This window comes from Asterias amurensis, chromosome 8 (genome assembly GCF_032118995.1).
Source record: "Asterias amurensis chromosome 8, ASM3211899v1".
Taxonomy (NCBI): Eukaryota; Metazoa; Echinodermata; class Asteroidea; order Forcipulatida; family Asteriidae; genus Asterias; species Asterias amurensis.
The window spans coordinates 2,446,756-2,518,844 of record NC_092655.1 but is presented as its reverse complement, the minus strand read 5'-3'; the positions used below and the strand labels follow the sequence as shown (position 1 = coordinate 2,518,844).

At 38.6% G+C, this 72,089-nt stretch overlaps 1 protein-coding gene across 2 annotated transcripts; it reads right to left on the bottom strand.

Moving 5' to 3' along the window:
• Nucleotides 1-12,362: 12,362 nt before the first annotated feature.
• On the bottom strand, nucleotides 12,363-70,821 carry LOC139941100 (fibrocystin-L-like). Of its 2 annotated transcripts, XM_071937531.1 has the most exons (66): nucleotides 70,533-70,821; nucleotides 63,105-63,188; nucleotides 60,000-60,141; nucleotides 59,218-59,302; nucleotides 57,915-57,972; nucleotides 57,330-57,432; nucleotides 56,641-56,694; nucleotides 56,247-56,320; nucleotides 54,512-54,625; nucleotides 51,432-51,536; nucleotides 49,771-49,903; nucleotides 49,002-49,221; nucleotides 48,507-48,598; nucleotides 47,956-48,115; nucleotides 47,152-47,290; nucleotides 46,753-46,890; nucleotides 46,479-46,636; nucleotides 45,837-46,085; nucleotides 45,215-45,342; nucleotides 44,668-44,834; nucleotides 44,083-44,373; nucleotides 43,596-43,747; nucleotides 43,023-43,145; nucleotides 42,747-42,855; nucleotides 42,172-42,381; nucleotides 41,533-41,598; nucleotides 40,956-41,095; nucleotides 40,457-40,610; nucleotides 39,778-39,961; nucleotides 39,132-39,370; nucleotides 38,654-38,839; nucleotides 38,039-38,215; nucleotides 37,574-37,730; nucleotides 35,942-37,008; nucleotides 35,193-35,441; nucleotides 34,530-34,845; nucleotides 33,840-33,990; nucleotides 33,215-33,371; nucleotides 32,758-32,967; nucleotides 32,140-32,307; nucleotides 31,388-31,588; nucleotides 29,063-30,703; nucleotides 28,500-28,727; nucleotides 27,844-28,095; nucleotides 27,145-27,390; nucleotides 26,861-27,016; nucleotides 26,095-26,328; nucleotides 25,279-25,640; nucleotides 24,590-24,763; nucleotides 24,045-24,219; nucleotides 23,361-23,523; nucleotides 22,815-23,047; nucleotides 22,325-22,526; nucleotides 21,811-21,997; nucleotides 21,050-21,536; nucleotides 20,678-20,897; nucleotides 19,815-19,980; nucleotides 18,801-19,166; nucleotides 18,127-18,523; nucleotides 17,387-17,547; nucleotides 17,235-17,264; nucleotides 16,775-16,874; nucleotides 16,163-16,292; nucleotides 15,388-15,506; nucleotides 14,920-15,189; nucleotides 12,363-14,636 (listed from the first exon to the last, which is right to left on the bottom strand). In XM_071937531.1, the coding sequence occupies exons 1-66, from the start codon at nucleotides 70,600-70,602 to the stop codon at nucleotides 14,476-14,478; spliced, it is 14,040 nt and encodes a 4,679-aa protein (XP_071793632.1). In that variant the 5' UTR covers nucleotides 70,603-70,821; the 3' UTR covers nucleotides 12,363-14,475. The 2 variants fall into 2 exon arrangements, with proteins under 2 accessions (XP_071793632.1, XP_071793633.1); XM_071937532.1 differs by lacking the exons at nucleotides 46,479-46,636; nucleotides 47,956-48,115; nucleotides 48,507-48,598; ... (10 more) ...; nucleotides 63,105-63,188; nucleotides 70,533-70,821 and having other exon boundaries at nucleotides 47,152-47,289.
• Between the last annotated feature and the right edge of the window lie 1,268 nt (nucleotides 70,822-72,089).

The following is a 72,089-nucleotide window of genomic DNA, read 5'->3' as shown; positions in this document are numbered from 1 at the left end:
TAAAGGCCTATGGACCCACTGTTACTTGTATTAATGCCAATGGACCCATTTAAACTTGTTTTAAGGCATATGGATCCATCTATTCTATTAAGGCCTATATGGACCAATCTTTACTACCGTACTATGTATGGCCTGAGGACCATTTTTTTTTTTAGACCCATGGACCCATCTTGTTTTATAAGGCTATATGGACCCATCTTGGCCTAAGGACCTGTATGTACATTAAGATCTGTAGACCCATCTTTTAAGACCTATGGACCCATCTGTACCATAAATATTAAGATCTATGGACCCAACATTTAAGGTATATGGACCCATCTTCACTATGTATAGGCCTACATTAAGGCCTACTATCTTTACTATGTATTAAGATCTATTGACCCATCTTTTTAGGCATTCGGACCCATCTTTACCATGTATAGGCCTACACTAAGGTCCAAAGGACCCATCTTTTAAGGCCTATAATGGACCCATCTTTACTATTGTGTTAAGGCCTAGATGGACCCATCCTTTAGGGCATATGGACCCAACTTTAACATGTACATCTATGGACCAATCCTTTAAGGCTTATGGGGCCATCTTTACTGTGTATTAAGGCCTATAAAATGTGGACCCATTTTTTAAGGCCTAATGGACCCCATCTTTACTATGAATTAAGGCCTATATGGACCCATCTTTACTATGTATTAAGGCCTATGGACCCATCTTTTAAGGCATACCCATCTTTACCATGTATTAAGATCTATGGACCCGTCTTTTAAGGCCTATGTACCCATCTTTACTATGTGGTAAGACCTATATGGACCCATCTTTTAAGGCCTATTATAATGGACCCATCTTTACTATGTATTATATGGACCCATCCTTTAGGGCATATGGATCAATCTTTTCTATGATTAAGGCCTATATGGACCCATCTTTTAAGGCATATATTGACCCCGTTTTTATCATGTATGAATGCATATGGACCCATATCTTGTAAGGCCTATGGACCCCGTCTTTTCTATGTATGAATGCCTATGTACCCATCTTTTAAGGCCTATGGACCCATCTTAACTATGTATTAAGGTCTATATATGGACCCATCTTTTGAGGCATTGACCCATCTTTACTATGTATTAAGATCTATGGACAAGTCCTTTAAGGCCTATGGACCCCGTCTTTTCTATGTATGAATGCCTATGTACCCATCTTTTAAGACCTATGGATCTATCTTTACTATACTAAGGCCTATATATGGACCCATCTTTTGAGGCATGGACCCATCTTTACCATGTATTAGGATCTATGGGTCAATCCTTTAAGGCCTATGGACCCATCTTTTAAGGCATATGGACCTCGTTTTTACTTTGTATAATGCCTATAGACCCATATCTTTTAAGGCCTATGGACCCATCTTAACTATGTATTAAGGTCTATATATGGACCCATCTTTTGAGGCATGGACCCATCTTTACTATGTATTAAGATCTATGGACAAGTCCTTTAAGGCCTATGGACCCCGTCTTTTCTATGTATGAATGCCTATGTACCCATCTTTTAAGACCTATGGATCTATCTTTACTATACTAAGGCCTATATATGGACCCATCTTTTGAGGCATGGACCCATCTTTACCATGTATTAGGATCTATGGGTCAATCCTTTAAGGCCTATGGACCCATCTTTTAAGGCATATGGACCTCGTTTTTACTTTGTATAATGCCTATAGACCCATATCTTTTAAGGCCTATGGACCCATCTTAACTATGTATTAAGGTCTATATATGGACCCATCTTTTGAGGCATGGACCCATCTTTACTATGTATTAAGATCTATGGACAAGTCCTTTAAGGCCTATGGACCCCGTCTTTTCTATGTATGAATGCCTATGTACCCATCTTTTAAGACCTATGGATCTATCTTTACTACACTAAGGCCTATATATGGACCCATCTTTTGAGGCATGCCCCATCTTTACCATGTATTAGGATCTATGGGTCAATCCTTTAAGGCCTATGGACCCATCTTTTAAGGCATATGGACCTCGTTTTTACTTTGTATAATGCCTATAGACCCATATCTTTTAAGGCCTATGGACCCATCTTAACTATGTATTAAGGTCTATATATGGACCCATCTTTTGAGGCATGGACCCATCTTTACTATGTATTAAGATCTATGGACAAGTCCTTTAAGGCCTATGGACCCCGTCTTTTCTATGTATGAATGCCTATGTACCCATCTTTTAAGACCTATGGATCTATCTTTACTATACTAAGGCCTATATATGGACCCATCTTTTGAGGCATGGACCCATCTTTACCATGTATTAGGATCTATGGGTCAATCCTTTAAGGCCTATGGACCCATCTTTTAAGGCATATGGACCTCGTTTTTACTTTGTATAATGCCTATAGACCCATATCTTTTAAGGCCTATGGACCCATCTTAACTATGTGTTAAGGTCTATATATGGACCCATCTTTTGAGGCATGGACCCATCTTTACTATGTATTAAGATCTATGGACAAGTCCTTTAAGGCCTATGGACCCTGTCTTTTCTATGTATGAATGCCTATGTACCCATCTTTTAAGACCTATGGATCTATCTTTACTATACTAAGGCCTATATATGGACCCATCTTTTGAGGTATGGACCCATCTTTACCATGTATTAGGATCTATGGGTCAATCCTTTAAGGCCTATGGACCCATCTTTTAAGGCATATGGACCTCGTTTTTACTTTGTATAATGCCTATAGACCCATATCTTTTAAGGCCTATGAACCCATCTTAACTATGTATTAAGGTCTATATATGGACCCATCTTTTGAGGCATGGACCCATCTTTACTATGTATTAAGATCTATGGACAAGTCCTTTAAGGCCTATGGACCCCGTCTTTTCTATGTATGAATGCCTATGTACCCATCTTTTAAGACCTATGGATCTATCTTTACTATACTAAGGCCTATATATGGACCCATCTTTTGAGGCATGGACCCATCTTTACCATGTATTAGGATCTATGGGTCAATCCTTTAAGGCCTATGGACCCATCTTTTAAGGCATATGGACCTCGTTTTTACTTTGTATAATGCCTATAGACCCATATCTTTTAAGGCCTATGGACCCATCTTAACTATGTGTTAAGGTCTATATATGGACCCATCTTTTGAGGCATGGACCCATCTTTACTATGTATTAAGATCTATGGACAAGTCCTTTAAGGCCTATGGACCCTGTCTTTTCTATGTATGAATGCCTATGTACCCATCTTTTAAGACCTATGGATCTATCTTTACTATACTAAGGCCTATATATGGACCCATCTTTTGAGGTATGGACCCATCTTTACCATGTATTAGGATCTATGGGTCAATCCTTTAAGGCCTATGGACCCATCTTTTAAGGCATATGGACCTCGTTTTTACTTTGTATAATGCCTATAGACCCATATCTTTTAAGGCCTATGAACCCATCTTAACTATGTATTAAGGTCTATATATGGACCCATCTTTTGAGGCATGGACCCATCTTTACTATGTATTAAGATCTATGGACAAGTCCTTTAAGGCCTATGGACCCCGTCTTTTCTATGTATGAATGCCTATGTACCCATCTTTTAAGACCTATGGATCTATCTTTACTATACTAAGGCCTATATATGGACCCATCTTTTGAGGCATGGGCCCATCTTTACAATGTATTAGGATCTATGGGTCAATCCTTTAAGGCCTATGGACCCATCTTTTAAGGCATATGGACCTCGTTTTTACTTTGTATAATGCCTATAGACCCATATCTTTTAAGGCCTATGAACCCATCTTAACTATGTATTAAGGTCTATATATGGACCCATCTTTTGAGGCATGGACCCATCTGTACTATGTATTAAGATCTATGGACAAGTCCTTTAAGGCCTATGGACCCATTTTTACTATGTATGAATGCCTATGTACCCATCTTTTAAGACCTATGGATCTATCTTTACTATACTAAGGCCTATATATGGACCCATCTTTTGAGGCATGGGCCCATCTTTACAATGTATTAGGATCTATGGGTCAATCCTTTAAGGCCTATGGACCCATCTTTTAAGGCATATGGACCTCGTTTTTACTTTGTATAATGCCTATAGACCCATATCTTTTAAGGCCTTTGGACCCATCTTAACTATGTATTAAGGTCTATATATGGACCCATCTTTTAAGGCACGGACCATCTGTACTATGTATTAAGATCTATGGACATATCCTGTAAGGCCTATGGACCCATTTTTACTATGTATTAAGGCTTATAATTAGGGACCCAACATTTAAGGCCTATGGACCCATCTTTACTATGTATTAAGGCCCCAACTTCTCATATAAGGACACATTGCAGGAAGCACACCCAATGCTGGACCTGAAAAAAAAGGTGGTTCAACGATGTCAAAGTACTTCTGCCAAGAGGCTGTCGTGGCAGCAGGACGTCTAACAAACAACAGAGACCTATGGAGCATATAAGCTTTTAATAAAAAATTGAAAAGATATTTTTTCAATATTTATTAAAGGCCTATATGGACCATCTTTATCGTTGTGTATGTCTAAAGATTTCAAATAAATAAATAAATAAATAAATAAATAAATAAATAAATAAATAAATAGATGCTCTGATAAATGGTGATTATAGTAGCATAGTGGTTGAAACGCATTGAGCTATTTGTGGCTCACATATGAACTTCATTCTCAGTGTCTGGCCGAAACTCCAACTTCTCCAACTGTTGTAATGTCGCTTTAATCTTGATCGTCCATGTGTAACCATGGTGATAGTATTACTTTGTTCTTTCTTTCCATTGGCTTATTTTGAGGAATTCTTAGTCTTCAGTGTTGAAGCCAATATATCATAAATTTCTTATCCCTGGTGCCATCTCTTCAAAGGCAGGGTAATACTTTGGTAATTGCCAAAGAACAATGTCCTCACTTGGAGTAAAACTCACTGTGAGTTTTCGAAAGGATGTGAGTGAAAGTTTAAAATGATTGATGGGTTGATGAATGAAAGTGATAATAGAGGACTTAGGATTTTTTTAAACTAATTCTTGATAAATAAATGTAGGTTAAAAATAAAACATCTTGTAACAATCATGAAACATAAACAACTTAAACAAAAACACCGCAGTCATACATATGTACAATCAAACAGACCAATCAAGGCACAATTTCGTAGGGACTAATTCTTCGATTCAAACATTTTTAAGGACTACTTCTTTATCGAACAGTGTCTTCAAGACTAACCATGCCAAGGCAATTAAAGACTTCAAGATATTTTCTCAGGATTACAAGTCCAAGAAGCCACCTCCAAGATCATCTGCACTGCACACAAACATGAAGTGACATGATTGTGACCATATTCTTTGGAACATGTGAATTGTTTGAAACAACTATATAATTGAGTTCTCAATCTGCCAAAGAACAATGTCTGATGATTTTGGACTCTAAAAACAATGCGATACTTTGCATCCATAATTTATTGAGTAGTAGTGATCCAATTAATTTGTTTGCCCTTCAAACAAATATCAGTACAATTGTCATAATATTATTTAATATTTTGGTAGTGGACATGAAAGACCCAATCTTTAAAACCCTTTTAAGGTATTTTATATATTATGTTATAATGACATTTTAAGGATGAATAGCCTCAAGTTGTCACGATTTGTGCCAGCAACTGACATTGTTACAGTGAAAAGTCAGGATGGAAAGACAATGTGAACAGAACAAACTCAAAGCTGTTGATAAGTCACCAACAAGGAAAAACCATCATCAAGTTAATCAAGATATGTGCCAGCAAAGTGAAATGTGTCTATGGAAATGTCTATGGAAATGTCTATGGAAAAAAGAATCAGTATTGTCAACATATGTACTCAACTGCTTCATGGAATCAGTGATAAAGCCAGCACATGACAATACTACAATGGAAAATGTTCTGTGGATTGACAATAAATGAACAAAGGAGGAAGGATAAACATTATCACTGACTTGTGTCAAGAGCAAGTAACAATAAACATTAAGGAGAGAACAATGACTGTTACTAAACAAAACAATGCAACATTCACAAACAATGGACACTCAGTCAAACAAAACAAAACATGTCAACATTGTTAAATACAACAATTACATGTTATTGAAATAAACTAATCAATAGGCCTACTGTACTTGTAACTAATTTTAAAGGATGGATGGTGAATGAAGTGATGAAAATAGGGTGTGGAGTTTCTTGTAAAATGTATGACAGGGTTATCTATCTCACTTTCCTCTCTTTCAACTGGCTGGTCATCTTTCTTATACTTTCTTTTCCCTAGGTGGTCACCCCCCCACCACCCAAAGCACATTTTTCTCTTTGAAATGGTGGATCATCTTTAACTGAAGGTGCTTCTCTTTAACTGAAGGGGTCTTTTCTGTTCATTTTCTTCTCCATTAACTGGTGGTCATCTTGATCAACTCATCCCTTCCTTGCAGCGAATCGCTGTTTGTGGAACTGGCTTCTCTTAAGCCAACATCACAAATCTCTTTTGAACCTCATAAACTATTTTACTCGTCCAAATTCTAAAGTTCTTAACAACTATAAAAACAAAAATGATGGATGAGTAGCAATGAGTGTCAAAGCTGTGAAAGTACAGTGAATGAATATGAAGAGGTAAAATTAATTTAATAAAATTAATAAGATTTAAAAGAATTAACACAGTACGACAAACATAGATACACAAAACAAAAAAACGAACACAGCAAAATTACATTTAGGCCATCAAACACTATAATTAAACAAATGTTCATCTGTTCAGATAACAAGAGAACTCAGTGAAACAAGATTGTCCATCAAAGCTCTTGTATGACTCAAGAAACAGTTAGGCTGCTTACCAACTATTAACTGTGGTGCTGCAAGTATATTGCCAGCCAAGAACTGTTTTGGAATAACTGGAATGTGGATGAAAATCTTCTTTCTATTGCAATGGAAATGATAGACAGCTGATCCTTCCAAAGGACATTAAGATATTGCTCAAAATCAAGATTTAGAATTTTGCATAGGATGGATTTAAGCCTATCATAAATGACAACAGGTGGAACATATTAAAATATTTTATGTGTGTTGTTAAGAATAGTAAATTTCCCTGGTGATATATAACTTAATTATCAATTGACACTGTTATATAGTTGGTTATTATTATTATTTCAAACAGAGAGGATGTAACTGCATAAAGCAGTGTTTTTTTCTTCTCCTGTATAACCATTTCTACCTTCCTGGGATAAGCAAGGTTAAGGTTTGTCTTGGTGTATGTGGTTTACATGCATTAATAATAGTTACGATGTAAGGTGAAGAAAAAGAGGATGTAACTGCATAAAGCAGTTGTTTCCCCTTGTGATCATTTCTACCTCCCTATAATACTTGCTGTACGTGGTTAACATGCATTAGTGACTGGCCACTTACAGAGCTGTGAATAGCGCCCTCTATCGACACAACAAACTTTTAAAAAAAATGTTTCACACAGAGGGCAAAAGGAGTATGGTGTCAAAGTTCTTTGATTTGTCAAGTTTGTCAGTTATTCTAATTTAAGAGATTTTCAAATCAAACTTAAATTGACAGTGCTAAATTTTGAAATCAAACTTACACAATATTGGAAATAAACAAATATAAACTGTTCTACCACCAAGTTGCCAAGGACAAGATAAACAAGCAAGATTACACTCATGAGGTAATTAGATGGTTTTCCTTTTTAAAAGATACCACCATATTTGTAGGTACATTAGTTTAGCCTATGGTACCCCATATCTTGTTTGAGGCCTATTGTATTATTAATTTTTACTCAGATTATAGGCCTAAATAGGCTACCTTAAAAAAAAAAAAAAAAAACAGCTTCTAATTGATTCAAAATTATACTTAGGCCTACTTTATCAGTGCAGGGCTCTGTGGTTATTAGCTTTTAATTTGTATTTTAAGGAATAATGTTTTCAATGGAGGACAAGTCTAACCCACATTTTCTAATGGGCCTAATGACTAATGCCCACCCCCACCCCCCAAAAATTTCGTGCCCTTTTGATGGAAGTATGTTTATAATTAACTGTTAATGAACAACATTAAATAAGAAACAAATAAAGGCCTAAAGTAAGATAATTTTCTTATAGGTGATGAGCTTAAGACCGTCAAACTTTTCTTATGCCTTTTCCCTTGAAGTAGGCCTAAATTTAAATGTTATTCACAATCGCCATAAAGAACAAAAAAATGAAGGTCTAAAAATTAAATGTTATAAAATGATAGGCCTATAAGTCTAAACCAAATAAACATTTCTTCTAATTAATATGTTTTTGAAGTAGATGACTAACCCCATGTTCAAGGTAATATTATATGAATTTCAAGTAGGCGTAGAGTGAGTTTTTTTTCAAAGTGTCATGCCTTTTTCCCCTGATAGGCCTACACTAAACTGTTATTTGCAATTGAAATCATAAAGAAATAAATGAATACATTAAATAAAAAGAGATTTTTTTCCCCGAATAGATGATAAGTTTAATCATTTTCTATAAATTTATAATATGAATTTAAAGTAGGCCTATATGCTTTTTTTATTCAAATTCCATTACACATGTCTTCCTTGATGTACGTCTATAAAGTAGGCAATATGTTATCAGAATTGGAGGAATACCAAATGCATAGGCCTAAAATAAAATAATTTTCCCCATGAATGATTTTAACACCAAAAATAGTTTCCCTAGAATTAATATGATGAAATTTGTTTAGGCCTACTAACAGGATTATTTTCCCCAGATATAAATGATCTAAATACCTTAAAGAACTGTTTGTAGAATGCAATTAACTAGTACTGGTTCAGATTTTCAAGATGACACATTTACTGAAGCAAAAACTTACAGTCCAATGTCTATGAAAGGCATGTAATTTGTTTAGATAGTGCATTTTAATGTTTAGGCTTAATGAGTAAGATTATGTATTAACATTCTTAGCAGGATGTTATCTTTCACTCAATATGCCCTCTCCAATCACAAAAGAAAAATACAAGTCTTCTATATTTGCAGAACTGACCAATTTACAACCTTTAGAAGTTCCATTTCAACTCACATTTCTGGCAATGGTGAGGAAGAGCCGGCTGTGAGGGGAAATGGAGGAGGCCGGTTAAAAAACATAAAAAATCAGGATGAATCACAATTTTGTTTCGTAGAAAATGTATAAACCTTTATCTCATATATTCTAAATAATGAGACCTAACTTGTTTCCTAATGACTATACCAACAATATCTTTTCAGAATCTAATGTTTTATCTTTACTTTTCAGGTTCTGAATTTGTGGTTCATGAAACAATGTGAAAGAAATCTTCTCTCTATTGCCATGGAAATGATAGACAGCTGATCCTTCCAAAGGACATAAATACTCTCAAGATATTGCTCAAAATCAAGATTTGAAATCTGCAAAGGATGGATTTAGGTATATCTTTTTATAAATGGCAACATGTGGAACATATCAAAATCTTGTCTGTGTATTATAACAAAATCAGTAAATTTCCATTGTGGTGTGAAACTTGATTATTATTACACTGTAATAATATTTGGTTATTTGTTTAGGAACAAACTGCATAAAGCAGTTGTTTGTTCTCATGTATAACCATTTCTACCTACCTGGGATAAGTAAGGTTCAGGTTTTTCTTGGTGTATGTGGTTTACATGCATTGATAATAATTACACTGTAATACACTTGGTGAATATTTTGTATTCAAAGAAAAAAGAGAATGTAACTGCATAAAGCAGTTGATTTCCCCCTGTGATCATTTCTACCTCCCTGTATATATACTTGCTGTAGGTGGTTTGCATGCATTATTGACTGGCCACTTGCAGAGTTGTGACTAGCGCCCTCTATAGACACAAACAACTTTTTTTAAACATGTTTTGCTGAGGGCAATAGGAGTATGGTGTCCATAAATTTCTTTGATTTGTCAAGTTTGTCTATTATTTTAATTGAAGAGATTTTCAAATCAAATTTTAAATTGACAGCGTTGAATTTTGAAATCAGTTTAAGCAATATTGAAAACCCCAAAAAACATATTAAAACAGTTCTACCACCAAGTTGCTGAGGATAAGATGAAGAAGCAAGATTACACTCATGAGGTAACAAGATGGTTTTCCTTTTTATTTTTAATTTTTAAACACCACCATTGTTCATTTTTTTATGAAGCAAACTCATTTTATTCAAGACTCAATTGATGTAGGCCTGTACATCAATGTAACTTAGTTCAACCTAGATACAAGACTATCTTATTTGAGGCCTAGTACACAGCTGGTATTATTAATTTTCCTCAGATAATAGGCCTAGGGCCTTCCTCTAAAAAAAACTGAAAAAACCCCCATCTAATTGATTCAAGATTACACTTGCCTTATTTATGCATGGTAATTAGCTTTTAATCTGTATTTTAGGAAATAATTTTCTCAAGAGATGACAAGTCTAACCCATATTTATGGGTAATATGAGTTTGAAATAGGCTTAGTGGCTAACCCCCCCCCCCCAAATTTCATGCCCTTTTCCTTGAAGTAGGTCTACATTTAAATAATAATGGGGGAAAAATGAAGAAACAAATGAAGGCCTAAAATACGATAATTTTCCAATAGATGATGAGCTTAACACTATAGAATTTGTCTTCTAATTTAAATGATTTTAATGCCTTTTTCCTTGAAGTAGGCCTAAGTCAAAACTGCAATACAAAAAATGAAGGTCTAAAATTAGATGTTATAAATAAAATGATAGGCCTAAGTCTAAACCATAAAACATTTCTTCTAATTAATATGAATTTGAAGTAGATGACAAGTCTAACCCCACGTTCCAGGTATTATGTGAGGGTATAGTGACTCTTTTTTCCAAAGTGATATATCACTTATATATTCTTTTCCTTGAAGTAGGCCTACACTAAACTGTTATTCACAAATGAAATCATAAATAGATAAATGAATACATTAAATAAAAATGGATTTTTTTAAAAAGATGATAAGTCTTATAATTTTCTGTTAGTTTATATGAATTTAAATAGGCCTAATTGATATTTTAAAAAATAATATAATTCCATGTCTTCCTTGCAATTTTTAATCGGAATTAGATGAAAACCAAATGTATAGGCTAAGATTATTTTCCCATTAATGATTTTAACACCAAAAATAGTTTCCCTAGAACTAATATGATGACATTTGTTTAGGCCTAATAATGGGATTATTTTCCCCATAAATAAATGATCTAAATACCTTAAAGAACTGTTTGTAGAATGCAATTACCTAGTACTGGTTCAGACACATTTACTGAAGCCTTAAAAGACACTGGACACTATTGGTAATTGTCAAAGACCAGTCTTCTCACTTGGGTATCTCACCATATGCATAAAATAACCTGTGAAAATTTTAGCTCAATCGGTCAGCGAAGTTGCGAGATAATAAAGAAGAAAAAAAACACCCTAAACACACGAAGTTGTGTGCTTTTAGATAGTTGATTTCGAGACCTCAAATTTTGAATCTGAGGCCTCGAAATCAAATTCGTGGAAAATTACTTCTTTCTCGAAAACTACGTCACTTTAGAGGGAGCCGTTTCTCACAATGTTTTATACTATCAACCTCTCCCCATTACTCGTTACCAAGTGAGGTTTTATGCTGGTAATTATTTTGAGTAATTACCAATAGTGTCCACTGCCTTTAACCTATGTATGAAAGCCGTGTAATTTGTTTAGATAGTGTATTTTAATGTTTAGGCTTAATGAATAAGATTACGTATCAAAATTCTTTGCAGGATGTTATCTTTCATTCAATATGCCCTCTCCAATCACAAAAGAAAAATACAAGTCTTCTATATTTGCAGAACTGACCAATTTACAACCTTTAGAAGTTCTATTTCAACTCACATTTCTGGTAATGGTGAGGAAGAGCCGGCTGTGAGGGGAAATGGAGGAGGCCGGTTAAAAAAAAAATCAAAAATAAGGATGAATCACAATTGTTTTGTAGAAATTGTATAAACCTTTAAAAAAAGCTGCATTTGAGACACTGAATTTATAAAAAAATTATACAAACTCTTTTCAAAAGTTTAAAACTCAAGTCAGTTCTATTGATATTAAAGTCTTACATGCTTTTCTTTTCACATAATGAGACCTAATTTGTTTCTTGTTACACATGTATATACCAACAATGTCTTTTCAGAATCTAACAAATCCTCTTTACTTTTCAGGTTCATGAAAGACTCAAATGTATACAAGGAGAAGTAACAGCGCCATATGTTTACGCCACAGAAAATATAACGCGCAAACATATGACGCAATGAGACGTGAAAGTGACTTCCAGAACAGCTAATGATTACACAAAGACTACAATGATTGAATTCAGTTCTAACTAGTGTTAATTTTTCACACACAATACAGAATCAAACATATGCACTGATTTTGAAAAACAATACATGTAGGTCTACAAAGTATGCACTCATTTTCTAAAATTAGTTAAAAAATCAAAACTGCTATTGTAGAAAAACACTCTGAGCAATGTGAGAATACTCATAAGATTTAACACAATTTTTCACAAGAAAGATGAACTCAAACTTAAAATAATGTGCAATTTTTCATTTAATGTAGAAATTAGAGAAATTAAATATTGTTCCTTAGCTTAATATCATGGAAATAAACACTGAGGCAACACACACACACACAATAAAGTCTTTACGCATATCAAAATCAGGACAAAAAGAAATAAAGTTCAATGTATTATACTAGTGCTTTTGACTGCTTACAACCATAGTATTTTTTTAATCTTTGCCTGATCAACAATTGTCGTCTATTTACATAAAATCACACAACTGGACAATTTTGGTAACAGATAACTTGGGAGAAATCTTACAGAATTAGCTTTAAAAAGGCATTTAAAAATGGAATAAAAAGCGCTAAAACTACTTAAATTTAAACTTCAATCATTTAAAAAACTGGATCAAACAAACTGTTCTGTAAGCCTCTTGAAATGGAATGACAGTATGGCTAAACATTAGAACTTGCTTCTTTTTGAAAAATACTTATCAAAACCTCAATTAGTCAAACCTTTATTCTGCCATTTTCCACCTTTTTGTAACTTACATTTATATTTAAAATCTCTTTCAAACTAAAACTAAAAGATTACTGTGCAAATTTTGACCTATAGTTAGTAATGTACTAAGAGTATCATCAAATAAATGAAAGTGGAATGCTTTAGCTGAAACAATATGTTTCTTAAGTACTCTTATAAATTGTTGGTGGAAGTAATTTTTTGAAGTGGTGCATGGTAAATAGACTTTATCTAAAAATCTGTAGAAAAATAGAAAATTGTGTTTAAATTCTGCTAGACATAGGCACACAAATTCAAAAGGTTAGTTTATTTGATTTCCATCTCTCCCTCACCCCCTTTTCTGAATCGGGCCCAGATAACAATTCTCTGCTTAGCATAGTGAGTAGGACGCCAGTCACAATTTGTACCAATGAAATGGTATCTTGGCTGGTTTCCTTATTCTGGTATTAAGTAAAATTTGGTTGTTCTTAAAAAACTTATAAAAAAATCAAAATATGATTGAAACACTCATTTGATTTCAAATCAGTTTGTTGTCTGTTTTTATAGCTAAATTCCTAGCTCAAATGCTTCTCTTATCTCACTCCAACCCTAGCCTAACAGACTTAATTACTTAATTGTCATCGACGGAAAAGTAAATCAACCAAAATCGGTCAAAAGTAGCAAAGTCGTGGTTCTGACGTTCATGCTTGATGGTCGAGCAGGCAGAACAAATCAAAACCAAGTTTGGCGGATGGTTCTAACGACCCAGTGCAGCTGATGTAACTGATCATGGGGATCATCATTTTGTATCTGTGTTGTGTTACCAGCTGTTTAGTTGGCTAGTTGGCAACCAAAGATGTTGGGTTTGTCCAATCACAGTGTTGAACTTGACCACATGGTATAGTAGTTTGTGATAATCACTGTGTATCTGTGTTGTTTTACAATTTGTTTATAACTTGCCAGTTGGCAACCAAAGATTTAGAATTTGTCCAGTCACAGTGCTGAACTTTTTGAATCATGCTAACCAATGTACATCGGCATCATGCAGGTCGATGTGCATTACAAGCTTGTGCTTATTTCACCAATAAATGTTTATATTTCCAAACTCAAAATACCGCACAATCTCCTCAATTGCAGAACAGCTCAGCAAATCTTGCAGCCACAGCTACAGTCTTCGCAAGAAGCATCATGCTTAATCTCTGCACTCATATATTTCAAGTCCCACATTACTCTAAAAATTGCTCCAAAATTGGAAGTAAATCTAAAGCAGGAATAAAAGTCAGAGATATAACTTTTTTTTTTTTTTCAACAAACCAATGAAAAAAGTCGTGCCTCAAAAACAGAGAATTCCTCAAAAATGTTGATGTTTGTAGTAGATGATAATGATCTGATGCACAGAAACACAAGGTCAATAAGAACATCTTATACACGGCCATCGACTGAGGCAACGGCGTAGCTTGAGCACTGCATGCTGTGGCGGACCCAGTCAGTAGATTGGCACTGAGGGCTGCAGTAGGTCTGCTGACGGCACAGAGAGCACTCGAACTGTCCTACCAGACCACAGATGCACAGCTTGGATATATCTGTAAGAAACACGAGAATAGAAAATATAACATATAAGTTTTGAAGTGTCGGCCCGAATCTAAATTAGCGTCTGAACCTCATGCTATGTGAGATTGTAGTTGGTGAATAAAGAGTCGCTAGCAAACATAAGAATGGTTTTGAATGGTTAGATAGTAGGAGTGTTGACTGTATAGGTTATCTATCATTCATAACCATGGTGAATGATAGCGGATGGTCAAAGAAAATGTTCACTCAATCAATAAATCAACTACACCCATACATGAAAGAAACCTAGGCTGGTACCTTTGTCCTTGACCCAGCGTATCAAGATACTGTCCGAACGGTAGACTTCAGAGAGAACCAACTTCTTCTCCTTAGCCCCGTCAATGTCCTTTAGGGTCTCCTGCATCAAGATGAACTTCTTTTCCTGGAGTTTGGCGGGGAGGGCACGCTTCACGTCATCTCGGAGGTCACGCATTGTTCCAACTTTGTTGGCCTTGACTGAGCCGAGCTTCTGGAATGTGCCGTCAGAGTTCTTCACCATAATGAACATTGGGACACGGTCTTCAAGGACTACAATGTGAAGAAGAAAAATAAAAACAAATTAGATGCTGGAATGTCAAAAGGTTTTTTGAAGGATTTAAAAGAATTTCAATAAATAGGATTTTAAGCTTTGCATGATGAGAGTACAATCAGGTGAGGTTTACGGTAGCACCATGTGTAAATCTCTTTTGGGTAACCGTTGGTTCTGAAAGTTCAATAAATTCTTACTTCGTTCTTGCTGTCCAGTTGATTCAGTGAAGCCTGGAGGTAGAGCAGTGACTGCAATCTCAGGGGTACGTCTTGGTGTGTTTGGGGTCAAGCGACCATTGAAGTTCTGGTCATGGAATCTACAAGAGGAGAAATTAAACCTTTAATCCAACAAGCCCCTTGCTAAACCCACCTCTGTATAACTAAAGGGCATTACTAAACATCAATGACTATTAAACAAGAGACAGCTTTAAGTGATAACAATGACTGGAAGTTTTGCAAAATATTGGATTTGCTAGCCAGGGCTGACAACAAAGGGAAACAATTTCCATAAGCAGGGAGAATTTCACAATTTGTTGACCGAACATGGAACATTTGGTCCAATAGACTGTGTGCAAGTCCTGTAAGGATTCCAACATTTATGAGGATCTTGGGAAACACACTCACACATTTTAATGGGAGTAATGTTTGAACACAGGAGGAAACTCTCAGGTTGTATTGAGTGATTTAAATTTTTGTTCATATCTCCAGCCAGCCTTCCATTCTACATGTACCTCCAATTCCTTAATTTACTTCTCCCCCCTCCCCCCACCCCAGTTCAAGTTCCTCCAACTCCTTCACCATAGAATCCTTCTCAACAGATCCTTTGCATTGGCCGCCATCTTTGATGAAATGTGCGTGAAAGGCAATCATTGGCTGAGAGTTGTGCAAAGCGTGTACACGCGTGAACATCTCCATTGTTCTACATCAAAGATGGTGGTCAATGACGTAATTTGCAATCCATCTACCTACTTACACTGATCTCTCCTGTCCTTCATCATGTACCTTCAGCATTGGGTTCTCGAGGGATGTCGAGCTGGCAAACTCCTTCATCTTAAAGTTAGGTTCAGTCAAGGGTTCTGCCTCCACCATGTTCTCCTTCTTACCTGATCAAATCAAAGACAAAACATAACACTAAAGATTGTGTTTTCATACAAAACACAAAATAATTAGATCTAATATAGAGCATTTTACAATAGCGAACCATGGGGCCAATAACATTCCTTTAATATTTCTCAGCTCCTATGGGAGTATACAGTCCGAGCTGCCGCGGTGTTCTGGAGGCTTTTTCCAACAGATTATCAACCTCTACCCTCGCAGGAACCCAATTATATCCCTGTGTGAAAAGATGCAATTATGGTAAAGCATCTTGCTCAAGGACAAGTGTTATGAGCGAGACTTGAACCCACATCCTGATGACTTAACCACCAGAGCTTAATTTGAACTTGAATGAGGCTAAACAGAACTGAAAGACGGAAAGTCAGTCTGGTGCTTTTAATGGTCAATAATTTGTACTCTCATTGTCATGTGGTATACAGGGAACATGGTTGTTTCAGTACCATAAAAACATACTGACTAAAAGGCGTACCTCTACCGCAGCAGAATTTGAAGACGATAAATGAGATGATTACAATCATTAGCAACACAACTACGACAATAATGATGATGGCCCAAATGGGTATGGGTGCCTGCAGATAAAGAAAGAAAAAACCAACGTGAAAATTAGTTAATGCTTAGAACAATTCATGGTAAAGTGTGTCTGGAGATGTAATTCATACCCTCTATGATATTTTAAAATTTAAATTATAGTTATCGAGTAATGGGAGACTTTTGAATGCTAAGTGGTGGCAGACTTGCCAGGTAAATTTCCATTGTTTACGCCATTCTGCGCACATTTCCAAGAATAATGGATTTACCTGGCAAGTCTGCTGCCACCTACTGCCCCAAAAGTCTCCCAACATAATACATTAATTAGCTTTAAAAATATATGTATTTCAAATCTAACACTTTGTAGAGAGTTGAATAGACCAGTAAAATACAACACTTACCGCTACTTCGGGCATTGCTGTCGTCGTAGCCTGGGGAAAAAAAACAATGAAAAATACTTGATTATTACCTCAAATAATTGTATACATTAGACAACAAAATAATCCGTAAAAACCCCAAATCAATCCCACAAATCAAACAAAAGTAATCTTACCACTTCGCCGTATGTTTCCCCGTCCACCTGGAGATATTCGTCAGGGGTTAGAGTGTAGCCATCGAATGTCAAGACAATGTCACCAGACTGAATATCGGTCCAAATTTCCTCCTGGGTGGCATCCAAGTCTCCTTGAATGTCAAACGAGACTAAAATGGATCCTAGAATTGGGAAAAGAGAGAAGGATTTAAGTTTAAGAAATGTTTCATCTCATTAAGTTTTCCAAAGCAACCAAAGTTTAATATTCCTCACAGTAAAACACTTCCAACAATAAGAGGACAAATGCAAAATGATTTCATAGTTAACAATTAAGACACTACATTGAAACAAATTACATAAGAGCAAATGGAGGAACAAACTTTGAACAGGACAGGTAATGGCAGGCCTCAAATTTAATCTTTGAGAGGGCAAGTTTTGCAAAGGGCAGTTCTATTTGAGAACACGTTTGAGTCTATGGGTACATTTTGAAGTAGCACCAAGGCTAGAGCAGGGGCAACAGAGGCAATGGCAGACTTGGCCCCTGTGGAAATGGAATTTAACCTTTGATTTGTAAGAAACAGGTATAAATTGACCAGTATCAACATTAATGCTCCTTGCTTTACACAGATTTCATTTACAAACTCAAGCAAGTTTTTAAAATGCAGGAAGTTGGAAAAATGATTTGAGAGTATAACAATTTCATGACATTGGGCTGTGAGTTTATGGCTGGCAATGCCTTATGCAAAAAGTGGCTATAATACCTCTCTCGAGTGACACATTGCTGATCTGAACACCGGTATATCTCGCTGAAAAGTAATTCAGAACATAAATCTCAAGCTGAGCTTCCTTGCCGGCAGCCACCACATCGTAATCAACCAGGAACTGCAGTTTGAGCCTACGAATTGGCCCTGTGTAGTTCATCTGCTGGCTTGACACCACATCAAATGGGTCGACCAATAGGGTGAGCTCATAGGCACTCGATGGCATGGTTACCACGGTGACCTCCAGGATGTAGCTCAGGCCGATCGCGTCGATCGACAGGTTGGTGAAATGGGCCTGGCCAGTGCTGAGGTCAAAGGTTGTTTCTAGCTGACCTGTGAGCTGACCGATGTAGTTGGTAGGCATGTTGAGGGCCATCATGGCATGCCACTCAAGTCCCTGTAGATCATCGCAAAACAAAAAATTATTAATAAAGCCTTGAAATTTGCTCATTTGTAATATAGCGGGTAAAGACCATAAATAAACATTAGGACCTGCTAAAATCTGCGAGTTTGTTTCCTTCAAGTATTAAATAAGAAATGTTGAATTCAAATTCATACTCTGCTGCTGCCAACACAATAGATTGGGTCCGGTGAACCACACCACTCGGCCATCACTTGCCTCAAAACATTTGAGGGTGAGTTATCATAATCTAGTTGACTTTGTTTGAACCCACCTTGGTCATGAGGTCTCCAGGAATCATCATTGTGATCTCATCTCTCAGCTCAATGATCACCTCAAAGGTTGTGTTTTCAGTCACCATGTCCGGTGCCGTCAACGCAGACAGATAGTACGGCCGCACGGCCACGTCAAAAGCATTAGAGCTGACTGCAAGAGTGGACGTGTTGGGCTTGATGACTGTAAAGTCCAGGATGACTCCCGAAACGGTCAAGTCCATAGTCAGATCTGTGAAGTTGGCCCAGCCACTCATGAACGACACGGTCAGGTTTCCTGAGAGCTGGCCGCTTGTACTTGATGGATTCAATGATGCCGTCAGTTGCCAGGGATTTGAGGAATGCCCAAGTTGGTCGATCATATTTCCCTGTATGAGGATAAAACAAAATATTGTGATTAGTATGACAAAAAAACAATATAATTTATTTTTTGTCCTTCACTAATGTTTATGATGAGTCAGTGATGTCCTTGCAGGAAAACCATCCATGCACACAGTGGGTGGAAATGCATCACCTTTTGCATTGATAGGGTTCTAATTTCATGGCTCTGCTGACTGGAATTCTGCGCTTACAGCCCACAGAATTGTGTGCTTTGCAGGTTGCATTAAGCACAAATTCCGCATCAAGCAGAGTTTGACATTGGTCGATGGACCAAAATCCTCTCTGAAAAAAACCAAAGCTCAAGTCCAGTGCTCAGCAATGAAAACCATGTATGCCATGTAATACCGACTGCATTTTTTTTACTGAGCCAAATTTCATAGAGCTGCTTAAGAAACATATTGCTTATACAAATGTTTTGCTTAGCAAAAATGAGCAGAATACCAGTTCGAAATTGTGCATGTGACAGGTTACTTTGGCTAGTAACCTTATTCTGTTAAGCATCATTTTGTTGTTCCCAGCTACTTTTTGTGCTTAACAAGCTGAATGAAGTTTGGGCTGGAATAACTAGAGTAAAAATAATAAAACCATTGAGCTGCTCCTTCAAAGAAAATCTTGTACTTTTCGTGGGCTCTTACCAGTGCATCCACGGCATAGATTGAAGGCTGTTCAAAGAAGGGTGCTCTTTCTTTGGCCCCATCAGGCTGTGTGTAGATGACAAGGGATTCTGGGGTGCGGTAGACAACATCCACTTCAAGCTCAGCATTCAGTTGTTCTTCCTCCTCCAGCTGTACCTCAGAAAACCTGACATAAACAACAATGATTTTTAGGTTAAATAAAAATTAACTACAGCAGGATTTGAACCAACGGTCCTCTGGATTAACATGCCTAAACTTTTCTAACTGAACTATAAAGCCCTTTGATGTCAGTATCATTTTTTGGGTCATCATCTTCGCTTGGGGTGCTTAAAAATTACAACAATTCGAGATAAGTATGGTGAGCAGTAAGCTTGAGCGATATTGATTTATTTTATTCACGATATATCGCCGACAATATATCGCGATATTCGATATAATCGCGATTAATTAAATTTGACATCATCAGTCTTAAAACTCCAAGTGAAAGTTGTAGAAGAGACAGTCCTAGCATAAGAGAGGTGTTCTAATGACCTATTCTTCTGGTTTTACTCCAAACCTATGGGGTGCAAGATGTCTCAGCTAGCAAATACATCGCGATATTTAATCGATAAAACGATATATCGCGATTATCGCGATATATCGATATTTCGATTAAAACCAAATCCATCCGATATCGAAATCGTGTCCAAATTAATATCGCGATATTCGATAATATTGTGATATCGCCCAAGCTTAGTGAGCAGAACATGGAGATCTTCACCAGCTCGATGAATTTCAAGTCTTTGTGCAATGGAGCCCTGATTGTTCAGCAATCCTTACTGATTCCTCAAAAATATCAAACATTGAGAGAAGACTCTACTCACGTTTTGGTCCCGTTGGGTACGTCACTGGTCCCGCCTGTTTCATTGGTGGCCCGCACACCTCCTGTGGGGTCGACTGGTTCTGCTACCGGGTCAGTCATAGCCATGGAGGTAATCGTGATGTTGAGAGAATCTCCGAGGCTTCCTGACTGCAAGTCGTCAACCAACATCGATTGGATCTCAACCAACTGATCAAAGTTTAGTGAGGTACCTGGTGCTGACGCTACAAAAAACGATGCACAGATTATCAGATGAAATCTTTTGAATGCATTTACCATTTCAACAGAAGAGCAAATCATTAAAATGTTCTGAAATAAGTAAGACCAAGAAAGGACAGTCAGGTCTAAATACTTCTAGTTATAAAGTTTTACTCACTTGGAATGGTTTGTGGGGATGGTGTAGTAGCACTTGTGTCGTTCTGAGAACTCTCAGACCCAGGTGACTCAATTGTTGGAGATGGCTGAGGCCCGATCTCAACCACCACCTCAGTCTCGCCTTCAACAGCACGGCGCCGTCGACGTCCACTAGCCTCGCTGACTACATCCACGATTCGGATCTGGGATTCATCAATGTTGAGCAGCCCGGCTAGATTCCTCACCAGATTCTCCTCGTAGAAATCGTCAACGGACACCGCGGGGACACCAAAGGTGACCATGATAACCGCAGTGGTGCGGATCTCGATGGGCACTGGACCCTTTATAAGCATCCACAAGGTCTGGGTGTCACGATCAAAGTAGTTCTCACCGTAAATACCAGAACTGACAGAGGGATTATATTGGTCGGCCGGAAGACTAGGATCCTTGGCCTTCCAGGTGAATTCACCAGAGCTAAAATCTGCATTGTTGGGGGTCACGTACCGATCCTAAAAAAGAAAACGAATAGTTGGATTTCTTACACAATTTGTGGATATAACTAATAACTTAAACTTCTGTTTGTAAAAGTATTAATACTTTATCTGATTTTAATTTCGATGAGTCAATTCAATCCAAACCTCTAGTTTTCATTTAATACACAATCAAACCAACCTGTTAAAAATTTGGCAAATTGGACGGTGAAACATTAGCAAAAAACAACAAAAAGATTTGTTGGAGATTTTTCTATCAACTTGAAAGAGACTGAAAGATGTAAATGATTACCTGATAATAAACATCCAATCGTTGGGGATTGGCGTACCAGATTCCAATCACAACGGCCTGGCTGTCATCAGAGTTCAGCAGATGGAAACGAAGAGTCTGGGGATTGGTGCTGGTGAAGTACACCTCATACTCCTTCCCAGTGGCAATCAAGGTATAGAACGTACTGATACGCTCCTGGCATGTGTACCTGTAGAAGAGAGTACAAGGTTGATAAACTGAAGATTAAGGGATTGTAGAGTTTGGGGTTTGATGCTAGTGAGGTACACCTCATACTCCTTCCCAGTGGCTATCAAGGTATATAACGTACTGAGACGCTCCTACAATGTATACCTGGAGAAGAGGGTACCAAGTTGAAGATTTTGGATTGTACTTCACATTTCTAAGTATCTTCACATACACAGATTGTGCAGCCTTTGCCCCAAAATCTGTTAGAAGAGACTGATAACAGGCTTAACGAAATGGGGCCCAGGGTGCTAAATAATTCAAGACAAAGATCTTGGTTGGACCTACTTACCCATGACACCATCCCTGATCCTGCGGCCCATTGATTAAGTCTACATAGCCGTCGCTGTACATGGCCATTGGTGAAAGGCGTCGAACTTCAGTATCTCCATCCATGCTCTCAACAATCAACATCATGTGGTCGATACCGTGGCATTTATACGCCTGCCAGTTACTGTTGTACTCACATTCATTGTTGGTTCCTCTGTAAATACCTATCAATAAAGTAGAACATAAATGTATGGCATTCAATTTATGCAGAAACATGATCAAGTACTACTATAATAATAAGAACACCTAAAAGCACTGGTATCCATCATGTCTTGATACTCATGGGGCGGAACAAAACAAACTGGTTGGGATCTCAAAGGGTCATTGCATGTTGTGGCTGAACAGTTTAGCGCAGGTACAAAATTTGAGTGTGTGGTGTGTGAGTATTTTGTTGTTGTAGATTTTGAAAAAGGTTGTTTTCTTTTGCACTTTTGCTTCCGTACTTCACTTACCCTTATTTGGTGCGATATCGTCGGCTAGGATGCGTGATCCGTCCGGATTGGTCAGCATGACCTTGGGGATTCGGTAATCACCGAGACCACGCCGAGAGTCACCGTCCCACTCAAACTCAGACTGAGCAATGACTGTCCCCACTGAGCCAAGGAGGGTACCGTCCAAATCACGAATCATTGCTTTCTTCTGACCGTCACAGTCCATGTCCACACAGTCAGACGGGTTCACAGAACTGAAAATAATATAAGGCAAAGAAATTTACTGGAGTGGTAATTCTAAATTGTAATAAACCTTACTCCCAAAAAACAGCCAACTAGCGAAAAAAATTAACAAAACTCTATGCTGCATATTCAAACATTATTACAAATTCTCAACACTTGGAGCAGGTTAAATACCATGTTTATGCTGGAGTGGCGCTTAGAATAAAGATAATAAGCTCCCAACAACTTCTGAAAACTTCCACCAACTTCTCCCCAAAACAAGACAACTGGATGTGAGCGGTATTATTATTACTATTATTTAAAAGAAGCAGAAACTACTCTCACCCAACGTTTGGTCTGTATATAAATATTTTACGATCCTCATCAACGTCTTCGAAGGTCACACCTGATGTGGTCATAGGGTGTATTCCATCTTCACTCTTTTTGTTGGTCATGATTGCGACGTCCTCCTTTCCACAATGTGTACCAAAACCTCGGAACACTACGTCTGTTTTGTTTGAGATATCGCAGGGGATGAAACAGAGGCCAAGTCAGATTTGCAAACATTATGAAATGGTCAGTGCAAGCAAATTGATGATCTATTTCCTATAATTACCTACTTCCTATAATTGGCTATTTTTGCTTTTTTTTCTCCGCTTTTGTTACTGGTGGGCTAGAGTGCTGTTGTTGCTTTTACGGGGTTACTTCTATACGATTAATACTCCCCTGTTCTGTTTATTGCTTTTCCTACATGGCCCCCAGTAGAACAGTGTTTTTACACTGATGGGAGTTACCCTGCATACATAATACTTCTATACTACATGTATAATGATCATTAAATCGCTGGGTGCCGCCATGTTATTTTCACCTCATAAGTGGTTCCCCCGCACCCTGCTAAATTGATGCATCCTGTGGTCAATTTTTGAGTACCCATGGGTTAACAGGTTAACCCTATCAGGGGCAGAGGACCTCAATGCCGGCGGATTCAAGAAGTCTAGTGACCATTCAAACTCATTTAGAGTTACTTACCATCGATCTCACTCTTTCCATTAATCATAGGGTAACTGTTACAACCATGAAAGGTTTTAAATGGCGACCCATTACTTGATGACAGAAAGGAGCCCCACACGTATCCAGCGTGCCCTCCGCCTGGTGGTCGTGGAGCCCTCTGTTTACTGCTTTGACCTGCATTTTCTGGTTGAACCTGAGGTTTGAGGATGAGGAGGGTGTGGAATGAGCAAGAAATCATTATAGACAATAATGTGCAAGACTATACCAAATTATTACAGTGTTTGAAACTAAGACCGTACATGAGAAAATCGAGGCACTAGGTAACCGCAGAGAGATTGTTCGTCCGAGAGAAAAACTGTAGATAAGGTACCTCCAGACCATTCAGGAACCACACTCATGACGTGTTTATATTGCCAAAAATCAACCATTTAACCCCATGGTCTGAACATCAAAGAAGGAACATCTAAAAACGATTTGTCTTTCCCTTTTCCTGTTCCGCACAAATAAACATGACATTACACAAAAATTACACTGGATCACTTGGCTGTTCGTTTTTCACTTACAGCGTCTGCCGTGCAATCGAATGAGTCACTGACACCAACGATGAGCGACTTCTCGATACGAACAAATTTGTCCGATGTCACGTGAGAAATGGCAGGAGGAGTCATCACCATCGGCATGACGGCAATATTGTTGTCAATTAGCTTCATATCAGTCAGAAGTACACTTGACGACACCTGAGCAAAAAGAAAAAAAACCTCAAATTATACGGGGGCTCTTGATTTGGATCGATTGTTTTTACAATTTACTAAAGGATTTCATTAAATAATTGTTTTTACTAATTTTCTTTTTGTCTGGTACATTATCCTTTGCTGCAAGGGCAAAGTTTGTCTGCATCTATCACTTCTTTCTCCGTTCAACACTTTAGAGAAGCAGCTCGTTTTTGTGTGAATTGTTTTGGTTTTTAACTCTTTCAGTGCCAATTGGCTGTACATGTCCAAGCTTTTCCATGTACTAAAATAAGTTTCCTAAAAAGTACAAGTACGAACCCCTAAGTATAAATGTTATCACGCAAGGGCATCATCACTTAATGAAATACTATTGACTTCGGGATGTACCAAGCCAAAACAAATCAGCAAAATACATATTGTTTGGTTGGAATTTTTTGGTACAAAATTCTGATAAACCTAAAGAAACTGGGCACCGAAACAATTACTGTTGATTTTAATAAACTTAATAGAACTCCTCGTACCAAGTGATAGACGCCATAGTCCCAGCACTTGTAGATCAAGAAATTGGAGACCTTAGCACATCCTGGCTCACTGATGCTATGCATGTGGATACCGTGAAGAGTGGAGTGCCCGACGTTACCATACCAATCCGTCAACGGGTTGGGTGCCTCATAACACTTCTCTCCCTTGATCTTGAAGGCGACTCTCTCTGAACCGGCCACAGTGTTGTTGATAAGGATCACCTTGCCTGCCTTCTCTACCTCGATGCCGGCATTCCACATCAAGTTCTCAGGTTCGAAACGGTCTTGGTAGGTTCCGGGGAAGACGACCAGGGTGATGAGATTATGGATGATTTCATTGTTGTCTTCCCACACGATTATACCTGGTTAGAAGTGGAAGTTATTGCAATATTAATATTAATCTTAACCATAGTCAATCTAGATGTCAAGCAAAGGCTGCATGGTTGAACTAGTTACTCCAACTGGATCAACCTAGTTCCAGAGCAGTGTTCTTCTTGTCAAATAAACATAGTTACGGCACTTTGTCAAGATGGTGATTTGGTTTACTTGATCTTGATCGAAAATTTTGCAAACCTTTCTAATCACACAAACATTTGTTTTTTAAAATGATAAATGGTAGATTTTTGCCAATGAAATATCAATGTCAGCTATTAAGATAACAATTAGTACTGTACTTATGGCGAATACCCTTTTTTTCTTCTTTGATACATCGTCGTCGCAGAATATTTGACGAATCAATCAACTAATCGCATGCGTGTTTATGTGGCAAATTGACTAGCGGTAAACAACTTTTAATGTCTTGGATTATTAACAAACCTGGTCCAACTGTGTGATGCACCACGTTATCTTTAAGAAGTACTCCCTCAGTGCCGAAGACACCGATGGCCGGACTAAAGCCGTTGTGGAAGCTGCAACCTTTGACGAAGGACGGGGCAAGTTCATCTACCTCTCCTATGTCCAAGAAAGCCAGAGAGTAGCGTGGATCATAGAAGTCGGAGTGACCCTCCTGCCCAGTGTGGAAGAACTGAACGTTGGAGATGCGAGCGTATCCTGAATGGATGAGATGAGATTTTTTTGTAAACAAAATTATAATCATAATTATTGAAATAGTTTTGATTCGTGGGGTAGAGGATCATTGTTGACCATTGGAAATTTTGCAATCTTTTATAGCCATTTTAAAAATTAAGGTTTACGTTTAAGGTAGGGTCACAAATTGTAAAAAGCTGGGAGTGTAGAGTGCATTATGCTCCACCAGCCAGGCTCGTTGTGGATGAAACCCCATGCCTAGATCCTTATTGACTGTGAAGGGGGTAACCCTGTTTCATCCCCAGGAAGTATGTGGCACTGTGCTCCTGTTGGAAGTTGGTTTGGGTTGATAGCCCAAATCAGTTTAGTGTAGCCCTCACCTTGAAGTGGCCGTTTGGCCTTGTGATGTAAGACAATCTCTTATAAAATATATATCTCTTTTGAACACATGTAGCAAGTACGCTACGGAGGGTGATGTAAAAACTACATCATCACTTTCATAACATCCATGAAGTAGGAGGGTACCTAGGGGGAATACCTTTCTGGCAAATTTTACCTTTGTATTGAGTTCCAGACTGGAAGAATCGGCCGACCAGAACACGTGCTCCGTAAGACTCATCAAAGAGAAGGTCGTAGTCATTTCCTTCTATCTTGATGTTACGGGTTAAGAGGCCGACCTCTGCTGCCAAGACGTAATCATCCTGGAACTCGGCTAATTGATAAAGAATAAAAAGTTAATAAGTATAAGAAGAAATTAATAATATATGATTTTGGTGTGATGATCAAGGGTGAAACCAAAATAAATAAACTGTTTGCCCCCAAAACTCATCTCAAACTTACCGATGTGTCTAAATTCAAATGTTCCGTTAATCTGGAAGGTAGAAGCGTCTGTGACTGCTACAATGATAAATGTCTCTGTCTGCCAGGCCTCGTAGGATGTGGTTGCCACAACGATCTCATCACCAACGACCCAGTCAGTCTCAGCAACCACGGTCAGAGTGTTGTCCCCCGGAGACACTGTGGCTGAAAGCTGGGTCCAGTAAACTGTGCGGTTCACGCCATGAAGGTCCAGACCACCAAAGACACCTATAGGGGGATGGGGGGGGGGAGAGATCAAAGTAATCCAATCATTTGAGAGAATTGATCAGTTGCAATAAGTTGAATAACTTGAAGCCATTGTATTATATGTGGCATGTTGTTGCCAAGCGAATAAGAACACCAAACTCAAGTTGTGGCGTTTCTGATCAGCAGAGTGTGGGTTCAGTAGGGTTCTGATTGTGACACTTGGGCCCTTATAAAGAAAGATAATAGTTGCGTACTTCTATAATAATGTGAAGCTGTTCCTTCTGTGTGTTGTGGAATGCAGGCAAAATAACCCAGTGCACTTATCAACAAGATTTCAAAATCTGTGAGATTATCAAATTTGTTTATAATAGGACATGAAAAGAATGGTTCATTTCCAGTGAACTTTCTGCAGAATCAGTGAGAAATAATAAAATGAAGTCAGAAATGAAGCATCACATTGTGCAAATTACTTACCAAGAGCCTTAGAGCCAAGGTTAGGCCCATTAGGCAGCGGCTGGTCCGGTGTGAAATGATTGCCATTCAATAAGATCTTCATGTCGTGTACGAATGGATTAGACTCGCTGAATCCAATAATAAGACGTCCACCTTGGATCAGGATGTAGGTGGCTTCAATCTTGTTATCCTGAGTGTCTTCAATCTCTAGGTTACCGTAGATGAAGAGCTTGTTCATGATGGGGAGTAGTACGTCAGCCACCATCCATACCTCTGCAATCAGTATTAGAATGAAAGGCATCAGTTACTTACAATGCTTATTGTAAGTGTCGTGGCCGAGCAGTTGAGAGCACCACACTCAAGCTCTGGGGTGCGTTCCATTTGCACAAAGATAGCCAACGTTTGCCAACAGTTTTGAGTGGATAGGGTTGTGCGTCGCCATCGTTGGCGAACTTTATTAACCATAGGCGGATGCAAGTTTCATAAAGCTGTTAAGCAGAAATGGCTCGTCAAACTTCTTTGCTGAGTCGGGCACCAGCCACAACAATGCAAAATGTAGTTACGGCTGGTAACCTGATTCTGCTAAGCAATAGTATTCTGTGCTTGGCAAGTTTTTGTGCTTACAGGTTTTATGAAATTTGGCCCTGACCACTGAACAAGAGATTATAGAAACTGACCTGGCAGGACCATGACATTTGCACCATCTTGAGGGATGTTGCCATCGCTGCCACCCCATCCATCCTCAACTCCTTCCCAGGAGGCAGCTTCAGACCACAGGAGAGCTTCTCCAGGCCGGCCCACTGGTGGTGGCTCAGGAACAGGTATGAGACAATCCTTAAAAAAGCACTGATAGACGTCCAAGTCCACCTGACGATTAACCGGATTGCTCTCTCCTTTGCCGGAAACTAGACAAATGTAAATATAAAAGTGTCACTTTTGCTGACTAAGCCAGGTCTGATACTCCCTGGTCATTGCCTTGGTGCCCTTGTAATTATCCAGTAGAAATTTACAATTTCTTCATAGGTTGCCCTTTACCAAAGACAACATGCCTTGGTGCCCTTTCAAGAACAATAACGCATACAGGCCTGCGTAAGCCATTTGTGAATAAGGGGCCATTCAGAATCAGAATAGGCAATGTTAAATAATTTTGATTTTTAAATATAGAATGGCTTCATATTATAATCTTTACACTGAAGAACAAAAAAATGTAAAAAGAACTAAGAAATACTGCATCACTTACTTATATAGGTGAGTTCTCTGGTGGCGTTGTTCCAGTGCCAATCACCATTCTCATCATTGGCATACGATGGCACCTCTTCAGTGCTATTCTTGATCACTCCAATCGTTGCAAATTTATCCGGTCGCTGAGTGAAGTTGTGGTTTAACAGCGAGAAGTCCCCATCCTCGTAGTTATAGAATGTGGCGTGGTAGGAAATGTTGGTGACATGGTCCACGTCCTCGAAGATGAAGTTGTATGCATCGCCGTCGATGAGGGTAAGCATCCATCCTTGTGGGTGAGTAAGGCGCTTCTTCTTGTATGGTACACGGCTGGTCCCATAGGCATTGGTAAAGAGGGTATCCTTGTACAATAGAGAGGACGGTAACGGTTCATTGAAAGCCATGCGGTGGAGACGGATGGTTGTGTCACAGCTAGAGCCAGGAAAACCAACACCAAAGCTAGCATCCTCTGCACAATGGTCAGGGTGGAGGTTGGGGTTACTGGGCAGAACGATGTAGTTCGCGTTCCCTGAAAGCGTGCCGTCGTTGTCCTCGATCCAGCACTCATGCTCCCACTGGAAGCCCACCTTGTTTGGAGAGTTCAGAAACTCCAGACCTTGGGTGCGGATTGAGAAACCTCCTTGGAACGTCTTGCAATGGGCGCATGCTCGGATGCCTGCACATCGACTCTGATCAAAGTTGACCAGCTTGGCTCCGTCAACTGTCAAACCATCACCTTTTGGACCATGGATGCCAGCCGATGTACACTCAGAAGGATCTGAGATGTTACTGTAAGCAACAACAGTTAAATTCCTAACTAAGGAGCCACCTTCACCCCAGGGGGCAGCAATGGTTTGGTATTCAACCCCCGACTTGTCAGCATCTGAAAAAACGAAGTCATGGAACTGGATAGCACCGACCTCAACAGCCTCCGCCCCGCGCTCTACCTCCCAGGCGTAGAGGGAGTGATACTTAGCTGGTTCTGCCTCCACTGAATTACATCCGCCACCAACTCTTGGGTAGTAGATTGGGAAAATCCACAGGCCGTACCAGCCCATGGCATGAGCAGTGTTGTTTTGGAATTCCCCGAGAGGAACATTACGGGGACAGATTGCTGTTGTGAATGAAGGACCTTCGGGGTGACTTGGCGCGTTGTACCAGAAACCAAAATGGGATCCGCCGGCCGCCGCATTATGACGGACAGTGTTATTGGGATTAGTCACCCAAAAAGTGGCCGGAGTGATGTCCACATTCAACAGACTGCTGCTCGGACGAACAAACACCCCAAGATTATACTGGATGATGGTCCCAGTCTCGATACCATCTTCCAAGAAATAGGCGTGTCCCATGATGTTGTAGGCAACATTGTGTTCTACGAGGAGGTTGTGAACAGCATGAATAGTGACAGCACGGTTGAAAGTGTGATGGATACCGCAGCCACGTACGTAGGAGCCCGTCACATCCCCGTTAAGATGGAAATGAATTGGGTAGCGACCCAGCCGGAAGGCTTGACCTGCGTGAGTGACCTCTATGTAACTGATACGACCTTTGACAAGCTGTTGATCTTGGTACTTGGCAAATAACATGATCTGTGCACCAAACTGATCGCTTCCAGTTTCTTCTCCAAAACGACCAAGGAAGCAGGTCTGAGTGGCAAATTGATCTGAAAGGTTAAAAAAGAACAGAAAATTGCATTTCAAATGTTGACAACATTTTAACTTTGCAATTAAAGATAAAACGAATATAGTTCAATCGATTCTGAAAAACCAAAACATGATTCAGATTGGAATTCATTATTTGCCATTTTTATTTGCGCCGCAAGTTTATTTCTCAAATTTTTCACAGAAAGAGTAACACAAGAGCAAGTTTCCCCAGAACCTGTTGTTGCTATTAATATGAGTGAAACAACGCACATCACAGTAGGTGCCTGCCTGTGTATGCAACCCAATGGAAAGTCTGAGTAGATAATCATGGCCGAGTGGTTAAGAGCATCAAATTCAAATTCTGGTGCTAAGTCACCAGAGTGTGGGTTCGAATCCCGTCCGTGACACTTGTGTCCTTGAGCAAGATACTTTAATTAAATTGCTTCTCTTCACCCAAGTGTATAAAGTGGTACCTGCGAGGGTAGAGGTTGATCGTGTGAATGAAAAAGCCTTTGGAGCGATATAAACTGTTGCCCAGCTTGTATACTGAGAAACATTAAAAGGGATGTTATTGGCCTTATGCCCAGGGCACTAATGTAAAGCGCATTGATACGGTTATTGAAATGCGCTATATAAGAGTTATTATTAATTTTATTATTATAATGCAAAAAATGTTCCCTCTTTTCTTAAGATCTTGTACTTACTGGTGTCAAATTCTTCTGGACATGCTTCAATGGTCTCGGTCCACTCTTCTTGCACTGACCCTCGGAACTTGACATTGTGCGTCAGCAGCCCAACCTCTGCGCGCATTTCCAAATTAACGCCCTCTATTGTCTGAGAGATGCCAAGATGCTCGTACACAAGTGCTGGTTCGAATGTCAGTACAGTCCCATCCGCAGAAACATCTGATGAATACAAACAAAAACTAATTTACATTACAACAACCAAAACTAAAGAATCAGAACAAGAAATGGAGGTTTGAAAACTTCTTTAATCATTCTGCTCTTGGTTTCATTATCCATCGAGTTGGCCAACCATTTAAAACTAACCAAGGCACACTTGAGCTAAGAACTAAACTGTGTAGCGTGGATGCAATTAATATAATGCATAAATATTAACACTCCTACTGTTGGTCTCATTATCCAGTGAATTTACTATTCATTCGCAGTCTTTTAACAGCACAGAGCACAGGTTGTGCTTGATGGCACATCTGTGCACAGATGTACAAGTGTGTTTTGTGAAGATGCATTCACCACATAATATCATAATGCAGGCTGGCATAATGCATCTATACTTCATATAATTCATGGCGTGTCGTTACTGCAGTAACAGTTCTCAGATTGTGTAGATATTCGGATTTTCGCTAGCAACTTTGAAATCAAATTTTCACAGGTTATTTTTATTGTATATATAGATGAGAACAATCAAACGTTAGTGGGAAGCTCATTTGACCGACCTGTGATAAACACATCTTCATTTTCCCTCTGGCTGTGTCGGTGTCCAGTGGATGCAATGACGATTTGATCCCCAGCCTTCCAGGTTACAGCCTGTTGAAGAACCAGCTGGGTGGCACCAGCCTCGGCTGTCTGGGCCAAACGTGTCCAGGTCACTGGGACATACTTTCCTGAAAATTATCAACAAAATGTACATTGACTACAATGCTTCATTCAATGGTAAATACTTAAAAAATGAATGACCATTAAAACTTACTTGGTGAGGAGCACTGCAGCTGTTGGAAGTATGGTTTTCCCCACAAAACCTTTGAATCCGAGTTCTCAGATGTCTGAGACTTTGTGTCCTCTTAAAGGTTTCCTTTTTGATATTAACCAAATATTTTCTGATCTTTTTCAAATACATTCCACTGTGTTTTAAACTAAACCAAAGTCACCAGCTAGAATGACCCACTACATGTACGTCTTTCAGCACATTCTACCAAATACCTTGATAACCGATTAAAGGATTTGTGCATTGACTACAATGTATTATAAATATTTTTAGTTAAAGGTAGGGTCATAGGTTGGTAAATACTAAAAAAATGAATGACCGTAAAAACTAAATCCTTTGACTGACTCACCATGAAGGTCAAGAGTGCCGTTCCTGACAGCCAGGGTTTTGGCTCCAAACAGCGGCAGTTCCTGAGAGCGTACATGGCCATGCATCATAATAGTAGCCTCATGCTGGAAGGGTTCCTCCTCAGTACCGACTTGGAGGGCACCTCCATCAACGATGAGGATGTTCTCAGCATGCAGTTCAATGTCTGCCTCGTCAAACATCAGCGTACCGCCTGAAATAAACACAACAACATCATGAGGTTAGACTGCAGGACTTGCAATCACAAGGTTGTGGGTTGAAACATACCAAGCTAACCGACTATTTCACAATGACTAGAAGGAGTACTATCATCTAGTTACTAAATCAAACTTCTTGATTTTTGCAGTTCATAATCATAGGCGCTAAACCAATGTTTGTATGATAGAGATTGGCTGTTGCAAGCTTGGCATTCATGGGAGGTGGGTTGCAAAGATTCCTACCTTGGATAAGAAGCATCTTCAGGATCGGGGTGGTAACGTCCAGAAGTAAAGTTTGTCCTGCTGGCACAATGACAAAGTCGCCCTCTATTGGCGGGTCCTGGTTACCCCAGGTATATCTGGAGGACCACACATCGATGTAGTAGAAGTCTGCATTGTCCTGAGGTCAGAATGAAGTGAGAATGACATAATAGAGATAAACTATACTCAAAAAATCTAGACCATATGAATAACTTCTATGCATTATTGTAAAATAAAAAGTCTTCAGTTGGGTGATGTTTCAATTTTTGCTTATTTATTTATTTATTTATTTATTTATTTATTAATCTGGTTGTGAAGCCGAGGATTCTCAGAAAAGTGAACTTAATCACCATCACCCAAGAACCCAGTGGAGAGAAGTGGATAGTTTTAAATGTGGGAGGAAGTTCCCAGAGAATTATTCTAGAGGAAATCCCACGCAGTCAGGTGGGGATTAAAACAGAATCCACAGAGTGCCCCGGTGGGATTTGAACCAGGGACCTAGAGGTGCTGGGGGAGAAAGACACCATTATGCCAACCCAACCACCTGCTTAGCGCAACTGTTTAACAAAATAAAGAAGCAACCATGCTTTAACCTCGCTCAGCTTACCTGTGTAGCAATTCCATTATCGCCAACTTCAACTCTGACTTTAAGCATCTCTGGTGGGCTACGAGGTCCTGTCTGACAGATAATCTCTGTCGTTGATTCAGATTGAATGGTGCATTCTGATCCACCGATTGATACAATGTTCCCAGATGACCTAATGAAGACAAATAAACATGGACATTGAGAATTGTTTTTCAAGAAACTTAGTGGACGAGTTGTACTATAGTCTTTTTAATTCAATTCAATTTACACTTGTTTCCACAAAACATTGACAGTCTTGGCATGAGTCTTGAGTCATTTAGATCAAGTTCGAACCCAAGTCTTGAATAGATTGGGTCATTCTCAAGTCATGAGCTACTATACGCTTGTTCAAAGGCAGTGTATATTTAGGTAAGTGTCAAAGACCAGTACCCTTACTTGGTGTATCCAAAAACTATTTGCGAGCAAATAGTGAAAGAAAACCCTTGTTGCATAGAGTTGTGTGTTTTCAGATGCCTCAAAAAGGGTCATGTAGTCTACTTGTCAGCACACTCCTACCACCAATTTATGAAGTAGCTTATTTACCAAATATTCCCGATTACAGGGCAAACTTATGAGGAATTGACAAAAACAAATGATGCATCAGAGGTTGACTGTGCAAAAGCTTCCTCAGTATGTTTTAGACTCACTTTTCTAATTTCAATTATAACTTACTCAAATCCTGATCCAGTGATGTTAAGCGTGGTTCCTCCGGCTGTACCACCACGACGTGGCTCAACGGAGTCAATGACCGGCGTAAGATTCGTCTTGTAGGTGAAGCTGTCTGACTTGGTGACCGTTGCACCACTGGAGAGAGTGACCACGACATCACAGAGAACGTCACCGCTACCCGAGTTGGCCGGTACATCGCACTCGATGAAAGACGATGAAGAATTAGTGATTGGACAGGTGTTATTGCAGACTAGGACAACCGCTGTGTCGTCGTAGCCAGCTCCATCTATTGTCAGCACTCTCCCACCACCAAAACTCCCTGGATAATAATTTTAATCAAATAATAGAGCTGATTAAGATAAGAATTAACTTTACATAGCTAATTTGCGGATGTAACCATATGTAAAATCTCTTTGGAGGAGTGTTGGCTCTGAAAAGTATGGTCTCGACGTTTCAAACAGTATATTTTGCAATACTTTTCAGAACGTTGAGACCAAATCGGCTCTTGTCAGATCTTAGGAGGTACATAGAAATGATGGCATTTCCGTCGTTTGATAAACCCTGATAAAGATTCCATGGAGCTTTGCGAAACAGTATCACCAGTGCTAGAGAAGTGGATCAAAGAGTATGTCCTATTTACCTAAACAAACAAAAACACCAACTCACCTTCAATTGGAGAAACCGAGTCTACTCTCAACTCGTACTCAAACTCTGCATCATCAGCAGACAACCCTTTGTCTTCGATGTACACCACCACTGGATAGGTACCGGCGGAGTGGGCACCAACATCACATTCAATTGAGTCTACTGCTGCACTGGTGATCGTGCAAGCGACGTTGTCGATCGTGACGGAAACCTCAGCTGTGTTAGTGCTGAAACTAGAGCCACTGATTGTTATGCTGTCGCCGGTTGCACCTGCAGTGAAGAGAGAGAGACAGGTTGATTTCACTTTGAAGAATTCCAAGGTGCTTGGCATGGGTGCTTCATAATGACTTAACAGAGCTTGTATACAAAACAACTTGTAAAAATGCTTCCACCATTTCAGGAAAACTCCACGCAAGAGTTTCAAAAAAATGGGAAACTATACATCCTTTCTGAGTGAGTGTGCTTACATTGTCATTACATGGGTCATTAAACTTAATGCACGGGCAGTTAATATGACTGGGGCAGTAAGCAGCACTGCTAGCTTGTTCATGGCATAATTAAATGATCAGGGTCAACTGTTTGGAAGAGAAATTACATGAAATAACAGCCGTGAGTTGGTCAAGATGAAAAGGATGAATTATTCTGTTCTTTCTTCAATGGAGCAAATCAGAGAATTAACGAGACGAAAAAGTCAGCACGATCGCAGTTTGTAATGCAATGTAAAATAATTTAGACTCAACAAAGACAAATAAGAAAGTAAACAGACTTACCATTAGCAGGTGTGACTGAAGTTATTGTTGGTGTAACTGCCGACGAGTAATCATAATCTTGGGTTGGGTACTCTTCCCCATTTGAGGACACGACAAGGTCAACCGTTCCAGCAGAATGAGCTGGCGTCGAGCAAACAATCTGAGAGAGTGTCACGCTCTGGATGTTGCAAGCAGCTCCACCAACAGAGACAGTCGTGTCCCCATCAACAAAACCGTTACCAAGGATAGTGATGACCTGGCCTCCTTCTGTGCTGCCAGTACTTGGGGTTACACTGTCTATGTCCTTTGAGCTGAAGACAGTGTTGCTGGTATTAAAGAAAGCATTACCTCGACCGGGGATATTGACGATCACAACCTGGTCGCCGACTGGGACATAACTGACATCACAGTTGATCTCATCCTCCCAGGCGTAAGTGACTTCACATTCTATTCCGCCAACCGTGACATTGATGGTCATTGTGTCGTTGACGAATCCTGAACCAAGGATGATGAGTGAGGTGCTGGTTCCAGAAACAGTGTCCGGAGAGACGTCATCGACCTGCGGGGTCAAGCCATCAGAGAACCTGAAGCTACAGTTACCCTTGCAGTCTGCCCATACTGAGTTAATCTGTAGGGTAAGCTCAGCAAATGCTGGATTAGAAGCCGTCGTACTACACACCACCTCCTTATAGGATACCGACTGGACAAGGCAACCGCTGTTCCCGATCCACACAGATACTTCCTCCGGTGAGCTGGCTGCGAAACCATCCCCAGTGATGGTGATGTCAGTCCCACCGCTTAGCGACCCCTCATGGGTAGACAGGGCGTCAATCTGTGGTTTCAAAGTAAACCCGAGCTTGGATGGCACTGAGATCTTGTTCAAGGCGAGCCCTCTGTTCTTGACGACCACAGAGACGGCCTGAGGCACTCCGACAGACATGGTGTCTTCCGTATCGATCAGACACGTCAGGGAGATGTTGGTGCTCGTCTGAGTGACACAGGAGTACTCTCCGATGCTGATCTGATTCTCACATGCTACATCACTGAATCCTGATCCTGTGATATTGATAACTTGGTCTGGTGTACCCCTGTAAAGATGAAAATATCCATTACAATCACTGCCAGCAAAATAAAAATATTCTGAACTCCTTCCTCTTCAAAAAAACAAGAATCAGAATTCATTATGAATGGAAGCACCATGAAAGGCAACTATGATAAAATTGGGTCTCTTACACCACCATGCCTGGGTGTTATGCATGGGCCACTTTTATAGAGCTGCTGAAGCAGGAAATAATTATTGTTTAACAATTTTCTGCTAAGCAAAACGCAGCAGGATACCAGTAAAAAATTGTACATGTGACATTTTGGGGGGCTGGTCACCTTATCACAATAAAGCATAATTATGTTTGGTTTAAGCAGCTCTGTGGTCTCTGGGCTCTGCACACGCTTTCTTCTGAAGACAAGCAGAGTAAACTGTTCGAGAAGTCAACACAAAAACTACTTTTTTTCTTTCAGAGCCAACAGTCAGAGCCAAGAGAATTATAACATGGTTGTACCCACAAGTTTTGCTATTAATAGTTTATTCTTAGATCCACACTGCTTCCCTGGTGGAAAATAATCCTAACAGATGCTTTTGCAAGAATGCTATCTTACCCATTGGGGCTGATGTCTGTGATAATCGGGGTGCTGCAAATCCAGTAGGCGTAGTAGAAACTGGAGTCGTCCTCCTCAACAGCCTTTGGAACGGTGCATGATGAGTGAACTGAGGCGTCGCCAGGACAACTTCCTGATGCTGCTGGTTCTGAAACACCTGTTATTTATCAAGATCCCCAAAAAATTAATGTCAACAAAATGTTTCAATTTCCATGATTTATTTATCTTTTATTTTATTTTGTTACATTTGTTTTTATTAGTCTGAGAAAATGTGAAAAGTTATTGTTTACACAGAGCATATCAATGAAGATGAACACAAATTGTTTACAAGAAATTATACATGTAAAATTTACAAAAAGCAAAAAAAGCGCTTTAATTTGTGAAAAATGATTTGGATTTTTGAACAAAAAGAAATTGACTGGAGCGGGAGAATAAAGGAGAAAAAAAGACCAATAACAATCCTACCTGACATAGTGTCATGCAGAGCTTCAAATCCAGCGACTTCAACGACGAGTTTGTGGGTGGAAGACGTTGGTTCTTCGACTTTGATGGTTCCCTTCATATAGAGCTGACCATCTTCATCGACAGGTCCACTAGAGTAGTAGTAGGTACCAGGGGCGGAGAACTTGTAGGCAAAGATACCTTCACAATCAAGAACACAATTTCAAGGCGAGTTTAAAACAAGTGAATTAGGGTTGTACATCTACGATCCTACATTAACGGGAAAAAGCCATGACTTCAACTTAGCATTTAACCGATCTATCAATTCTAAACTGAACTATGAGACATCATGTAAAAGGAGAATGTCAACATACTCTCAAGGGCCGATCAGGATTTTAAAAATAAAATGCTAAACCTTCCCATTTGAATCAAAAGGGTCACTCTCTTTGTAACCAGAGGTTATAAGGTCTATAGATGGAAACAAATCTTAGTATATCATGTGAATGAACAACTAATTCATACAAATGAACAGCTACTTGAAACAGCTGGAATTTTTTTTATATTCAGCCCTCTCCGTTTTCAGGTCCTGTACTAATCCACATGGGATTAAGATTATAAAGGATTTAGATCAGCCCTCACCTTCTGTTGAGCGTGCACCACTGATGAATCCTTGGCCATCGTAGTTCACAGCATCGCTGTTGGCTGTCTGCATGACGGCGTATCCGATACCAGACACATGCTTCTGGACAGCCCACTGCCAGACCACTATGTCACCAGCTATTACAGTCAAGACATTTGGGTTCCACTTGTAGCCAAGACCATACACTGAAATGAGAGCAAAATAGAGAGATCTATTATGTCATTCAATCTTTGCTTTGCTGTGCGCTTTCTGCCGCTCTCTCTTTAAATTTCTTTTACTCCAATATACGTGTGTTGTGTTGCCATTAGCAAAATAAAAACTCTGCTAGGGTCAAAACTTCAGACCATTAACTATTTGTTTGCATTTATACCACATGCCCTTTTGGTTGGTAAGCAGCATGCAACTTCAGCTATTTTCTTGTGTATATTTTACTCCAATTTGTAAAATAAGGTTGAATATTGGCTTGTAAAAACTTACACTCGTGCTTTCCAAAGTTATCCACATGGTGAACCCGCTCCGAAGTGGTGGTTTCGCATATGATCTCGTCGTTCGCCACCGAGGTAATATCACATGCGAAGTCGTCCATACTGACGGCGACTTCACTAGCATTGGAGCCAAAGCCAACCCCAGTGAGAGTGACCACCGTGCCTCCTTGGAACGAGCCTTGGTCGGGAAACATTCCGCTCACTTCAAGCTCATATTTGAATTGGATTCCACTAGATAATAGAATCAAAAACAAGTATTTAAGTCATACAAGCATGTAATTCGCTCATTGGGAAAATTATTCTTTTTAGCACAAGGGCTGACTTAGTTCTTCATAAGGATAATGGTTTAATATTTTTGTTGGGCTATTTTAATTACCTTTTACTGATTATCAAAGACGAAAAAAATCGGAAATTGGACTTAAGTAGACAAAATATCATAGCTCCCGAAAACCAAGCAAAACAGCAAGGGAAGGAAAAATACTTAAAAGAATGAATGTGGTTTAAACTTGTGTTAACAAAGCAAATAACAAGCATCCACTGCATGACATTGGGGCCAAGTGCACAATATTCAAATAAATTCTTAATATTTGTTTGCCTTTAATAAAACTCAATTCTTATTAACATAATAATTGACATACACAGAAGCGAAGCCTTGGTCGATAACCGTCAACTCAATGTAGTAAACACCTGGAGAATTGGCTGGTATGGTGCAGTTGATCTCAGTATCTGTTTGAACTTCAACCTCACACACTGCACTCCCTATTTGGATCTCAGCACCGCTGTCTCCAAAACCACTACCAGAGATAACTAGAAGGTCTCCACCTGAAAATAGTCATGGGGGATTATTGTCTTCAAAGGGAGACTAGATATGATGAAAGCAGAAGTTCAGATAAATATTTAGACAGGGGAAAACAAATGTGATGAGAACAAATACAACTGGTCGTTTGTTGACTCGGTCATGTAAAATAAATCATTTATTTGTAAAGAGAACAATATATGCTTGAATGATGTTACAACTTTTGGTTCAAAATTTGTGAGAGTAGAAACACCAAGAGATATAAGATGAAACTGAGATACAGGGTTTTCTAAATAAAGTTGTTTGCAGAACATACCTCGCCACGCTTTATTTCAATGCAAATTGTAACCCCTGTTTGATGTTATTAATTGGGAAGAAAGATGTCAGTACAAAATAAGATACATGTAAATGCCACTGGTGGCCTGTTTTGGTCTTGTTTTCCATTGAATTGCTTTTGACAGACAACTCGTTTAACTTGATTGCATTACAGTTTAGAAAAAAGATAACAATTTCTAACTTACCATGAACGCTGGAGACATTTTGACTGACAGCAGTGATCGTCGGGGTCAGCGAGGGGTCAAAACTGAAGGAATCTTCCTCCGTGATTGAGTTATCATTCACCACAATGACCAGGTCTACTGTGACGGCTGAACGTCTCCTGCGACGAGATGTTGTCTTCAAAAAAAAAAAAGGATTACTTGATTCAGCTGGGAATTTTTTATTGTTATCATAGTTTTATTTCTCAGTCAATGCAAGGCTTCATGGATAAAAAGAGTCTAGCTGCTATATAATCACAGTGCTTTTATTATTACATACTTCTGGTAATGAAACCAAGGATGCCTCATAAGTGAACTTAATCACTGTTGCTTGCAAGCCTGAGGGAATCTGTAAATAAGAGTGATTGCCATGTGAGCCAGAAACACAGGGGCTAACCCCTACTCTTCCTTGATAAGTGTTATTGGTTCTTTTATGTCCAAGTTGTAGAAAAATGTATACAACCCTCAATAACAAGACACCAACCTGAGTATCCAATGAAATGACGCACTTGATCAGGTCATATGATGATTCCTTAATGAGGCATGGCAAACCTCCAACTGTGACGTTGACATTGGAAATATCCTCACTAAACCCATATCCTGTGATGTTTACTTTGGTGCCACCTGGAAAACAAAAGTTCAAAATAAATCTACTGTGAAATACAAAATCCTCTTTTTTTATTAGAGTTTCTTTAGGGGTTATGACTTACTGAAAAATAATTAGCAGCCAACTATTTTACATGAGAGATACTTGCAAAAAAAACTTATAGCCTGACCTATCAACCCTAGCAGAGTCTTTCTCAAAGGCTTAATGGCAACCTTCAAGAAAGACTCTACTAGGGTTGAATGTCACGCCATTAACTGTTTATACCATAGGTTCTTTTGGTTGCAGTTTGCAGCAGCTAAATATATTTTCCCTTAAGAAATACTTAATGAAGAAATTTTTTGTTTGTTTTGTATTATGAACAAGTTTGATAATGAGGAAGGGATGGATCCAAGATTGAAAGAAGGACAGCAGAATTTGTTGTTATTGTGTTACTTTTTATAACTCTGTGTCTTACCTGCTTCGCTACCCACAGTTGGGCTGATATCAGTAACTCCCATTTCATATTGGAAAGTCAATGGTCCTGCAGAAATAAAATGAAATCAACACATTGATTTTGAAAAAGTGAAATATCAATAATCATATCTTGCTAAACTTGTTCATGTGCCGACAAGCTGATAGCGAACGGTTTAAATCCCTTCAGAAAAATAGGCACCCGGTTTTCATAATAGGAAACTGGACTCTTGAGGGTGCTATTGTGACCTGTATTTTTGGGGTCGATATTTGCAAAGGAAACAAATTGACAATTAATGTGAAAACATGATTAATGTATCACTAATAACAATAAAATAATAATAAGACTTGTCATGTGCACGTATCCACCCTGCTGGGTGATCCAAGGCGCAGAAAGAAATGAGAGGGTTAAAGTTCCAGGATTTGACTATGATTATGGTTCTACTTCACCTATTACTTGACTAAGTATTGCTTTCCAATGGACAGTCTATATGCAATACTAACAGGGAGATAACACAATGAAGCACAAATCTTGCTACTGGACCCTTCAGCCACACATGACCTTTTGCAGGTCATAAAAAAAAAGTGTTTCCAGGCTGGGCAAATGATAGCGTTAGTGAACTGAATTTCAGGAGAGACTCACCATTAGGGTACTCTGCAAAACCTTTTCCCTCCACTTCTACCAAGACATCAAACACGCCTGCAACAGACTCGCCAACTGAACATGAGATTGACGTCTCGTTAGAAGACGTAACATCACACACTACGTCATTGATGGTGACGTTGTTCTCAACAGAGTTGGCGCTGAACCCGGAACCAGTGAGAGTAATGATGGTGCTGTTGGTGGCAGAACCTTGTGATATAAGAGAGTCAAAGCATTAGAGATTCTATAATTTTGTAAATTAACTTCATAATAAAAACTGCTTTTATAAAATTCAAGGAACAAGTAGTTCAATAACAAAGATCAATTCCTTCAAAATTTTAACTGTATTAACTCAAAGAAATGTACATACTAAACAAACACATTGTTTGGGTGCTTTAAAAACATATTTGCAAAGCAAAAACTAATCAGGGTCTAAGTAAAAGTTCCAATAAATGCATGGTGTTTAAAACTGTTCTTTTAGGTGGGCTTTGCATCATACTTCCAGTATATTGTAATTCTTCCAGTTATTTTTGCTTTATATTCGGACAGGCCTTCTGACAAATCTCTTGACTTACCGTTCGATGGAGTTGATGAGAGTCCTTTGGGTGTGACATCATCGCTGTACTCAAAAGTGCATTGACCCCCAGAGCAGCTTGATGGGATTGAGTTAACGATAACCTCCACCTGTTATAAAGACATAAATAGTTTGGAAAATGCCATTCATATCGTGTCTTTACATACTGGGACAAAAACAAATCATGAATATCTTTCCAAGTCAACAGTAGAATTTTGTAATGGGATACTAATGCTGTCTGGGGAGTTGCAGGATTTTGACTGATGCAGTAAATTACCTGGGGTGTACTGTGTGGGACTCTAAGGAATTCACCAGGGATGGGACCCATGAACAGCTGACCCTCAGCGTGACGTTCACTGTTGACACTCACTTCGTTGCCCGTCAATCTGCTACCATTAACCTGTACACAAACACGCAAGATACAATACAAATAGTCATTATTGGTATCAGGTTGGGCTAGTGTTATCTTTGCCTGCCTTCCACCCCAATGGACCCCAGTTTAAATCCCATTTAGAACTACACAGAACCTTGCATTTGAATGTCTAATTATGTGGGTTAAAACAAATTTAGGAAAAATTGATACCCGGGTACTTAATTGGGTACTCAATTGTTAAATACTACAAATCTCTTTTTTTAAGATTAAATTGAAATAGTTTTTTGACAAACTTTATTTTAAGGGATACCAACTTCACACACTGATTTTGAAAGTGAGACAAATCTCAGTTTGTCACATTTGAAAAATTCAGCATGTTTGTCGAAGTAATGTAGCTCCACCGATCCTGTTCAACATCTTTAAGTGCACAATTCCAAAGTATGCAGTACCATGGAATTGTGCCCTGGCAAAACCTACCTCCATCAGTGGTTGTCGTCCTCCTTTAGATGTCCACTCTACTTCCCAAGAGAAGCCGGCACACGTTCCTTCCCTGAAGACATCCAGTGAACCGATGTCCAGGTTGGCTTGCAGAAGTTCTTTCAGTTTGTCAGCAGTGGCCTGGGCAGAAACTGTAGACCAGAAAGATCATATAAATATGCAATTTGTGTGTACAATTTATAGCCACAAAATATTGCATTGTATGAATTCAATTGTTTGAATATGTGCAAGACACAGGTTTTCTAAAAGCACAGCAACCACAGCAGTTAATTGTGTAGACCTAAATCAAGATTGCTTCATTTCCAAAATCCACCTAGCATGAACCGAGGCCGAGTCAAAATTGGCGACTAAAGCTGGGGCTACTGCACCATCATGCACTGAGGTATAGGATCTCTTGGCAACACCGTTAGCAACAGCTGTAGCAATAGCTGTAGACGCCAATCCGGAGCTTCACACTATTTCTCACCTTCAAACACTTGGCCATCCATGCTGATGTCAAACGTTCCGCCGATTGGTGGCGTAGCGCTCACCGTGCGGGTGACAGAGATAGAAACGTCGTTTGGCCATGAAGCGCTCTCATACACCATGCTCTCACTATCGTTCACCTGGCTAGTGGCTCCCACAATACCAATGAGTGGGAAGTCATAGCCGCACTGTGCTGGCGTTAGGGAGATACCGAAGCTGTAGACCTGCTTGGTGACTGCAGCGTCTGTGACGAATATTCCGTTAGGTCTTGCAGCACGTTGCTCACGTACATCTGTGTGAAAAACATAAAGTGTGGTCTGCTAACTTCGCTGCTTTTACGATTTTCAATGACTTTGAAAAGTCGGACAAGGTAAACTTGCTATATAGCCATTAACCAGCCGTATACTGACCTTTTGCACTGCAGGTTTTTTTCACTGGATTATTTCTCAGGAGTTTTCTAAAAGTAAAACTTTCTTCTTTGTCCTCTCCTATCTTGGTATTCTTGGCTGAAGTACATAGATCAAAATTCTCTCTTTTTCTGAGAGTCCTTAGCTTCACAACCAGAAGAAATTTAAATGAAACTTACATTCAGGTGCAGTGCTCCCGATGAAGAGATTGTCAATGTAGAAATCTTGTCCTTCTTCCCTGAAGAGTCGGATTCTTTCAATCATAAGCGGCGTGCCGCTAGCAGCTTGAGCAAACACCCAGGTTGTTTTTACCAGGGCTTCAAAGTCCACACAAGTGTAAGTCCAGCTAAAAGATCACACAACAACAAAGATACAATATAAGTTCATTTGAAAATCTCTGCTGTTATTGTATTTGATACCCACCTGTTGTACATGAAAGTAGAATGGATGCAAGTGATTACACAAACACGGCAAAAGACTTCAACAACCTTGGTTAACAAATCTATGTTCTTTTGTACCCACTTCGAAATTACTCAACTGAATCTATATTAATATGTCAGACATATTAGGTCATACACCAACTAAATCGTGTTTGTCTAAAGAAAGCATATAGGATATGACACAACCTCTACTCTCGCAGGTACCCATTTGTACCCCTGGATGATATTTAATATGTGTTTTATGTACTGAAACATAGATCCTTGACACTTAAAAATTCCTACTTACTCTTCCGAAGCCACTAAATTCCAATCGGTGGCTGTCTGCCAATTGTATCGGTCATTGAATTCTTCATCATACCAATGGATTCTGAATTGGATGAAGTTCTTAATTGGGCCACGGTGACCAAAGCAAAGCTAAGGATTATAAAGAGAAAGGTAAAAATATCTTATTAGTGAGGTTAACATACTTTAAGACAGACAACATTCCTAATTGAGCCAGGACGACCAAAGCAAAGCTTTAAAGAGAAGTAAAAATATCTTATGAGAGTGGTAAATGTATTCTAAGACAGACAACATTCTTAAAGACGGACTTAAACAAAAGCTGCAATACGTGATAGCTAAATTTCATTTACTTGTTTTTAGTCATAAGGAAATTGAGTTCAAACAAGATCATCATTATGTAGGAGGTCCGTTTTGTATAGCCATTTGTTGCAGTATGGAGGTATGACAAAGCAACATCCCACACATGATGTCAAAGTATTGTCATTTTGTCAAATGCTGTCAACGGCAGATGTGTTTCTAATCTTTCAAATCCTTGAGGTTTGGGTCTATGATTTTCAAAACCTTGAGGTTTGGGTCTATGATTAATAAACGCATTACAAAAGTTTAAATAGCATTCATTTACCAACCTGTGAATTGTGTCTAACATCATAAGGATCCACTGTCTTCGATGTTCCAGGTTTCAACGTTCGGCCGGCATAGAAGATCTGAAAAGGGTTCTTGACCGACCAACGGTCACAGTATGGTTCTTCATCTTTGATGACCTCACCGTCTACAATACCTGTGGATTCCCCTTCATAGTCCTGAACATACTTTCCGCTGACACTGCCAACTGTGCTGCACTTGACGCTGAACATGTCCAAGAGAGCATTTTGCATCTGGCGTAAACAAACAAAATTTATGAAGTAATCTGTAAGTGAGATTCGCGGTGTGACAATGGGCATGAATCTCTTGTGAGTAGTGGTGGTGGATTGATAACCCTACACTTTGGTTGTAGTCCCATGATGCAAAGTTTCAAACCCTACTTATCACTTCTGTAGTTGTCCAACCTCCCTAATAAGGTGAATACTAAGTACACAACTGGCATTGTAGATATTTTGAAAGATACTTTTTATCAAGGCGAGGTTCCACCACTCTTTCAAGACTCTATACAAGACTGTACAAAGAAAAACCTGTTGACAGTACCCTCTGTAGGATTACCAAATACCGACTGAATCACATTTGTGTGGAACTTATTGTTTAAATTGTGTCTCGTTTCATAACGTAATTACCTCTTCGGCTGTCGAGTCTGATGACAATTCAGATGACATGATGTCATCATAGACCAGACGGAAACTGCTTAGGGAGATTGGAGCAAATGAGCTTACTCTTGTGATGGTCACTACATGGTCTGGGTCACCAAGACTGACCAAGAGCAATGGAAGATTCTCTGGAAATAACCACAAAAAGCCCAATCAGGTATTGCATGGCGAGTTATCAATAAATATCAGACACAGGCACCACTCAATCTTATGAAAAATGATTGCCCTTCCATTTATGTTTTACCTTCTGGAATGTGAAATACAATGAGGTATGTAGCCGAGAGTCCCTCATCCGTCTTGGTGACTGTCACATCTTCTGAGCCCGTTGCTAGATTCAGTGCAGACTGCAACTCTTCTGCAGAGGCCGTCAGATTGATGTTACCTAAAGAAAAAGATACATCAAATAATAAACCACAAGGGAAACTGTGTAGGTAATTCTTATTTTTATTTGGGGCTGGAAAAAAAAATTGACAGGAGTGGGACTTGAACCAATGACCTGGATTAACCAGCTGAGCTATTAGCCAAATTTTCTTTTGTTCATTATTTTCCAGCAAGTTCAATACTTTAGTTAATACCATGATTTGTTGGTTAATTACCCCCAAAAGTGGCAAAAGGAAAGTGAAGGTAATCTTTGTCGACAAACCTGTCACATAATCATAGAACTGCAATGTGTAGTGTCCACTAGTGTCGCATTCATCGCTGACATTGCTTGCTGTTGGGCAGGAAGGCATCTCAACATAGATCTCCTGGGTCTCATATGTAGCGCCCTCTACAGTCAGAGTCTAGGAAAATAAGGTTGGGAGGAAACAAAAAGAAATCAAACATGAATCTCTGTTGGATGTTAGGAGATTCATGCTAACAAGATAATAGTTAGAAAAATAAGAATAATTAGTTCATTTATTGCCAATTTACACTAACGCACCAATAAGCTTTACATTAGTGCCCTGGTCATGTTTATGGGCCATATTTCCTTTTAAATCTTTCTCAGCTCCCTGGGGAGTATACAGCCCTGGGCTGTCATTGTAGTCTAAAGACTTTTTCAAACACAATGTCAACCTCTACCCTCGCAGGAAGAGAAGCAAGAATAGATAAGCATCTTGCTTCAGACACAAGTTTCATGACCAGGATTTGATCCCACACTCCAATGACTCAACCATCAGAATTTGAAATTGGTACTCTAATCAGCTCGTTCATGACACCCTAAACGATAAAGATAGGAGATCAGCCCATTTCTAGGAAAACAATTGCAGATTAGGAGATTAAAGCTTTTCCTTTTTGCATAATATATTGTACATAATCATTTTAAATTTATTTTCGTGCGAACACTTTTAATGTTTATGACTTGTGTCTTTTAAACACAATTCTGCTCTTGGGCTGCGATGTATTTTATTTAACCAATAATAATAATAATATCAATAAGCTTTTGACCAATCAGGGTTGAGCATACCTGCTGCTCGAGCTCAACGGTGGACGATGTGACAATGTCTTGCACCTCATTGGTTGCGTCAGTTATATTTGCATGGTTAAGTGGCACATCATAAAACACGACGCCCACTTCGATGGAGTCTCCCCCGGTATACTCTCGGTGACGAACTTCAAAGTAGTAGCTTATTATCGAATGAAAAAATAATCAAAAAAATTAATTGAATCCAGATTGGTATAAAGTGTTTCTATAATAATAGGTGCCAGCACAAATCCCAAAACAATGGCATTAAGGGAAATTGTACCTTTAGTTTTAGGAACTTCGTAAGCCCATATAAATGTAGATTTATACAATAAAACTAACCTGTGAAAATTTAATTTCTAGATGTGGCAGCATTTTTTTTTTTAGAACAACAGACTTAAGTAGGAAAAATATTATGCCTGTTTAAAGACAAAATGAGGTCAACGAATGCATTCAAAGATTATTATTACTACTATTATTATTTTTTGGGGGGTGGCGAATGCATAGTTGATGGTTACCACCCTGTGTAAAACTTCAAAGAAACCATCTCATACCTTTGATTTCCAATGAGGTTTATTCTCTCTGAGACCTGGCTGTTTTTTGATCGCCAATTCGGAGTGTAGCTGGTATGGTAGGCAATCTTTGTCTATCAAAAGAAGATCAAGATTAAATAGTATGAGCGAATGCATTCTATGGTAACAAAATATTGTTATTAGGAATATGGAGTGATGTAATACAGGTGTATTCAGCTTTTGGGTTTTGACTGGATCTTTGGCTGTAGAAACGCCTCTTGAGTGAAGTTCTTGTTTCAACTATACACTGAACACCACAACATTTCCAAGGTAATTGATAGACAAGTATCATGGTGGTGTAAGTGACATGACCCCTCGTCTTATGGGGGGAGGGGATAGCACAGAATCATCACTTCTTTCAATTGGAGATTACTCAATGGTTATCCATGTAAACTATTTTTCTCAAATAAAAACAGTTCATCAAATCAAACACACATCAAAGAGAGCAACCCATTCCATGAGAGGAAATTTGCCTACCAGATTAGAAGGCCCTAGTAAAGAACCCCACAACTCTCCGACGTCGTCACCCCGAACTAAGAACTCGTACTCTCCCGTGCGAGGCGGAACAAAGAAACCAGTGAGTCGAGAGATAAAGTTGTCTTCTTCACCGAAGAGGTGCTGGGCCGGGGAGCTACCCTCTAGCACAAAGGTGTGGTTGTAGTCAGTGGCATTTGTGTCCCACTCTGCATCAGCGACCCTGTTGAAAAATGACGAGGGAATTAATGTGAGGGATTAGCGAATGAAAGGAACTTTTGAAACTCAAAGCTGCACCTTCCGATTCTCTTTAACTTTTACCAGTAAAAGTAATAGTACTACTAATAATAACTAGTTCTTATATAGCACATTTTACAATAACATATCAATATGCTTTGCATAAGTGCCCTGGACATTGAGCCAATAACATTCCTGGGGAGTATATAGTAACGGCTGCCATGGCGCACTAAAGGCTTTTTAAAACTTAGTTTCAACCTCTCCAATAGCAAGTACCCATTTATACCCCGGATTGTATTTAATCTCTGTATTATGTAACTCAAACATAGATCCTTGACACTTTGGAAATTATTTGCAGTAAACACAAAACAGACATAGAAACTCAACAGTGTCTTAAATAAATACCATATAATATAGTTCTGTTCACATAATATGAATATCATATTTTGGAAAAAGAACTTTAAAATAAAATCATGAGTCTGGTGCTCTTAACAGCTCGGTTACAACACGCCATGGTAAAAAATGAGTAACTTACGATACTGCGGAGTCCTTCCAGACCTCATACAGCAAGCCCCTCTCTCCAGGGTAGAGTGCCTTGGTAGAGGGGGCTGCTCCAGTCACACAAAGTATTACTGTGGAGCTAATGTTGAAAATCTCACAAGGGACACCTATGTAAAGATATAAAGGCACGAGTCGGTGCAGGAAGTCAGTTTTGGGACAGTAAATTAATTCCATTCTTCTAGTTTAAAATGATATACATTCAACCAACCATTCTAGAAATTCATTTCAGGGAAAATAGTGAATATTGGTTTACATAGAGTTTAATGTAAAAATACAGTTTATTTTATTTCATTTATTCCTTTGTAAAGCCAAGGCTTTTGAGAAAAGCAAACTTAATCACTGTACTAGCCAAAAACCGCAAGGAAAAAAGACAATGAAGGCAGTTTCAGCTGTGAAAGAAAAACCCTAGAGAATTATTCCAGGGAAAACCCACACACTCAGGTAGGGACTGAAAGCCAAATCTTTGTGATTCACATGTGGAGTTTGTTTTCATAGAAATCGGTCATGTGCTGAGTATTCCGTGTTTAATACACATCGGTTAATGGGTAAATAAAAATATTAAGCAATTTGTATTTCAAATTTATTCAACCAAATAGCAACACTTGTAACCCACTGAATAGAAAACAAGTTTTTGTTGTCACAAACACAATACCAACAATATTTAACATTGAAAAAAAGAAAATAATTCTTTCTTTCAAGGATAAAAATAATTGAATTCCAGTGTCAATGAGTATTATAAATGCCTTTTATTAATTAGTCCTTGAAAGTGAGATATGGGTATTCTATCATCAACAGTTGAGAAGTTGTCAATGTACTTTTTATTGTCCCTTTACCTAGGCGACGTATCAACAAGTGTAAACACAATGGTATCCTACCAACATATTGACAAGGAAAATTCACTTTCCTGTTATATTGATTTTTACCTGCTGTGTTACTAACAAAACTTCTATATGTACAAAAATGGGGACAGTTTGCAGTTATACAGAATCAACAATGGGCAATGCTATGCACGAATTACAAAGATATTGTTGAGAAAAATGCTGGTCATTCAAATATGCGTGATGGACTCCAGATAATGTACATTGTCTCGTTACTATGGCGAGGTATCAACAAATATGATGACTGATACCGGTCAACGGTTTTGGTTGGTTAAAATGCAGTAGAGCAAAAATGCAAGGACAATAACAGCTGTAGTAAATTGACAACACAATAAGGTTGATGTTTCATAAGTAACAACGACAAGTGGATACTTGACAGAAACAGAAAAGACTGAAACCTTTTAACCTCATGGGCAGCAATTAAAATCAGACCTTGACCTAGGCTTTGAGAGTCTCTTTGCAGGAATGGCTACAGACTTGATTTGAAAGGATTGTATAAATATTTTAAAGGATGAGATTTTACAGATAAACAAACTCATGAAAATGGCTTGCAGGCCTGGGTTCTCCCTTTATTCTAGTTACAGACCCCCAGATGTTCCAATTCAGGAGGTTTACAGACTATCTGCCAGTTATCTGCATCACCACAAATACTTTTTAGAGACTTTACAGCCTCTTATAGAACGCAGTTCAAATAAATTCTTGACTTTTAAAAGTTCAAACTATTTAAAAAATAAAAGGGGGATCGGTGAACTCTTACCTCCAACACGTACAATGGTGGCAGACTCGTCAAAGAACTGGCCGGTGATGGTCAAAATCGTACCTCCTTGCGTGCTACCGACTTTGGGTTCAACATCCAAAACATCTACAGAAATTGGGAAGTGAAAAATGAGTGTCTCATATTAAAGTGGTCATTTGCAAATGCAAATAGTCATCTAATATTTGAACACTTTCGTACTTAGTGATTTCCCCAAAATACCAGGCCTATCATCATTGAACATCCACACAAATTAGTTTAAGAACTAAGTGTAATAAATGTAATAATTACATCCTGAATAAATAAATATTACAGTGTTATAGGTTGAGGATAAAGTTTAAATTAATACTCATTAAAAGAATCATTAAAAAATACAATTATAATAGTTAGTATAATAACTTATTCTTCTGAATATGCCAAACTCAAATGATGTTTCCCCTGATGTAAATTAAACATCTATTATAAGTAAGTTTTCCCCAGGAATCAATTATGCCTTACTTTGCAGTTTTTGTTCGTCTGGCACTTAGCATATTTTAGATACTAAGCAACTCTGTGAAAAAGTGCCTTGGGATTTGAAATTTAACCCTGGTAGTCAGGCATTTTTATCAGTTAAATACCCTGTAAACAAAACAGCATCTTGAAGACAAAAAAATAAGAGGAAGTAATTTTCTTGTGTTGTTGGGCATGTTATGGGATCGCCACAGCACATTTGCCATGAAGGCTACACTTTGTGTCCAATGATCCCGTCTTCACTTCTAACAATAAACCACCCATCGGTTCTCCAATAGTACATCCTTGCCACTATCAAAGAGACACAAAGAGTACAAGGTGAGGTCTCAATTCTGCCTCACTTGTTCATTGTGGGTGTTTCAGTTGTGACAGGCATGTCTTTCTGAAACTTGGACATTTTTTCAAGGAAAATAATTTATCCTTAAATTTGTCCGGACAATTCTATGTGAACGTGATCGCACATGATCAAATTCAAAAGAATGCAGTAAACAAAAACTGGTCTTATGTAAGACCGAAACAACCTTCATTAAAATTCAGGCATGATATTGTGTTTGGATTGTGTTTTAGAAATGAATAACCGATAACACCTCAAGTTTATTTTCGATTTTAACTGATAAATGCATGTACCTTTCAATTATGTTGATTATTGAAGTATAACCCAACAGGCAAATGTGATAAATCTTATTATATCTTAGTGCTTGTTCCATAGAAACAGCCTATATTTGAAGCATGTTCTTACATTTTAATTCAGCCTTTCAATCTTTAATGACAACAACAAATTTATAACTTTCCATCTACAAGTTACCTTTAAAGAATATGTAGAATCAATGTTTTTTTTATACCAACGTTGTATAATATCAACTAATTTTCAATGTGTGACAAAACAGAAGCACTCTGCACGGTGCAGCAATCTAACAAGTGAATTCCAAACGTACTTAGAAGAACCACTTGTCACCAACAAATCAATTCACATCAAGAAGTGAACAGAGAGAGAAAGGAAAGGCTAAGACAAAAATCAATTATCATGGCATCTTGGAGCCTAGGGATGCCCTGTCTGATTCTTAAGACTTATTGATTAGCTTACTCAAGTACCTCCTGTCACAAAACAATTGACTATAACTGTTACCTTTTAGCACTAGTTTGTGTGCACTAAGTATTAACTTATATATATATAGGATGTGTTGACTTAGTGGATAGGTGCCTGAAGCTGGAGATATGAACACAGTACGGAAGTAAAGAACAGCATTGCTGTTACGCTCGCCAGCCGATCAAATGCGGTGCATTTTGACAGTTATTATTACCATAGAACTATGTTTTACTTCTACCTCCATGATTTTACTTACAATACTTTGTTTATAACTTGGCTTTAAAATGGTTAGGAAATACAGGAACAGTCAACAGGGTTTTATTTACAGAATACAGCATAGACTTTTTGGGGTTTTTTAACTGACGATTCTTTTTAATGCTCTATAAATGTACACTTCACTGTAACAATAAAAATACCCTTTGAATGATGACATTTTCTTTAAAAAAAGACTTAAAGTGATTTTCGAGCAACTGCCAAAATGTTGAGATGGCGGAATATATCCAGGAAGGAAGAATATCCGTAATTGGAATACACAATCTGAGTAACGTTTCTTACATTGAATTTGTCATGGAATTCCGTTCCAGTTAACATTTGAACCACTAACTCTATGTCTTGTAGACACCCTGACCCCTACCCCAAATTCAAGCACTGAACAGCTGAACAAATTTTGAGGTGTGCCCTCTTTCATTTATATTAAAAGTCCACACAAATTGTACACTGTGATGTGATCCCAAGCAAGATTTTATGTTTTCAAGGGTCCATGATCACTGGCTACTTTGTAAATAATATGAGGTTAAATTGCTATATAGTGACCATCTTCCATTTTGACACCTGGGAAGTTTCTATTGTTGAATCTTGTTTAGAATCTCTTAACAAGATTAATGTTTGGCAAACATTGATTAGAAAATGGTCATGAAAGGCAATAACAACAAGGTCAACAAATCACTTGATAAGTTATCAACACGATTACACAGAGAGATTCTTTGTTTAAATTATCAAGATAAAATTGTTGTTGCATAGAGTACTAGGGTCTTTTTGGTTTCTTAGCAGTTGGTTGGTAGGCAACAGCTTAATTTGTTCCAAGATTGTGAACAATATAATAGATAAAATCACTTCTATGCTCAGCAACTATTTGGAGGTTTTGTTCTAAGCGATTATTCAACTACATTTGTGGGTTAAATTCATTTTATAGGTAGCTAGTCCCTGGGGTGTGCCCAGGTAGATCAGGGGTAAAGCTATTCAAGTGTGAAAGGGCTAGCTGTTATTCACCGCGCTGCCCCTATAGTATAAAGTAAAGGGGTAAAGTTCTTGGTAAGAGTTTAAAAGTGTTGGTGTTGCCTTTTCCAGAGCATAGATACATTTAAGCTGAACTGAAACGGAAACAGACAAATTCTTTGTGACAAACATGAAACAGATTCATAAGCTCTCAGAAGAAGAGAGAACTCTTGAACTACTAGCAGTGCATTAAAAAGGGAAATACACTTACCAGCATGGGATTGAAAGTGGTACAGTTTACTCTTGCCGCTAACAAGAAGGGCGTCTTTGTCAGTCCAGGAACGGCCATACTCATCAGAGATAAGAAAAGCAATTCTTTGAGAAGCTGTGAACAAGAAATTTACAAATTAGAAGCTCAGTTCAAGACATCTCAGAATGCAGACTTTGTAAAGTAAAGTTGTGTTTTTTAAACCCACAATTGATTTTAAATGTATGAGGAAACTGCTTTCATACCTGGTAAAAAAAAAACCCAATACCACAATACGGGTTTTAATTTGGGAGAAGCAAAATGTTTACTTGAAAAGTTAAGATGTCTCAGTCAAGTTTGGGTCTTGCCTTACACTCAGTCCAGTGTGAACACATTGGGATTTCTAAAACTAATATTTCCTCCATACTTTCTCTTCACAGGTACCTGCAAGGACTTTTTGAGGGCTCCTTGGTTTCAGCCAGAAATATTTGTAATATTATTAATAATAATAACCGCAAGTAAATCAGTATTTACTTTGCAATTTAGCTTTGAGTCCTTCTCTCAAAACCGTTATTGTTAATGCGTACTTGGCACATAAAAGGCCCCACACACGGTGCTTCATTTCACGGTTGGTTGAAATCTTCAGTGGTCATAACAAAATGCTTTTATTGTATATCTAGTAAGTTCCATAAGTGCTGAACTTGCACACCGTTTTTTTTTTTTCCTTTTGAGCCGCATGACCGATTATAGTGAATATCAGTGGGTAATGAATCAAGTTATCAAGTTGAAGGATTGTCAATGCTACACAATGATTGAGTTTGAATCTGCCTGACTAAGTCCAACGATACAAACCTACTTGGTGCTCGATTAGTAGCATGGTGCAGGCCTGTTTGCTTCGTTTTTGAAAGAGCAAGGGCACCAAGGCATTGTTTTTGGTAAAGAGTCACCCTATGGGGGACATTGTAATTTCTACTGGAGCATTTCAAGGACCACCAAGGCATTGACCAGGGGGCAAGGAGGCAATTGCTTTCCATGAAGTATCAGGCCGATGGTGTACCCCCTCCACATTATGTCTTCATGGTGCTATGTGAATCTCAGGATTTTGAGAGGATTTTAGAGGGAGAAATAGAGGACAAGATTGTGCTAAAGTTTGAGATCAATTTGGGAGACCACCTTCTGCCACTCATCGGGAAGGGAAAGTGTGTGAGAATAGGCCAGGCTATTTCATTGTGGAGCGGTGTGACCGAGTGACATGCAAATTCAGAGTGTGTTGCTAAGGGAGTTAGAATACATCTAGTCGGTTGTGGTGTTTGTTCCTTTGATAAAAATGCGTCATTGATTTGATAAACGGTAGGAATAGTCAATAAGGTTAAATATGCAGGGCATTTAAAACCAACCCCAAACACCTATATTATAATGAAAGAGTATTCTAAGGAGTAACTGTAGTGGTTCTGGGTGGAAAGATAAACATTTTACTTTTTACATGTCTTTTGTTGTAGATGTCACAAAGATGTCATTCAGACGTCAGTCACATGTAGAAATCTTCTGAGCAGGCATTACCCACCTTTTCCACTCTACAAATTTAAGTTCTTGGTAACTTAAAGGGAACTTTGTATTCCGCTTGCAACTTAGTTAATTCGACTGTAGGCCCACATATCAATGAAAATTAAACACCAACCACCTAATATAAGCAATTTCGGTCATCTCACAAATGAATTTGTTTTTCTTCAAATATTAATAAAAGATTCACAATACTAACCGACAAATGTTCCTTTGGGAACACACTCAATGGTTCCATCCGTGGAATCCACGCTATCCAAGGAGATATTGTACCTTTTAGAAAAGAAACAAGACAAATGATAATAATAAATAATAAAATAATCATAATAAATATAATATAATAATAAGAGTAAGACCTGTAAAGTGCACATTATTCAGATCACATTCCCCAGTTAGTTACCATAATGATTGGTATTTTAGGGAAATATAGTGAAACGTAGAGAGAAACATTACTAATGGTAGCTCAAGGCTAGCCGTTGTCTAGCTAGTCTCTATTATTATTAACTTTAACAAAAATTAAAGTATAATTTAATTTAATTATTCAATTTGAATTTCTGACAACATAATAAATCATGAAGAGTGAATTTACTTACAACTCATCAGTCTCTGGATCAAATGGGTCACACTGGTAGTTTCCCCAATAAATTCTGGAATACAATTTCAAACAACAAACAATTAAAAAAGGAATACTACTCGTGTCGAAGACAACTGTGTATACAAATTGTAGTACAATACGCTACGTGTGTGTGCACAGCGGACGTGTCATATGCAGACACTGCATGCTACGTTACGCTCTGGCTGGGTGGAATTCTGGAAAAACTAACTGAACTAGACAGACTGGAAATACGTTCACACCATCACGATCGCATGACTTAGCAATATCAAACAACACTTCAATGTATAAAGATGTTAAATTTATACTTGGAACCCGTGATATCCCTGCAGAAAAGTAGTTAACCGTGATGTATTTATTCACTAACACTGCCGTCTTTTTGCATACAGGGCGCTGCCATTTTAAGTGAAATGCATTGTGGGATTGAACAAACACACTGCGTCGTCTGCTAGTCCTCAGTAGTAACGGCAACTCACTTTGAAGTTCCAGGTTAGGCGGCCCACTCTACTGCGATTTATCTCACAGACCAACAAACTTTGACAATTTTTGTGTAGTTTATTTTGAAGACAAATAGCTTTCGGTGCACATCAAAAGATCAACTTGAAGTGGTTTGTAGTTTATTCTATTGTCAAAGATTATTACGTCATCTTTGTTTAATTTAAACCATACCTGAGAATCTGTTTTTTGTTTTCATATTCGTCTTCGTCTTCCAGTGCTTTACTCGGATCATAAACATCGGTTATGATTCTGCCATCAATCACAACATGTGTTCCTGTTATCATAAAAGTGTCGTAAACCAATTGGTGAAAAGATAAGATATCATTGGCAGCGAAAAGTGCTTAGTCGTGCTTTCAAGGCAACGACTGATCAGGCAAATATCTAGGAACTTGTTGGCCTTGAGTCGCATTTCAGTTATATAACTCTGAAACTTTACACCAATGACATGATATAGTAGTCAAGGTTTCACAGTTGCGGGACACCAAGTTGATCCACCACAAGAGAAAACCCAATATACAATGTAAAGCAAAGAAAGCTTGACCAATCTACAGGTTGTTGATATTATCGTAAGTGAGCAAAACGTGCCCGAGAATTTTCGTTTGCAAACCACCACACTTATAAGAGTGTTTTTGTAGGCGTCCACAAACCAACGGTATATGATATATGAGCGTCTATTGAATTATAATAAAATCAAATTTTCTGTTAATTAATAATTATCAGTGAAGGGTACAGACTCAAAATTAAACGGAATCATACCTGGCAACCCACTGGTGGGAGTGATGGAATTGATGGTTGGAGTGTTGCCGTTGTTATACTGTTGTGAGTATAAAATAGACAGAAAGAAAGCAAAATGAGAAGTCTTCCGTTTATATTTCCATGAAATTATCTGGATATCGGCGTCTTACATTTTTTCTGAGCGTTTGTGATAGCCAAGTCTATCCTACCGTTAAAGAGAAACCCGTTTTTTATGTTAATTTCACCGAAAAAAATACAATACCACGTTTTGTATAAAGGGCCTACGTTTTTGATAATCATATTTAATAAATGGTAACTTTATTAAAGGCCTATAATACAACAGCATTTTAATGTAAACTTGTTCAGCCTCATATGGGCGCTAATAGTCGAATCATTTTACAATAAACCATAGGCCTATACAGCATACTATAGAAGGAGAGAACCTGTGTTACCATGATTTTGAATTCAGACTTGATTCATTTTTGTCATTTCTTATTTGGATGTTAGTTTTTAGAGAGTTCACTGACACTTCTGAGGTTTATCACTGTCACAACACAAATTACCTCTTCATTACTGCCGTCTAAATGCAACATTGAGTCTTACCTCAAGCGTTAACTAAATTGCAATTAATATCAAGGACGTAGGTGTTTTAATCTTGTTTTGTTGTGACACTGCCATAGCAACCGTAAAACGAGCACCTGCCGAAGTTTTATAATTTATGGCATTACAAGTTCAAGGTATTTTCAGGCAAGTTCACCTGCGCGAGCGTGTATGCGCAGTGTTTACAGGGCAGTTGGACCATCAGACGACCACACCAACAGGAAAGAGACACATTTGTACTGCCGTTAACGGGACACTTCTTCAAACCAAACGTCAAAGGGCCGTTAAGTTGCTGTGTATTTCAACGCAACTTATTTTCTTTAAACTCTGTTGCATTTTGATGGAACTTATTTACCCAAAACTCTGTAAAACGCATCTTTGTTAAAGGTATAGTATAGGCCTATTTTGTATAATAATAATAATAAGACTTGTAATGCGCACATGTCCACCATGCTGGGTGCAAGGCGCAGTAAAACCAATTACCAAAAAAAAAAAAAAAAACATAACATAAAAAAAAAAAACACAGACACAACAAAATAAATTATTGAAAACCTGTGACATAAGATAAGTTTTTAGAAGAGACTTGAATTTTGCGGTACAAAGACAAGATCGAAGATTAAGTGGTAGAGAGTTCCAGATGCGTGGCGCGGCTGAAGGAAAATGTTAAAGCAAGATATTTTATTCAAAGATGAATTAGATTTATTAAAAGACACATTGTGCCTACTTTGTATTTGCAGTTGCAGTAAGACTCCACTGGCACGCCATCTACGATGACGTAAATACTGTATTCGCCCTCTTCACCCACAGACCTGTGAACAAAACAACAAAAGACAATACGGCATGACTAGGGAATCTCAATGTTTAAAAAGTCACATTGAAACCTTACAATATTCAGCGTTGCTCAGCCTAGATGAAACTTTGCACTGGAAGCCAATGACTTTAGTCTTAGAAAAGCGAATTTTATCACCATACTAGCCAAGAGACCCCAAAGAGAGAATAAAATGAAGGACGTTTCAGTTTCAGATATTTGAGGAAACCCAAGGTATTTTTATTACAGATGAACCCCACACAGTCAGGTAGGGTCTGAAAACCCAATCCACATAGTGCTCCCGCCGCGGCGTGAGTCGCACGGGGGTCTAGGTGGAAGGTCGGGAAAGATACCATCAACCCGAGAACCCAAACCATCGTAATTTGAACAACAGCACAGTACTAAGTGAAGTATTGGAGAGATTTGTTCAAACAGCGTATCGAGCCGTTCAGTTTTTAATGTTTTTTTTAAAATTCAGTTTTTAATGTTTAAGTTTATTTTTACCCATCTTGTTGTTTTTCTAATTAAAATTTGTTAAACCCTTTTCTTCTAACTGTAATTACACTCGCAAGTAATGTTTTTCATTATTCTCATTTGTAAAGACACATTATACCACATCATGTATACATTATGTATCCTGTATACAGATCTTGAAATAAATAAGTTTTATGAACACAAATGTATAGTTTAGACGTTACCTCGTGTCGCAAACAATCTTCTCCTTGTTGCTGTAGTAAGGTAAAACATCGCACTCGATGGTGTTGAACTCGGTTCTTAGGTACACCAAGTTACCTTTGTCTTCATTGCCAGCTCCAAAACTAAAGGGATCCGGAGAAAATTCTGGGAACCGAAACATAATTTGTGTTTTGCTAATTCGGGAAAAAATAGGAAGGAACACACCAAAAAGCAAAAATAACATCATGACGATGGGGTTGTTATAAACTGTTGGAAGCAACATGTGTGGCTTGGGATTGTTCATTTGTTGTCCAATCCAGCGATGAATGGATGACATCATGATATCATGACGGTTTACTTGAAAATATAAAAATACATGTTTATGATCGATGTAAACATGGAAATAAAGTACACCTATTGAACCACTAAAATGAAGAAAAACTTTATGAAAATACATCACTAAAACACGGATCACTGGTAGTGGTATCGGGCTATCTTACTTTTGTTTGCATTCTTAAAGGTATAGGCAAATCGGCAACTGCCGCGGGAGGATATAATTATAAACACCAACAGCCAATCTCTCTCATTACAACATTGGTTTAACATCCATGATTAGGAACTGCACAAATCAAGAAATTGTGATTCAGTAACTGGACGACAATATTTATTCTCGTCATTGTGAAATCAGCGGTTATCGGGGGGATTCGAACTACAACCTTGTGATTGCAAGTTAGTTTGCAGTCTATAACCACTTGACCGCGGTAGGCCCCTGGTTTAATCACACGAAACATGAATTCATGCCTCGGACTTTTGTGTCAGCTAAACCAATCTATATTTTACCTTGAAAACATTTTGGGCAACCGAGTGCCAGGCTCATTATAACGATCAAATCACTACTGTACATACTCTAGATAGTCGATTTAGGGGGAACGAAAGTCAATAGTATATCATGATCGTTAATGTCACAGGCGAGTATTTATGTTATTGATTAATGTGCAAACATTCGATGCTATTAGATGCTATCCGATGATAGGCAAACATGACTTGACACAAATCAATCATAAACATTACTGTACTTTGAAGCTTTTTGTTATAGGCCTCTGTCTATATATGCAAGTTCCTTGATAGGTTTTCTTGCCGGTAAATTTCACTATTATAGATTAATTCAATTATTATTTCATATAACAATGCATTCAATTCACTCATTTCCCCATAACTGTGATTCATTATTCCTTTTGAATGTTGATTTAACGGACCAATTATTTTCAAACGAACTAGTCAGATGTTAAAATGAATGGAATTTTTGTTAAAATTGGTCTTCTTATAAATAGTTTTGATTATTTTTTGATATAATTTTTTTTCTCTTTCCTTTAATTTGCCGTGTCTTATACGTAATCATAATTAAAAACTGTCTGGCAGTGCCGTTACTTTATAGACAAATTATTTAAGAATAAATAAACGAGGCAATTCGTCTTGAAATTCACCATTGTCTTCAACAAGGATGGGACACGACTCATGGGCGGGTGGGTGAATAAATAAACGGGAGTAGACTCATTCGGAGGGAGAGGGGTACATTGTTCAGTGCCTTAATGGATTTGGCTACTCTTTGTAAGACACAAAACACAGACATTTATTTTCGTGACATTGTTTTACTCATTTGTCAAAAACTACATCACCTCAGCAAGTAAGCTTTCCACCGTCAATATCTCCAAACTGTGTAAGTTTACAGTAAATCTGTGGACATTGTGTTTTGTGTTACCCTTTAAAACAAACATACTATTCTCACTAAATTCAACAAGTTAAAGAGGAATGACCATTATCTTAACACCTGATTTTATGCTTTTATTATCGAACTCATACCAGTATCGATTATAAGATGTGCTCGTTATATACCAGGACTTCCTAGCAAACATTCCCGATTCAATGCCTGTTCTCTCAAACCAATCCGTAAACACAGGAACAAAGACATGTTTTCCTTGCACCTTTATAAGAAAGTGCAGTTCTATTCTTCGGTCACGTTGTTGTAGTCTTTACCCCTGATGTGATGCTTGCTACGTCGCCATGGCTTGGGTGTAAACATTATATAACTTGAACAAATGGCTTTGCTTGTTCCAATGGCGGATTATTTAAAAGAATGGGAAGGCGTGATTGTTGGGGTTAATAACGCAGTGGCCCTGGGGCACTTATTGACGTGTGGGGGTGTTTGCTGTAGAGGATCGATAATGACTTGGCTGTTGTGTTTTCCCCCAAAGGTTCCCAATTAATTATATGCAATTTCGGGAATAAAATATCAGTCTGTTCTTCAATAATATATACTAGGCCTAAAGGAACTTCTGTATAAAGACTACAGCCACTTTTTCGAAAAAAAAAATCAATAGTTTTAAATCATTTGGTATTTGATGAAGAGATCGTTCAGCGTTTACTAAGGGAATCAATGTGTGGTGAAGAGGTTTTCAACTAGTGGTTTAATCCCAACGAGGCCTGGTTCTTGATAACTTCGTCTCGGTAAATTATCAAGATTCAACACGCTTTGATTTCCATTCAAAAAAAACTTTTCGGTCAAAAACATCAACACTTTTTAGTCAAAAAATAAAATAAATGCAAAAATTATAATTGTTCAATGATTTCTTTCACCACAACATCCCTCCAGCTAGCTAAGAAATGGTAAAGCCCTCCGCCGCCCTTGGGTAAACAACTCCTTTTAAGGGAATGCTGTGCGCGTCGCGCGTATCGCGTGATGTGGCACAACTGTTTCAGCCGTTGCTCTCGACCAATAGGAATGAACAAACTGTCTTATAAGAACAGGTGCAAGCTCGCGTGTCACGCCCATGTTTCAACACTTTTTACTGGTCATAAACAAAGGTTTATACACACCCACGTGACGCGCTCTCCACCAATAGGAATAGCGAAACTGTCTGAGGTATTTATGAATGTTTAATAACTGTACTCAACTGCAATCGAACATCGAGCGTTTTCAAATTAGTGTATTATGTTTGATATGCTTTAATGTGTGCATTTATTTACTAAACATACCAAAAGAAGTGCATTAGCTTCATTATTACAGAAAAATATACAGAGAATACAAAGAGTAAAAAGATGATAAAACTACACTAACTGAAGTGTATTACCTTCACCGTAAATGGTCAGTCGAGTTGCCCCGGCCACACTGCCGGAGGTCGGTGAGATAGACGTTACTCGGGATGATCCACTTACTGTAAGTAAAAGGTAAAATGAGGGGAAAGAAAGTTATTATAGTGAACTTGGTAGAATGCACAAACTGTTTGCTATTTTTATAAATGTTAAAATCATAGTCATATAAAGTTTAGTATTTTTAATTTTTAAGTATAATGAAGGGGGGGGGCTACTTTGGATAAATATAATTTAAAGGGAAGATTTGTTTTCATATAAAGATAAAAGGTCTACAACTTGTGACACAGAGGTTCCACAATTTCATCACCATCAATCATTATAATAGCACCCTTTGTTTGATTTGATGTAACTCCTAACTCTCTTTTCGTGTTATCGTTGTTCCATTATTTGCACGAGTTTATGCTGTCATAAAGTTGGTCTTTGACGGTCCGCTGGTATCAACGGACGCTTGTTTGTGCAAATATAGTCGTGAAATGAATTAATCCACACTATAAGACACCGACAAAACTAGGGGAAAGCTTTGGGGTGGTTGGTCATGCGTATTTTCATGTAAAATAACATTTTGTATAAAGTGGAAAAACAAATCTTTTTTACGGCTTGTTTTCTAGTTTTCGATGTGTAGGGCTACGTGCGAGACTTGAATAACTGATGTTTTTCTAGGTGGCACTTGTTTAATCAAAACTATAAAGTTTATATTTGCATTTGTCATAATTGTCCTTCCGCGCTGTTGTTTACAGTATGACATGTTATATTCTATGCTTTACGATAGTCTGACATTGTCAGTCACAATCATGTTTGCATGATTCGTAGCGAATGCTTTAAAAGACATTTCTGCATAAAAGCTTATAATGTACCAATAACTGGTATGTGTTTATATAAAAAGTATTTATTTCAAACGGGAGGGGCAGCCAGACACCAATTGGGATGGGTTGACCCCCCCCCCCTTTGTCACGCCAATAATCTACACGACAGACAAACAAAATGGTGTATAAAAAGTGGTTTTTGTTTTCAATGGGCGTTCGGACAGTGTTGTTGATCACGAGGGTCTGCATGGTGAAGTATTAGTCTTTCGCAAAATTCCAACATATAGGACCCGGCAAAGCAACGTTGGTGGAATAAAAGTTGTCACAAAAAAATGTTCAATACACCCAAGACCTGCACAATCTATTGAAGAAAGAGTCCAAACAATGGTTGAATGGCAAGACTTTTTAAAATGAGTGACCCTACCAGGTACGGTCGAAAACCTTTGTTCGGTCAAGTCAAACCAAAGAGGACGGGTTTCACTCAAAGGCGAATAATTCTGTTTCCGCTTTCTTTACTGTAAAACAACTCACATTTATAATGGATTTGAAACAAAAGAGTACCTACAGTCAAATCAAGTGACCACTTAATCGAACAAACCCCCACAGAGGTGCCTGTTTAGAAGTGATTTATTTTGTAACTTTAGGGAAGGCGGGTTCGATGAGGAATTGGTTCGCATGCTACGCGCTTGGGCCCTGCCGTGTTTTAAAAGGGGGTCAAGTTTTGGGTTTTGAAAGTATAGGTTTTCCCATAATTCTAATGAGTAAGGCGTATTATTGAATGTCCGATCAACACACCTTATGATAACAATTAACCGCTTATACATCGATTAAAGCATATGAAACAATATTATACACAAATAAATGAGAATTCATTTCACGAAGCCGGACTTTTTCGCGTACTTTACATTTCGCGGTGGAACGGATTGTCTCATTTTGAGACGCAAAATATCGAGATTGAGATGTTCATAATCGAACAAGGAAAAACACCTGCACTTTGTGCCTTCATTCCCTTTCCTAACAATTATTTCGATTTGCAGATACAGAATAGGTCGTTAAATTGTGTATGGTTTTATTGGCTTAAATTAGTTCTACTCGTCAACTGAACGGTGTTAGTTGCAGACACCTTTTTTACGCGGTTGTAAAAAAAAACCGTACTCGATGATGTATAGATTAAATAAGCAGATACGGCTTTCCTTCTATTCTTCAAATCCGAATTAACGCCTGGACTTATGGGTTACATAAAATTGCAATTATAGAGGTGAGAACCGCGAACAACAGAAAGCCGGAGAAATAGCGACTGTATCGTTTTGTCCTACGACATCCTTGAGACGCGGACTGGACAAAACCAGCTTATATCGAGCGCCATGGCAACGGGGCAAAAACAATAAATAAAGACGATTGTTCGCAACCGGTTTGATTGTAAACGGGGTATTGGTTTGACGTCAGTTTGCTCAGTTCACGAGTAATTTGGGCAGTCGTGCATGTGTTTGGAGGGTGATGAGACCACACCAACAATGAGGGATGTGGAGTGCCATGATTAAGGGGCAGTGTTTCGGCGGGTGGTGATCAATAGACACCACAGAGGGTGCCTGGTAATTAGGAACGGACGCAAAAGAGAACAGTACTTTCACCTTCCGTCATAATCCATAAAGTTTGATCAGCTTCTTGCCCTATTTGGTCAATCATTGGAAGCGTGTGTGTGGATGGGGTGTGTGTGGAGGGGGGGGGGGCTACTTCTTTATCCGAGATGATCCGAGGAGCTCCAGGCAATCTTCTTTAAACCCGCTAAGTTGCAAACCCTTAATCTGTTTAATGCTTCAACGAAACGTCAACTTTACTAATCCCCACGCTATGACGAGCTCCAGGCAATCTGCTATAAACCGACCATTTTGTAAGGAAACCCTTAATATTCCTCAATGCTTCAACGAATTGTCAACTTTTGCCATTTTTATTTGTTATAACTATCAATGTTTTGAGGACAAAACAAAACATAATACATGAACGAACAAACAAACGAAGCAAGACAGGATACACTTTCAAAATTGGGTTTGCCCGCACGAACTCTTTTTAAATCCTTGTCTTCCACTGATATCTGGAATGTTTTTATTTCGAGTACAACTTCCACTCAATGGAATGCGCTGTTTAGGCATATAATATAGGCCTACATGATCTCAAATGAAAGCAGTTACAAAGCACACACTTGAGCCATTCATTGGTAACCAATGTAAGCAGATAAACCAATTAAGTCTCAACGTGATCAAAGAGCAAGGCAAATATTGACATAATAAATTGTTAATTAAATGTTTGCTCGTTGGACGTTGCGTGGAAGTTAACATATGGTTCTTTTCTGTAAGCGCAATTCATAGAAAATATTGCAAATTTTTGTTTGCTATGTGGAAATAAGCAGTATATCAGTCATAGAGTGTACATGGGAAATTGTATTTTGGCTGGTAGTCATATTCAGGTAAGCATATTATTTGTGATTAGCTACCTTTTGTTCTTAAGCAGCTATATGAACTTATACTACATCACTGACGAGCACTATAAAACACAAATGTTCAATGACTACTGTAGCCCATAATAGTGAATAATGTGTCAATAATTCAAAGATGCAATCACATATAATATATTCATAGTTATAACTAATGTTATAAAAAACAAATGTAACTCCTCATATTGGCCAAACAGTGCTGGGTTTTCCGAGAGCATACTCTTTTCATGCAATTAGGCCTATACTTGCCAAACACTAATGTCTTTGGTTAAATGTTTTCATTAGATAAGAACTTCTTGAATATGTCCATTATAGGCACCCCAACCATGGCTTTGAGTTGACTCTCGCATAAAATATAGACATGTAGACCCACTGAAGTATTCGATTTTATAACGTTTTCTATATCTTCTTGACGTGTTCTGTTTTCCTTCATATAATTTCAACCTTGCCTTTGAGCCAACGATTCGTCGCATAGAATGCAGTTCTACATAAATTAAATTTAACTTCTACGTTTGACATTCACACATTTCCTGGAATTGCAGGTTAAGAAAGATGGCGCAGGCCAAGGTCTTGCGTCTTCATCGACTCAGAATCCCCGACCGAAGCTTTTCACCCCCGCCCGGTCGCTATATGACTCATCCCGCACTCGATCAAGAACACTGAAAACTGCTCGTCGTCCCACTATAGTCCGTATTGAATATAAAGCATGTAATCAGCATAATATATTTGTGTTTTTCTCAATGCAAGCTCTTTACGTGTGCGAATGCAATCGTATCTGATTTACTTCATTTATTTACGGTCGGGCTAGATTATGTAACGCACCGTGCATCTCGGGTATAGAAGGTGTTGCTAGGCAACGAGAGTGCATCTGACATTGTTCACCTTAAATTTTGTAGGCAATATACTACAGACCCAGAATGATTAATTATGCATTTACAAAAAAAACTTCCCAAAATTTGTTACAGGGTTACTGAATGTTGTTTTTATTGTGTCATTATAATATCAGATCAATAAATATTTTGTTTGCCCTTTCGGTGATAGGCTTGATTTACAAAACGGGACCACTTTTTGAAACGAAATTTCCACATATACATACCAATACGTTCATCAAACGGTTACAAAAAACAAAGGTATACTTTGCATTTCCAGCGACTTGTTCACTATTAGCAAATCAGTGTAGAAGAAAGGCGGCGTTGTTTTATTCTAATCATCAGTTCTATAAACTTGCAATTTTTAATTACGCCTACGATTTTTATGGAAACGGCAAGTCTGCAACTGTGATGATAACGCTTAGTCAAAGCAAACTACGGTTGGGGAATTTCAGATCAGGCCATTGTAATTTCCACTGTGGTGTCACGCAGGTGGCAATCCTATAGCCAGGATTGGCAGTTATCGAAAGAAAAATAACGATTTGGGCAAATGAGTTAACATGAAGAGATATAAAGGCAAAGGCTTTCGACATCATTCGATGCGATGTGTTATGCGATAATATTTAATAACATGAGAATCTTTTTAATGAATTTTGAAGATAATGGCGTAACAATCAATACTGTGTATTAATTTTTTTTAATAAAAACGAGCAGCTAAGCGTTCTCGCCGACCGCAAGTTTCGATCCCTCAGTAATGAAACGAATAGTTAATGACGCTTTAAATAAATAACACTATTTTGGCTAATAACAGAACATTCTGAAGTGTGACACTCTGTGGCACATGGAGACATTGGGCAAATACATCATACCACCACAAAATATACACGCACGGGGACTTCGTTTGACGGTAGGGATGATAACAACAAATGGAAGGACAAAATGCTGGCTGATGCCGTGGAGAAATAGAGAAGCATCCCACCTGCCTATTATTTTGATGGGCAACCCAGACCCGCGGAGGTCCCTGGTAAATCGACTCTCCGTACCCAGGGCAAGCAAGCATTGTACACATACATTTTTATCATTCCGATAAGAACAAGATAGTGAAAACAAGGGATTAGGCAGGACTTCTTGACACAAATTTAGATTTTACATCAGCTATACAATGAGTATTTACGACAACTATTTGAAACGGACAAAGACGTTTAAATGTTTGCGGTTTACCTATAGTTTGTCAGTATCGTTGTTGGGATGCAGTCAGAAGTCTTTCAACAACTTTGCCTTGCAGGGACGACACCTAAGTTTATAATACAACCTATGATACGGCATACGGAATTGTTTTTTTTGCTTAATAAAGGGGCCTGCATATTTCAGGCAGAAAGTATTTTAGAATAGTCGGCACTCGGTGTTAACTTGATAAAAGAGAGCTTTGGGATAAAAGGGTCCAGGTACTCATTTGATACACCATTTTCTTCATACTTCGAAAGTGATTGATTTATAGTTAGAAATATTTGTACGAAAGAGGTTAACGCCTTGCTCCTTATAAACAGCCCAGATTAAATTTTGCAGTATTATTCTAATCCAATTACTAATCACCCAGCTAAGCTGATCAAGCATTATTAATTTTTGTGATGTTGTAACCCAATGTAATCTAATTATCTTTGTCTCATGATGACTCGGACAAGTCTCGGGATGAAACTTAATCCGGAAGATGTTAATTAACTTGAGGTTATTATTTGATCTGTGTACACTTTTTAACAGTATGGGTTGTTTTTCCTCTGACAAAAATGTTTATGTGTGGTTCGGATTAGCTTTGTTTACTGTCCAAAAAAAATGGGAGATTACGAAGCAACTGATAAAACAGCATCACGTTTTGACAAATAAAGTACAGACGGACAAAGACAGTTGAAAATAACATTGGTTAGTCCATACCACATTTATGTGGCTATACGTGCAAAGCTTTAAACACCACTTAAGTAAGTGGGATTTGCGGCAGGACAGCTCTTTTTGAAACTGAAAAATCTTCCGAAACTCTAGTTTGCGGTTAAAGGAACACGTTGCCTTGGATCGGACGAGTTGGTCTATAAAAAGCGTTTGAAACCGTTTGTTATGAAATGTATATGGTTAGAAAGGTGTTTTAAAAGTAGAATATAATGATCCACACAAGTATCACTCAAAATTGCACGGTTTTCTTTTTACGTCGCGAACTATCACCGTCGGCCATTTATGGGAGTCAAAATTTTGACCCCCATAAATGGCCGACCGTGTTGTTGGACGAGGTAACAAGAAAACCACGCAATTTCGAGGCATATTTGTGTAGATCATTGTATTCTACTTTTACATCATCTTTCTAACCATATGCATTCTATAACAAACGGTCACAAAACGCTTTTCAAAGACCAACTCGACCGATCCAAGGCAACGTGTTCCTTTAATGAATATTCCCAAATTCGGAAAATACCACTCCGCGATAGTACAATATAAAGCAAGAAACGTTCTCAAAAGAAACCCTTTTCCCCAGAGGATCACAATTAAAGGCGCGTTACTGGATTGGTGAGAGTTGACAAAGTAGTCGCATTTTTTAGTGATCAACCACATACCTTTATACAATGCTATAAAGTACGCTTTCAAGTATATGAAAGCTAGGCTTATTCGGTTGGGCGAGCGAGTCAAGAGAAGATAATGAAAAGTCATGGCAAATGTTCAGCATGTGAACACATTGTCCATTCTTTTGGCTGTTAGCGATGTCAGCTGTTTCGTGGTGGTTTTTGTTTTCAAATACATTTCTCGAATTATGACATGGATTCATTATACATTGCTCTCAGTAAACTTCATAACTACAACTATATAACTATGCTTTTGTATCTTTACTAATGCTGTAACACAATTTGGCTGAAGTCAAATGAATAGCTCATATGTTCTTATTAATGAACCATTTCTCAACAAGAACATTGAGTAGAACTTTCCTTTTCGAAAGGTTTATAGACTTGAGTATTCTCACTTAGCAAACAAAGAACAACACCCCGTTTTCGGCGGCCTGGCTGATTACATTTTTAAGAAAATGATTGATGTCTACTTGAAGAAAAACACATGGTGTCTCAACAAAGACGGAAGCCTGAATCAACTAGCCCATCAAACATTTGTTCATATATCATAGACTAGTAGATGGGAATTCAACTCAGACTTCTGTTAAGACATGTCTATTTAAAAATCTATTTAAAAACTGGACAAAGTGAAAGAGCTTACCACTAACTCCAAGCAGAGTCAGTAGAGTGGTCAGTCGCAGCAGCGCCGTGCTGGTCGTCAGGGACGCCATGACTGAGAAGCCGTTCCACTAAACCGCAACTGAAGAGAGCCAGTCCGGTGTCCACACAAGTGGCCTAAAAACCCACTTCACCCTGGCGTACCAGACGCTGGTTAGGGGACGCCTTTCTTGTCAATTTGACCATGGAGTACAGTGAAGAGTTGAACAGCACCCCTGATACTTTGAGCAAATAACTCGTCTGGGTATATCATATGAAGATTTCCACTATGCGCTCACTGAGATTAGATAATTTAATGAAGACAAACCACACAGACGGTTGCTTTAGAGCAGCATATTCGGCTTGCACCGAGTGGTGGCGTAAGTTACTTTTCAAGGGGGGGAGGGTGATGACACAAACACAATAGACCTGTTTTTAAGCACGGATGGCTGAGTAATGGGAGCAGGGGCCTTTCTATACATAATAAGTGTGCCTGCCCCCCCCCCCTTTTTCTGTTAGAAAGTGGGCCACTGGGACATGGTCTTCTAAGCTGGGTCATAGGTCACTCTGATTCCTCCCCAAGAGAGAACCAAATCCTCTTGTATCTGTCTCCCCTCGTGGGTTTTGTTCCCTATAATCAAACTCGCTCAAAACGGCACAGGCAAGAAATATTTATCAACGTACAACGTTGAAAGTGAAAGTTAGAATTAGCTCTTGCAAATTGCTTATCCAACCAAAAGGACCTTTGTAATGTACACGGCCCGATGTCATGTTTGGACCCTAGCAGAGTCTTTCTCCGAAGACACATATTTATTGGTGTATAAGTATAATGAACTTGACTTTCAGATGATTTCTCGAAGTTCCCTTTAAATTGATTATGCTTCATGGAGACTCATAAGCTTTTCATATGCGTAATTGCTCGCTCGAGGCAATGCGGCAGCATTAAGTTGTAATTTTAGAATATCTAAAGCTGAAGCTTTCCAGTGTGGAGGAGAAATAAGAGTAGTAAACTTGCGGGTACAACTTAAGCTCCACCGGAGATTTACACGTGGTTGTATATACCGTAAGCTTACCATTTATCTAAATTTCTGCTGATTTAGAATATCTGTTTTTAGTTTACTTTAATGTTAGGCCTAGGTATAGGTTTTGTGGCTTACGCAGCTGCTTTTGTAATCGGGTGTTTTTGGTTGAAACGGCCTCATCGTCCACCAACCACCACTGCAAAGTGTTGCTTCATCGTCAACACTGGTGGGTTCGTTTAGCTTCCCTGGGTCGACCCCGGTGTGTGGTGTTTTTTTTTTCTAGGACAACGTGGGTAATTATCTGCACCCGTTCGTCCTGGAAAAAGAAAACGCCACACACCGGGGTCGACCCAGGGAAGCTAAACGAGCGCACCCATTATGGTGGCTATGAGGGGCAACACCACACTATCAAACTGCAGCTAATTTGCGATGACGCAAAGTATCGTCAACATTTGCAAAAGTGTTTGTGATGTGTGATGATGTCAGTGCCACCATAATCAATCCTGCGCGAATAGTGCCTTAAACTTTGTTTTTATGAC

What these genes read in the sequence shown, in the direction of transcription:
- LOC139941100 (XM_071937531.1), bottom strand. Translation starts at nt 70,602, where the DNA reads ATGGCGTCCCTGACGACCAGCACGGCGCTGCTGCGACTGACCACTCTA. An exon ending in TGTATTTCACATTCCAGAAG is followed by an intron (nt 46,637 to 46,752) that starts GTAAAACATAAA and finishes GGTTATTTCCAG; the next exon opens with AGAATCTTCCATTGCTCTTG. An exon ending in TCGATTGCACGGCAGACGCT is followed by an intron (nt 24,220 to 24,589) that starts GTAAGTGAAAAA and finishes CTCAAACCTCAG; the next exon opens with GTTCAACCAGAAAATGCAGG.